The 70,697-nt window shown below is 38.5% G+C and overlaps 5 protein-coding genes across 11 annotated transcripts; 2 read left to right on the top strand and 3 right to left on the bottom strand.

Annotated features, from left to right (window-relative positions):
* The first annotated feature begins 10,371 nt into the window (after positions 1–10,371).
* On the top strand, positions 10,372–43,552 carry gpm6bb (glycoprotein M6Bb). 3 transcript variants are annotated; one of them, XR_003934383.1, is made up of 8 exons: positions 25,305–25,368; positions 34,342–34,528; positions 36,336–36,492; positions 37,564–37,732; positions 39,278–39,351; positions 39,439–39,504; positions 39,939–40,397; positions 40,721–41,310. XR_003934383.1 is itself a non-coding variant. In XM_030125398.1 (7 exons), exons 1-7 carry the CDS (start codon positions 10,520–10,522, stop codon positions 42,176–42,178), a joined length of 807 nt encoding a protein of 268 aa, XP_029981258.1. In that variant the 5' UTR covers positions 10,372–10,519; the 3' UTR covers positions 42,179–43,552. The 3 variants fall into 3 exon arrangements, 2 of the variants coding, with proteins under 2 accessions (XP_029981258.1, XP_029981257.1); XM_030125398.1 differs by lacking the exons at positions 25,305–25,368; positions 39,939–40,397; positions 40,721–41,310 and adding exons at positions 10,372–10,523; positions 42,029–43,552; XM_030125397.1 differs by lacking the exons at positions 39,939–40,397; positions 40,721–41,310 and adding an exon at positions 42,029–43,552.
* A 37-nt stretch (positions 43,553–43,589) lies between these two features.
* Positions 43,590–55,343, bottom strand: ofd1 (OFD1 centriole and centriolar satellite protein). 3 transcript variants are annotated; one of them, XM_030125394.1, is made up of 23 exons: positions 55,198–55,343; positions 54,979–55,101; positions 53,281–53,484; positions 53,107–53,175; positions 52,964–52,991; positions 52,771–52,881; positions 52,545–52,681; positions 52,261–52,434; positions 52,005–52,111; positions 51,791–51,910; positions 51,464–51,537; positions 51,292–51,383; positions 50,740–50,929; positions 49,906–50,036; positions 49,621–49,732; positions 48,536–49,201; positions 47,268–47,394; positions 47,088–47,173; positions 45,576–45,713; positions 45,236–45,396; positions 44,977–45,150; positions 44,802–44,869; positions 43,590–44,602 (listed from the first exon to the last, which is right to left on the bottom strand). In XM_030125394.1, exons 2-23 carry the CDS (start codon positions 55,072–55,074, stop codon positions 44,557–44,559), a joined length of 3,111 nt encoding a protein of 1,036 aa, XP_029981254.1. In that variant the 5' UTR covers positions 55,075–55,101; positions 55,198–55,343; the 3' UTR covers positions 43,590–44,556. The 3 variants fall into 3 exon arrangements, with proteins under 3 accessions (XP_029981254.1, XP_029981256.1, XP_029981255.1); XM_030125396.1 differs by having other exon boundaries at positions 44,530–44,602; positions 52,964–53,003; positions 53,122–53,175; XM_030125395.1 differs by having other exon boundaries at positions 44,530–44,602; positions 55,202–55,343.
* Positions 55,344–55,500: 157 nt separating this feature from the next.
* Positions 55,501–57,237, top strand: trappc2 (trafficking protein particle complex subunit 2). 2 transcript variants are annotated; one of them, XM_030125400.1, is made up of 5 exons: positions 55,501–55,592; positions 55,836–55,955; positions 56,194–56,338; positions 56,771–56,856; positions 56,940–57,237. In XM_030125400.1, exons 2-5 carry the CDS (start codon positions 55,863–55,865, stop codon positions 57,036–57,038), a joined length of 423 nt encoding a protein of 140 aa, XP_029981260.1. In that variant the 5' UTR covers positions 55,501–55,592; positions 55,836–55,862; the 3' UTR covers positions 57,039–57,237. The 2 variants fall into 2 exon arrangements, with proteins under 2 accessions (XP_029981260.1, XP_029981261.1); XM_030125401.1 differs by having other exon boundaries at positions 55,570–55,602.
* A 170-nt stretch (positions 57,238–57,407) lies between these two features.
* Positions 57,408–59,901, bottom strand: rab9a (RAB9A, member RAS oncogene family). Its single transcript, XM_030125399.1, has 3 exons — positions 59,610–59,901; positions 59,152–59,273; positions 57,408–59,032 (listed from the first exon to the last, which is right to left on the bottom strand). The coding sequence occupies exon 3, from the start codon at positions 58,991–58,993 to the stop codon at positions 58,385–58,387; it is 609 nt and encodes a 202-aa protein (XP_029981259.1). The 5' UTR covers positions 58,994–59,032; positions 59,152–59,273; positions 59,610–59,901; the 3' UTR covers positions 57,408–58,384.
* Positions 59,902–60,627: 726 nt separating this feature from the next.
* On the bottom strand, positions 60,628–68,564 carry egfl6 (EGF-like-domain, multiple 6). 2 transcript variants are annotated; one of them, XM_030124145.1, is made up of 13 exons: positions 68,256–68,564; positions 67,048–67,154; positions 66,676–66,768; positions 66,452–66,571; positions 66,229–66,348; positions 65,224–65,358; positions 65,018–65,140; positions 64,494–64,556; positions 63,786–64,034; positions 62,024–62,098; positions 61,841–61,936; positions 61,496–61,758; positions 60,628–61,282 (listed from the first exon to the last, which is right to left on the bottom strand). In XM_030124145.1, exons 1-13 carry the CDS (start codon positions 68,327–68,329, stop codon positions 61,175–61,177), a joined length of 1,626 nt encoding a protein of 541 aa, XP_029980005.1. In that variant the 5' UTR covers positions 68,330–68,564; the 3' UTR covers positions 60,628–61,174. The 2 variants fall into 2 exon arrangements, with proteins under 2 accessions (XP_029980005.1, XP_029980006.1); XM_030124146.1 differs by lacking the exon at positions 64,494–64,556.
* Between the last annotated feature and the right edge of the window lie 2,133 nt (positions 68,565–70,697).

The following is a 70,697-nucleotide window of genomic DNA, read 5'->3' as shown; positions in this document are numbered from 1 at the left end:
TATGAAGACATGGTAAAAATTTCAAAATTTTCATTGACTGGCCACATGGTAAACTGGGTGGTCAAATAAAGAGTATTTTTGTGAAAAATTGAAATCGACTCATTTTATTCATTGCCTCACAGCAACAATTTTCATTGAAATGTAGTCTTTTTGCAGTATATTGTTGCATCTTGACCATAAGAATCCATGCAAAAAAAAAAAAAAGTCTCTACATTCATCCATTATGGCACAGTACAAGCCTGAAGAGAGAGGACATTTTGAAGAATTAGCCTTTTCACCTGATTTCAAGGCCTCATGGACCAAACATGAAGGCACCTACAATTATTTTGATACAAAATATGGTCTTTTCAGGGGGATTTCACACCAGATAGTAAGTTTCAGCAGTGTGGCTTAAATACCTAAGGAGATACAGCTCCTCAAAGTTGGCCTAAAAGTAAATTTGCAAAATAAAAAAAAACAAAACATTAATTTTCAAAGGGCTGTATCTCCTAAACTATTAAAGATATGACATTAAAGTTTTGGATGTGTTTGTTTATCTGGTAGGTGAACAAGTGTGAATTTTTTCAGAATTTTCTGAGGGGGTCATGTGGGGACCACTGGTTGAATTGCCACGGAATGACCTATTGTTAATATTTTAGTGTAATTTTTGCATTTCACAAATTCATCCCAAGGGCCTGACTGTAGCCTTTGGCTGGCCGGATTTGGCCCCCGAGCCACATGTTTGACATTTGTGATGAAGTTTTACAGTTTTTTGAGGATTATTCAACGACTGTGCTGCATGGGAGGAAAATGCTGTTTTCCCAAAGTCTGTCAGAACTCGGGGAACAGTCAACAGCATCACTTTGTCCTTTAACATCATGGTTTGTGGAGATAACCAGCCTAGATGTTACTTCCTGTCTGCAGCCTACAGCTGTACATGGAGCTGTTTTGTGAGTGGCCTCTGTCAGGGGCCTCAGGGACAATAAATCACATGAGCTCATTGCTGCTTATATGTTCATCGTTCCCCTTGACCTGCCGGAGTCGGTCACCACCACTGAATCGCTGTCTGTTTGTTTTGACTCATAAGCATGGGTGACGCTGGGTGTTTACAGAGCCTCAAGCAGAGACTGATATAGAAAAAAAATCTTTCAAAACATGAACAGTTATTTTGTTAACTCCATGGAGAACTTCATAAATGAATGCTCAGTTGTTGGGTTCAGTTGAGGTTTACATGGTCAGAGACACCTAATGAGGTTGGAGATCAGAGCAAAAACAAAACACTGGATGAAAGACTCAGAAACAAAAATCCTATTCCTATGTTGAACATGTTTTTAATTTGTCAGCAGGGTTCACTTTTATCGGTGAATTTGATAGATTGAACTCTTTTGATAGTCTTTGTGGGTAGTAGTAAACAATGCGTTTCCTCTGAATTTTCCTGGAGATTGCTATAAAAAATTTTTCCACTTCATGTCAAAGTACTAAAACAGACGCTGACTCTGCTCTGGATGTTACAGAAGTAGTTCAGTGATATTCATTTTCAAGCGTCAGTCCAGTATATAGTGTTTTTTTTTTGTGCTCATTGCAATGTATTAACAATAAAAAGCTTCACAGACAAGCTCACAGAATTTCAGGATATCTTTTATGTAGCTTTATCCTTATGTACCCACTGCTTCATCTGACTTCATCTGGTTTTTCCCAGAGGGGACACATTCAGGAATGCCTCACAGGACAAATTTGTCCAACAAAGTCATGTAACCTGGATGTGGTGCCAACTTCCCAGCCAGCATGTCCATGTGGGCCCCAGAAGGGTTACATTTGGGCTGCATATAAGGGTCCTATGTGGGTTTGTCCGCAGTTTCCATGGTGGCCCCACATGTGTTTACCCATATCAGAATCAGAATCAGAATCTCTTTACTGTCATTGTACCACATACAGGGTGACACAAAAAAACGGGAACTTTTTAACAATCCAATAAAACCAAGTGTGATGGAGGAAAAATATTTTATTCATAGTAATTGAAACCTTAAACCATTCCATTTAAGAAACAATGATGGAATTTTCGTTTTTAAAAAATTACTTCCTGTAGATGGCATCCTCCTCTACAAATGCATTCTTGAAATCTGCTGTTGAGATTCCTCATTGACTGCTGCAACATCTCAGCTGGGATACTGTGAATTTCATCCTGAATTCTCTGTTTTAACTCATCCAGAGTTCTTGGTCGAGTCGTGTACACTTTACTCTTAAGATAGCCCCACAAGAAAAAATCACAAACGGACAAATCTGGTGATCTAGGGGGCCAGGGAACGTTACCGAATCTTGAGATCACACAGTTACCGAACAATTCTCGCACAGCCACCAATGGTTACTAAAATGGGGGTGTGTTTACTTGCTCAAGGTCACTGTCTCGCAGTGCTGCCACTTGCTCATGTCTGCCAATACGCACTTTAAAAATTCCCGTTTTTTTGGGTCACCCTGTAATTTTTAAAAAATGAAAATTCCATCATTGTTTCTTAAATGGCATGTTTTAAGGTTTCAGTTACTATGAATAAAATATTTTTCTTCCATCACTCTTGGTTTTATTGGATTGTTAAAAAGTTCCCGTTTTTTTGTGTCACCCTGCACAATGAAACTGAGGTAAAGCTCTCCGGTTCAGTGCAAGAATTTACAGACAGACAACAAATATAAGTAAAACAACAACAAATATTAGTAAAAGGCACAGTTATTTACATTAAAAAAATAAAAAAGTATTGCAAACTAAGATATTTGTAAAACATAAAATTTAAGTAGTGCAAATAACATGAGAAGTAGTGCAAATGACATGAAAGATAAATATTTTGTTGTAAAGAATAAATAATATGAGATATTCAGGTCTCTGATTATGATTCTGATTTGGGCAAATACATGTGGGGTCACCATGGAAACTGTGGACAAACCCAAATGGGACCCTTATATGCAGCCCAAATGTGACCCCTCTGGGGCCCACATGGACATGCTGGCTGGGTTCTGTCTCAGACTATGCTCTGCTTCTCATTTCAAGTCCATTCTCAGTGTCAGTGCTCTGCCATTTTCTCTGTGGTTTGTAACCATGGTGGTTGTTGTGTTTGGTGCAGCACTTCAACAGCTTTTCTTTATTTGCAATTAGACGCTGCAGGATTACCTCAGTCTGCCCCTTATGCCTGCTGTAATTCCTCTTTGGCTGTGTTTATACTTAATTAGAAACACAACACTGATTAGAACAGAGAAAACTGTTTCAAGAGATGTTGTGCTTGCAGTTATAACTCCTCACATTATTGCTTCATAAAGAAAAATACACACAACACTTTCTCAAAAATATCATTACTGAAAGTGACACAGATAGGTTTGTAAGGTTTTTCAACAATAATGATGGTAATTGGTGGAATAATAATAATTGCTTCTTGACACTAGTTTTACACCAAAAGCTATTCCTCTGATTTGGTGTTTTCATGATGGAATTAGAAAGGGCTGTCTGATGCATTAGTCTGTCGTCTCCCATAGGTTCAGACAGTGAACACCACAGTCTATGATTCACTTCAGTGTCATAAAAATATGTTCAGATGCAAATTCAGTGAATATACTAAAAGCCAATTTGTTGTCATGATATTTTCAAAATATAATCAAGACTGATATTTGCAGTGATTTTACTTATATATGCATCTTTTGTTAATGTTACTGAAGACTGGGAAACACAACTAGCCATTATTCTATTGCATCCATGTATAAGCAGCCATGGCAGTATTTACTCTGACCACAGCTTTATGTTTATATTTTATGTTTTATATTTTAAGATTTTTAGAACTGCATTTTATTTGATCATAAAGAGCTGCTTACTTCTGTTTAGATTTTATTCCATTTTCTTCTTAGTTTTAGCTATTAGGGTATTACTGATTATTCTTCAGGTATTATGAATGCTGATCTATAAAAGATGAAAAATGATGGGATGCAAGAATGATGTTAAACATGACTTACTGAACCACTGTTTTTTAAATGTCAAAACCATTATTTTTTAAACAATTAAGACTGGGGGGAAATGAAAACAATGATTTTACCTGCAAGCCTCCTTTTTTCTTTTACTTAGTAATGCATTGTTAATTGTATTGTATTGTATTGTATTGTATTGTATTGTATTGTATTGTATTGTATTTATTTATTTATTTTTTCCATTTTCATGATTTTGAAAACTATTGTTTAATTATTATTTCAGCTGACACAATTGCATCCCCAATTCCCAAAAAGTTGGGTCATTGCGTAAAATGCAAATACAAACAGAAAACAATGATTTGCAAATCTCAGAAAACCCTAATATATCTAAAAAAAAAAAAAAAAAAGTATGTATAAAATATATCAAATGCTTATACTGAGAATTGTTCATTTTTAAGACAAAAAAAAAACACATCAATTTTGAATCTAATGGCAGAAACATGTCTCCACAAAGTTTGGACAAACTAAGTGACACTAAAAAAAAAGGCAGAGTCTATGAGAAGTACAGATGAACAGAGGTTCTGAATCTTCCATCCATCCATCCATCCATCCATCCATCCATCCATCCATCCATCCATCCATCCATCCATCCATCCATTGTCTTCCGCTTCAGGTTCTTCATCTACAAACTGTAAACCAAGTTCAGAATAATGATGATAATGTTTTTCAATGTAAGACTGGATATATCATCATCTACTTTAAATAATGTAATCAAAGATTTAGAGAATCTGGAGAAATCTGTGTGTGCAAAGGATTAACTCTGCTGCAGATGATCTTGGGGCCCTCAGGCAGCACTGCATTAAAACCAGGTGTGATTCTGTAATGGAAACACTTCTAATAATTTCTGGAAATACTCCTGAACCCTATTAAGGTGTATGTCTTTGGATGGTGGAAGTACCTGGAGAGAACCCACGCAAACACAGGGAGAACATTGAAACTCCACAGAGAAAAGCCCCCGTCAGGTGGTGCTGGGAGGGATCATTGGAATACATCCAGACGATGCTAAACTACTATACTGAATCTATTACAACAGCATGGCGTCATAATGGAGGAGTCCAGGAACTGAACAGACCCTGCACTTCAGACCTTTCACCAATTGAAAATATTTGTCTATTCATGAAAAACACAATCAGCAAAGAAGACACAAGACTGTTCATCAAATAGAGTCCTAAATCAGATAAGAATAGATCATCATTCCTCTTCTGTTCCTTCTCCTTCCCTCTCATTTATGGCATTTATGGACTGTTTTTAGAAGAAGAAAGGGTACTACACAGTGGTAAAAAAGACCTGTCCTAACTTTTTGGAAACACATTGCTGCCATCAAATTCAGAATGACTGTGTTATCATCTTAAAATGATGCATTTAATTATGTTTTCTGTATTCTTATTGTGAACAAGAATAAATATTACTAGCACGTTGACCTGTGGGGATCCATAGGTTCTAGATGTGGTAGTTTTTATGCTGTTGTGTATTCTGTATTCGTGCATGCTGTACTGCATTTCACCAGCAGGCACCGCCAAAGCATTCTGGCCATAGCAACGTGATTGTGAGGCTATTGTATTCCAAAATTACTAATATCTCCCAAAATATTGGTCCTATCAACTTGTTCTTTTCACTACTGTCTTCCTTGACCAAAAATACATAAGTATGCCAAACTGCAGCAGTCAGCTCTTTCTGCATTTTGTATGAATCCCCAGACACACACACACACACACACACAGAGGCCACTTGGCTTTTATAATATGGATGTGTTTATGACATTTGGAAATCATTGCATTTGATTTAATTTTGCATAATAAACTTGAGGCGTTGTTTGAAATTGGGGTTGTATTTGTTCAATGTTTATGTGTTTTCTGCAACAAACTCCCAGAAAACCTTAGATCAGCTGAAACACTCAGTTTATTTAAATCCAGGTTAAAGACCCACCTGTTCTCAGCTGCATTTGAACAGAGTTTCTATTCTTTTAAGCTTAAAGTTTTTATCTGTTTTATCTATTTACCTAATTTTGTTTTGATTTGTTTGTTTTTCTCATGCCTATACTTTTAATTGCTTCTGCTGTAATGCTTTAATTTTTTATGTAAAGCACTTTGAATTGTCTTGTACATGAAATGTGCTATATAAATAAACCTGCCTTGCCTTGCCTTGTTGCATTTGTATATACAGTCACAAAATAAAAAGGATTAGACCACCCTTGTTCTCTTCAATTTCTTGTTCATTTTAATACCTGGTACAACTAAAGGTACATTTGTTTGGACAAATATAATGATAACAACAAAAATAGCTCAGAAGAGTTTAATTTCAGAGCTGATATCTACCCATTTTCCATGGTTTTCTTGACAATAACCAAAATCACTTCAGTTCTTACATCAGTAGCTATGGCATTGTACTGCCAAAAAAAGTGATTTTAGGCATTCCATATTTTCTTTTCTGTCTGTTTTAGTCACATGATACACACAGGAGTTAGTACGTGACTGAACAACCATTGTTTTTGATGACTTTTGATGGTCTAATAATTGTTTCCACAACTGCATTCATTCATTCACTCATTCATTTTCTGAACCTGCTTTATCCTCACTAGGGTCACAGGGGTCGCTGGAGCCTATCCCAGCTATTTATGGACGAAGGCGGGGTACACCCTGGATGAGTTGCCAGTTCATCGCAGGGCTGTTTGTATATATGCTGTACATATATGTATATGCAACTATCAAAATATACTTGGGTTTATGAACCGCTGAACATTTCACATTTCAGTGAATATTTCAGGAAATAGGAAACACCTTGTATACAAACTTCTCAAACCACAGATTAAGTGAAACAGCTCATTTTATGCCATATATATTACTGATTAAATTCTTTGATGTGCTTTGTTTTGGTCCATCCCTAATACCAGTTGCTGGCCTGCTGTCTGCCAGCTGCTCTAACAGGCTGCACAGTGCTGGAATGTTCCCATGCAGATCCTCTATTCACACACAGACATGCAACTCCTGCACCAGACACACAAAAAGACCAAATGCACCACAGGGCTTTATCAGCCAAATGGTCTCTGCCATATAGAACATTGTATTTCTGCTAAAAAAAAAAAAAAAAGAAAGAAAAAAAGAAAAGCAAATAGTTAAACTAATTTAACATTTCAAAAACATATACATTTTTTGGGAGGAAAAAGGAAGATGATAAATGTTTTGTATCTCTACAGCTGACCAGTTAAATATTTGCCTTCTGAGGCTTTTGTTCATGTGATGTTGGGCAGATGCCCTGTTTGACCATCAAACAACTCTTTGAGAGTTGCCCACTTGGCCACCAATGAAAAGACTGGACTGGATTAGGGGGTGCTCAGACCTCCTTGGATACCGGATACCAGTGTACTGGATTGATGGTGATTGGCATTGTTTCTGCAGAGGCTGAATCTTTGTGAAAGACTACAGTTTATCCAAGTCCACAGCAGAAATGTAAGGGATTATTTCAGAGTTCACACTGACATGGATAGGCATTAATATGGGTTATACTCACTGACACATGCATGTCTATAGGTACATGCTTAAAACCTGGACAATATTTTTTTGATATTGTGGGCCAAAATCCCATAATAACCTTTCATTGAAGACAGTGCTTCCCAACTTTTTTTGGCTTGTGACCCCCTTTTAACATCACAAATTTCTGGCGACCCCAAACATTCAAACTGGAGACTTTTTTTTTTTTTTTTTGCTAAAATTAATTTGTTTTTGATCATGTAATAGTTTGCTATTCTATGTTGCAAATAAACATTCATTTTAGACGACATTTAGGCTATATAATATATATTTTTCTGGACAGAGGCAGTAAAGCCAGGTGTAGATTACTGCACAAAGTGAGAATTTTATTTTCCTTGGTCAGGATATGTACAGTCAGTCCAGCTTGGATTTACAAGGCTGACAATTAATACTGAACAAACAATAACTCAAACTATGAATTATGAAAGAGCTGCAGCATCTGAAACTGACCACAATGAACATTTGAAAGATAAACAGTACTACAGTGCTTCAGTTTCAGCTTCAGAGTTTGTCATGTCTTTTATGTATTGGGATTGTCTCTGTCAACTCACCATATATTTTTATTAGTAAGTATTATTATTATTTTTTTTATCAATCACTAAAAATTTCAGGTGACCCCATTTGAATTCCAGGTGACCCCACTGGGATCCTGACCCCAAGGTTGAAAAACACTGATTTAAGGGGAAACCAGACTTCTGAACCTGTTTGACCCCGTTTTGTTCGTCTTCCCATAAAGTGGGATATAAACACAGGTGACTTATGGTCCCTACAGCATGGATTCTTCACAGGATCTTCACAGAAACAACGTAGCAGCTCTGCTAGATTTTAGGTTAACTTTTTCATTGCAGTATGAAACACTGTTGTGTTTTCTATCTATATATACAGTCTACACAGGATGGGGTCACAGGGGGACAAGTGTTGTTAAAACTATACATGAATAAACAAACCACCACTATGTTCACAGTGTCTAAAAGCATTGAAACAGACAATATGTTTCTCAAAAAGTGATTGAAAAAGTGTCTTGTTCCTCTACTCCAATACATTTAAGAGCCAACTGTTGCCATTTTTACAAAGCAGAACTGCAGTGTCATATTTTCATTTTGTTATTGGTACATTTACCTCTACTTTTTTTTGCGTACATCATTAAAAAATGTCACAAATCTTGAATGTTTTCTTTATTGTAGTTATATAATTTCATAAATGCACTAAGCATTGCATTATTGTAGTGGAAATAGAAAGTTAAATAACTAATCACAAATAAACTACAGAAGAACAACCGCATCATGGTAAAATGTAGATGGGTTTAAAATTTGTTTTGATAGGTCACATTTTTTTCTTCTTTTTTTGAGTCAAAAATGGCTTTTTAGATTGTATAGCTTGCAGAACCCTGTTCTAGATCTAAAAATTTAGAAAGATATGCATTAGTGGTATATATCTATATCTATATCTCTGTGGGGGGCGGGGGGGAGCTGAAAAGTTCATAGCCTGACTAAGAAGGAGTTATTCCACAACAATGAAATTTGGCATACATTAAATTCAACCTCTCCTGATACTAATTGCATGATTTCCTTCCAGATAAACCCACACTGGATAAATAATTTAGGACTTTGGAAAGTAGTACCAGATATATTTCATGAATCATCTGTGGCACCGTGGTCTTATCAAATGTCTGCAGAAAAAGGGGTCAGCCCCCAAGGACATTCATGCTGACATGGTTGCTATAGGGCACAGGTGTCAAACATGTGACCCAGGGGCCAAATCCGACCCACCAAGGGGTCCAATCCGGCCCGCAGGATGAATTTGTGAAATGCAAAAATTACACTGTAGATATTAACAATCAGTGGTGTCGAAATCATTTTAATTCAGGTTCCACATACAGATACATACAGTCCAATTAGATTTCAACTGGGTCAGACCTGTAGAATATTATCATAATAACCTATAAATAATGACAACCCCAACTTCTCTCTTTGTGTTTTTTGGTGTAAAAAAGTACAATTACATAAAAATGTTTACATTACCAAATTATACTTTTACAAAAAACATGAATAACCTGAACAAATATGAACAAACAGAAATGTCTTAAGAAAAGTAAATACAATTTTACCAATATTCTGCCTGTTACTAAATGTTTGTGCAATTGTAGTGCACATGTGTAAATGATAAACTGTTAAACCGAAGCATAATATTGTTAAAATTGCACTTGTTTTTCTTAACACAATTCAAGTTGTTCATGTTATTCAGATTTTTAAGGAAACTTTGTAGATGTAAACCTGATCATAATATAATTTTACTTTTTTCATTGTTATTATTTTACTGGTCCGGCCCACTTGAGGTCAAATTGGACTGAATTCAAATTTCAGTTTGACACCCCTGCTATAGGGGATGATGCTCCAGCTTTATCAACTGTGCAAAACTGGGAAGCTGAATTCAGGAGGGGTAGGGAGAACGAGGGAGGGGTGAAAAGCAAGCATTTTCATGAAATGTCTGTAGTACTACTTTTCAAAGTCCTAAATTATTTATCCAGTGTGGGTTTATCTGGAAGGAAACCATGCAATTAGTATCAGGAAAGGTTGAATTTAATGTATGCCAAGTTTCATTGCTGTGGAATAACTCCTTCTTAGTCAGGCTATGAACTTTTCAGCCCCCCCTCGTATATCTATATCTATATATTGTGTAAAATCTTGACATGAATCTCTCTTATCTTATTGAAAATGCAGTATGGGATGCTTGGAGGATGAAGGTACCGGTGTGGAGTTGAGCGATCGGTGAAACTTGAGGATGAGGAGTGGGAGGGGGCGGCCTGAAGCAGCTCCGTCCTCCCATCACTAATCTGTGCGGTGACGTCACCAGGCTTGCTCCAAAGGGACGCAGCGTCGGGTGTTCGCCCAGCCAGGCGGCCAGTGTGCATCCCAGGACGCAACATCAGTGTAGCTGGGCCTCAACTTCCATCCGATCACTGAAACTTCGGACGCTTTTGGAAACTTACAAAAGAAAAACAAACAAAAAAAAACATGGGTAAGTTACAAACTACAAACTCTCGACTCTAACACTGCTTTTTTTTTTTTTTTTTCTGGATGTGATCTTCGGATGTTTTACGCTTTGTTATTGTTGCTCAAACTTGATGGATCCTCAGCTGACTTTTAACACAAACTAAAACAGAACAGATAACAGAGCTGCAGGAGTAGGCTGTTTACCTGACCCGGTTTCATGAGAATCGGCATTAGAGCAGAGCCTGCTGAAGCAACTTGAGGAAAGCGATTAGAGAGATTAAGTCTATCAGGATTCCTGCAGTCAGCCGCAACTATGTGCAAGTGTGGAGGTGTTAAGTCTAGATCAACTTGCTGCTTCTACTATTTCTGTTACAGCTGCCTCCAATCAGCCATTGTAATTGGAATATAATCATCAGTTGTGATTGATTATGGATGATGTGCAGTGATTGATCATATATGAGTGGATCAAAGTTTGTATCAGCTGCAAAAAAAAAAAAAAAGAGGATTTTGTGCTGGTTTGTAACATTTCTGGTAAAGACTGATTAAAAGTTACTGGAAAAACATACTGTATTAGTCAGATGCTCCATAGCTGAAGCCGGTGTGTCATGCCAGAGTTTATAATTGCTATCTGAAGGGCTGAGCAGAGACATCCTTAAATCAGTCCCAAGTGTTGACCATCTGTGCTCAACCAGAGGGGGATGCATGGGAGAAGTGAGTGAGGTGCTCATGCCATGGGTGTTAAGTAACTTCTCAGCGGCTCAAGGACTTTGTAACAGAAACTGTCAGCCAGATGGGATAGTACACAAGAGGGACAAAAAAAACAACAACAATAACACAGCTCTCACTCTTAATGTTTGGATTAGATGCTCTGGCTGAATCAAAGTAACATAACAGATTCATAAATCTAATCTTTATGCTTTTTATGACTTTGTGTCGCTGTTGGTAGGTTGTGTTGTTTTCTGTAGTGCAGCTGAGGCCAGGGAAGAACACTGTGTGAGAATGTGTATCAATGCTCATTAATTCGCTCTGAAGCTCTCACAGAGGCGTCATTGTGCTCCTAATTTGGAGCAGCCTCTTTGTGCGACTTCAGTGGCTCTTAATGTAGAGAGAAGTTCACTGAATTGCAAGTTTTGGAGCGGATGCCTTGTGAACTAATTCCCCACAGACCCTCTTTCACTGTCTCATAGAGGTTATTGCTCTGCATGGCCATTGACCTTTGTGTGTTGTCCATTTTAGATTCAAATGCTTTCTATGGCCCTTTTTTTTTTTTGGTATAATAGTATAGACTGTTGTTTCCAGTATGAATAAGGTGATTAATTTTGGAAAGTTCTAGTTGCTGTAGAGATCACCTTTTGTTGTGTCAGAGAAATGAATATCTCATTGCTCTGCTGTGATTTGCTGTATTTCATGAGAAATAGCTTTGAAAACAGAAAAAGGATTAAGAGGAACCGTGTGCGTGAAACGGTGCGGCCCAAAATAAACAGGATGTCTTGAAGCTGATTGTGTGTGGAACTGAAAATTGAGATGTGAAGATGTCATTCAGAGGTTATATAACTTATGTCTGATGATTCGATTTTACGGTGACCTTCACCTTTCCGAGAGGCCACATGTTTTTCGGAGAGATTCTCCCCTGTCCTTCTGGTGAGTGATTTAACATTGCATTGGCCTGTGTGTGTGCAGTGTGGGAGGATCACCTGGCCTCAGTCCATTGTGGTACTTAAATCAGAGGGAGACAGCAAGTCATTTTCCACAAATATCTTCCGAAGTTCTTAGTGTTTATTAGGATATCCACCCAACAATATTTGGTTGCTATTGGCCTCCTCGTGGATCATACTGTGGTTTTTGACTCTAAGGCGTTCAATTACGGTACATGATTTTAGCCTTAAGATGAAAACGCTTTTCTCAAACCTGTCATGATTATACTCATTTTAACCCAAAATCACAGCACATAACAACTTTGAAATCTCTCATCGGTGCAGCAGACTTAAACCCCCAAAACGCAGAGAACACATTTTTTTTACTACACTCATTGGCAGTGTTTGAGACACATTTGGAAAAACAGTTTAGAAGCTCTCCCCTTCACAGTGTGGAAAATAAACCAGCTCTTCACTTTATGTTTTTACAGAGACGATTTAATTATGTGCTTAACATTTGAGGCCGTCTTATGACTGGAGATACATCTAATCAAATACAGCAAATTATGGACATGGCTTTGAACACTGTGTCTATTCTTCTGGGAGCCAGATCCTGATTGCAAAGAGGAAAGATTGTTTTCTTTGTGGAAACTCTTGAACCTTCTAGCCAAAAGTCTTCTTTATTTAGCATGGTGGTCTTTTTTTTTTTAAAAAGGTCAATAAGGCTGAATGCAAACCAGATCAAAATGTCACTTGGCTGTTTTTGAGGGATGAAAAAAAAATAGTGGGTTAATCACAAATGCAGTGTTGAACGTGCTATTAAAGTATGAAAGTCATGACAAGGTGTTTATAGAATGAATGAATAAAATAAGGAACACTGATGATAAAATCTTTTGACCACACACATAGGAGTTCGAGGTGTCTCTGAGGTTTTTGCCGGCGTGTGCTCTTTCATATTGTGCATTCCTGATCCATCTGAACTAGGATGTCTGTTAAGTGTCTGATTATTTCTCTCATACATCAGCAGTCGTCACTATCGCAGACTCGCACTGTGGACTGGATGTACTGTGACCCTGCATCCTGAGTCCGAGGAGAGGAAAGACCCACGAGGGCTTAAGCTGTGCCAGCAGAGATGTTTTTGTACTTTCTGAATCATCAACAGTTTGTTCGATGGCAGAGCAATAACAGAGTCTCATAACTTTGCTCTTTTTTTTTTAGTTGAGTCATGATCACATTCTGGCCCTGAGATGTCAAGAAAAAAAAGAAGAATTGAGACAAGAATTTTTGCAGAAACAGTCAAAGTGAAACTATTTGTTTTAGTTTCTGTTGGAAGCATTCTTTTGTTTACTCCAAAATAAAGTCCAAATAAATCTGTGCTAACCTTTTACGACTGATCCCAGATTTTTATGTAACATCAATAATTCCTAAATTGCTTTGCGTCTTCGGTTTGAAATCATTAATTACACTGAATTTCCTCGGTAATGAGGTAGTTGCTGTCATAGTTACATGATTTCTGGGCTTCTCTCCATTTGGCATAGGATATGACCGAACATCTCTGGTAATTATACAGTAGATGAGACCAATACAGTACATTTTGCAGCTCTAAAAAGGAGACCTCTAGAGTTCATCTCCTGCTTTCCTTCCTGCTCCACTTTGTCATCTCTGTAATCTCCCTCCTATCTGCATTGGGGTTTCCTCTCATCCTTTGCTTTGTCGTCTGCACTTCTTCTTCTTCTGTTTCTTTTTCTTTTTTTTTTTTTTTTAATTCCCTCCAATATTGCAGGTCTGCCGGGGTTAGTTATGTTCATTTGTTGACCTTAATAACTCCTCTGACAACAAAGAGAACCATTGAGTATTGTGACATGAAATGATAGGAATAGAAGTTCCTGAGCGGGGATGCTTGATCAAGCATGTGCCTCGGCCGTCACTTTTACTAAAAGCCTATTCACAGCTGAACAGAGGGGATGCAGGGAGGGTGTGTGTGGGTGACTGTGTGTGCGCAAGTGGGTGCAAGTTCACCCTTGTTAGAGAGATGTCACAGTCACAGTGTCGTGTCAGAAACAGGATGGCAGTTGAATATCTAAAAATGCTCTCTATATGCAAAAGACTAAACCCTTTCAGACGTAACCAGGAAGCTGAACTCTGGTTTTGTGTAAAATATGCTAAAGGCACAATACGGCCTTTATCTTGCATGATGGAAAATACTGTCTATTACCCAAGTTAAACTGCAGTATATGCATAATCTGTATGCTGGCATCAGTGGATGTATGCAGAGTACAGAAGTGATATTTGCCAGTGAGCAGCAGCCTCCACTCACTGTTTTGTTCACACTCTGATGATTGTTCCAGAAGGCCTGTGGGAAATAATGGGTTGGGGAAAGCTAAAAAGACCCTGCAGCTGATGAGCATTCACTCGCTCATTCATCACACATTGAGCCCCGCTGAAGTATTTCCCATCTACAGTGAACCACAGTATAGCACTCTGAAGGCTGAACACCGCATATGCTTTGATAGACTCTCATGAGCAGAGGACATTGATTAAAAAGTTGTCAATAATGACTGTTTGTTACTGCCAGTGCAGCTGGATGTACTCTGCTGAAAGTTTGGGCCAGGTAATTAGAGTCAAGGGACAGCATCCAGTGTTGAATACTTAACCCACTGCAGAGGATGCACTCGTTGGCTGTCAGATAGTCGGTTTGTTTGTATGAAACCTCTCCCTTCACGCACATTCATTAATACCCATACATTAAGCAGATGCAATTATCTAATTATCTGAACAAGCAATCAGAGTATCATTGAAACTACAATATGGCCAATTGCAATCAATCTCAGGAGCAGTAATTATTGGATAAAAGCAAAATGTGTGACAACATAGAAATGGAAATGAAGGACTGAGATGCAACTCATACCCTTCATTAAGTATAGAATGGTGATTTGATGCAGACCATCTTTCAGAAACAATTACAGTATGATTTTAACGTGATATAAACCAAGACATTTTCAGCAGGCCATGTTTGGGACATTTCTGGCTGTTCAGCAGATGTCTCTGTCTTTGTGGGCTGCAGCTGCTTGCTTGTCCCACTACAGCTGAACCCAGACTGAGCTGATAAACATTGTGTGATGTGGTCCAAGGCTCCAGAAGGAGAGTAAATATGTGTATTTACATTAGTCTGATCAGGTTGTTTAAAAGGTATTCAGTTACTTGATCGTTTTTAAAGGCTTCATGCGACCGCAGTTCAGATGTTAAAGTAGTTAGGTGAATTGGGAAGAAAAAAATGGGGCCTCTTGCTAATTTCCCTGTAAGATCATCTGTAGGGAGTGAGAGCAGAATGCATTAGCCTGCTTTTCAACTGTGGGAGCCTGTAGGATTGAGCTGTTGGCTGTTTGCCCACTGAGTGTATTCAACCCTCCACAGATAGGTCTTTGTCCTCAGTCCTTAAAGCAGCTGCTAAACAACCGTAAGACAAAAGCATCTGGGGTACCCCAGCGCACCAGTGAGAAATGTTCACCATATGAAGAGCCATGCCAGACAGCCTGAGACCATTTGGATGCAGCCAAATGCTACCCCTAGGATGCATTTAGACGGAATTTAAATGAATTCCCATATATCCAACTCATGACTTGACTGTGTGTTAAGTCCTGTCCCTAAGATATTAAAGATGTTTTTTGTCACAGATGCAACTCTTGTGTGACTTCTTTGTACCTCACCGTTGCTCATCTTAGATGTTGCAGGAAATCCACATGACTCATCCTTGCTCATGTTGTTGTGATAGTCCTTCATGTGACACAGTAAAGCCGGAGTTAGAGGCCAGTTGACATACTCTTTCTCCTGCCAGTAATCATCTTCCTGCCCAAGGAAAAGATTTCCAAGTGAGAGTTTTCATTGTCTGCTTATTATCCTCTAGAGAATGCCGTGATAGGCAGGAAGCGGCACTTCTGCCAAGCAGATGAAAATCTGCAATAGCTGAGCTTTTCTAAAACGACAGCTGCAGGAAACCCAATAGCTGAGGGAGAGAGTATGGGGAGACTTGTTTACCTCACAGACACAGTGTTTGGGGGACCGAGAAGATGGATTTTAATTTGACTAAATTGCCAAATTGTGGATTTCAAAAATACACTGAATTTGTTGAGTCTTAACAGAGTCCTTCAGTAATTATGTTTTCACCATTTGCACACAGTTTTTTTCACACTGTTGCATGACTTGCACACTGTTGGTTCACTACAGGGGAAAGGAGAAAAATACCAGCTTACGGCAGCTACAGGGGAAAGGAAATCCCAGATGTTTCTGCCTGAAAAACAGTTTGACCCTGTAACCACACACAAACCAGAGGAGAGATCAGTTAGCTGTAAGAATATTATAGCTACACCACTGAGACGTCTCATAAGTCATTTTAGCTTTTGACCTCTTCTCTATGGGAAAACAATACTGTAACAATAGAGTGGCTGCAGCTGAAAAATGGAGTTTCATTTTGAAGGAGCGGAGCATCTGGCACATAAAGCAGGGTTTCTGCAACTGAAATCAATGTTTCCATTTGTTAATGTCATCATCATATATATACTTTATGTCATACTGTTTTCTTGTACATAGTCTTGTTTTTGTTTGAAAGCCTGTAGATTTGTTCACAGGGATCCTCAAGTGTCCAACTTGTTGCTGTGTGGTGTAGGGTTGGATTGTTTGTGTACAGTGTGTTGAGAGCTTACATTTTAGCATATTATAAGTGATTTTGACATGGAACTGTAATAAATTGTACATTTTTTCCCCACTGGAACTGATGTAGGGACACAACACATCTGATGTTGCCATAAATAGATTGTAGAAGCTATATGCTGTCTGGCATCATGGATAAAAGGACAGTGCAGTCTTTGGTGTTGGAGAGCTGCCTATTAGTGCTTAAAGCAATAAAGTAATGGATTGACCTACTCTAGCAGAGGCCAACCGGGGTGGAGTATACGATTTACTGGAGATTAGGCTCCAGCTATCTGTATTTTCCACCTATTGTTGCACACTTACGGTAGTCTGAATGGCGTCCATCGTGAATCTGTGAACTAGCGGTCCTCTGCAGGGGTGAAAGTGTCAGGTTCAGGTTACAGCCGACTCTCTGTCCTTTCAGGATCCAGGCCCAGGATGCTGGGCTTTGAGACACAGGAGGAACTCCTTATGGAACAATGGCATTAAAATGATCTGTGTCTTGGCTGCTCTGTTGTCATAGTGCTGACCATGAATCCTGACATGGTGGGATCTGGCTGGCTGGCTAGTGGAGCAGCACCGGCTGGGGCTGAATGGACAGGGTTTCTCCTATATCTAATTGGGGGTAGGGGAGCAGTGCTGCAGGGTTTGAAAAGGGTAGAGTCTTGGGTCAGAGGTGAGAGGTTGGCAGCATGAGCCGGAGGACAATAGGGCCGGGGGGGGCGACGCAGGGGGAGTGATACCAGCAGCTGGGAGAGACACAGTGGAGGGTGGGGGGTGTTCATGGGAAGCTCTTAGCTGGAGAGTCTCGTCTGCTGTCTCCACATCTCTGCGCTTCATTATATCTCTATTGTGTGTTATGTGTGTGTGTTCGCATGCTTATGCCCTGTGCAACAAGTAGGAAAATGAAAAAACCCACCAGTGACATTTGGTGTTGCAGCAGCTGACGTGTGAGGTCTTTATGGAGTGGAGACCCTTGCAATCTGTAGCATTTTTTCACTTTGTTTCTCATCCTTGCTAACATTAAGTATATATTCAGGGATTTAAGAGAATTTCATTTTGTCTTCGTTTAATTCCGTCAATTAAATCATGAGCCTTTGTGGTAAATTTTAAACAATTTTACCATTTTGATGCAGCTTTCATGCAGGCAATAATCGCAATATACTTCTGTCCCTTCTTTTGCCAGCAGAATACTAATAATTGGATTAACAAGCATATCTGGAATAAAAGATAGGCTAACACCCGACTTAAAATTGACTGCTGTCCTGTCACTCAGTTATAAAAGGCAACTCTGTGGTCTTTGTGCAGAGCTAAATATAAAATAGCTTACGATGAGAGACATTGTATTTAAAGGATTAACAACACCTATGGAAGTACTGTTGGGATTTATGTGTAATCTCAGGGCAGTTTAATGGCCCATCATATGTTTCCAATGGCTTTTGGACGTGATCTGTGTCAAAATGATGAGGGCGAGTGCAGTAGGCAGATAATGTGTGTGAAATGGAGAAACTGAGAAAGAGTGGACAGTTGAAGTCGGATTATTTACTCCACATGGGGCCAGTGTGAGTGACATTAAACACTTGTGGCTTTTCCATTGGACATCTGTGCAAAACTTTACCGATACTTACTAAACATCGAAAAAACAGAAATGTGTGATGTCGGTTTTTCCATTAAATCACAAAGGCGATGATTTGTTTATTTATTTCGAGATGACACGAGAAGTCATTCTATAAACATGGCGACAAGCATAACTATCACGTTGATTTACAGATATATTCATTATTATTATATGTTACCCCTCTGTCCCGTACTAAATTAAGAAATGATTCAGTTTCTTGGTGTGTCCACACATACTGCACCATGTTTCTTTTAAAACCCTTCTTCTTCACTTTTTGTAACATCCATCAACATCCGTTTTTTTTTAATTCACGTGACTCTAGTTGTGGAAAAAGGTATTTCCATTGCAGTTTTGCTTGATATACCAATTTCGCTACACCTGAAAAACCACCTCTTACCATTGCAAAAACTTTTTATCGAAAAACAAGAGGTTTGGTGAAATTGTTGTTTTTTCATTAGGCAAATTTTTATGCCTAAGTTATATTCACGCAATTTGAGGGTCAATGGAAAAGCGACTGAGAACCACAGCAGTAGGTGGTATTTTATGCAACATGGAGGGTATTCTCTTCTTTATGTTATTATGTGTTTAAAAAAAAAAAAAAAAAAAAGGATTGGGCCTTTTACTATTTAGGGCATCTGCAGAAGAGAGAAAAGACAGTATGTTTTTATGAAGCTTTATTCTTACTGGATAATGAGGAGGTGTTTGTGTGCTTACAGTGCCTCTTGGATAGTTCATTGGCTCCATAATAAAAGTGTGGCAGAAAGCAAAGGCAGCACAGTATCTTCCAAACCAGAGTGATCATTAAGAGGTTTAGTATCTGCTTTTTTACACTTTAGGAAAAACAGTCATTCAAAGACCACTGGATCTTTTGTTTTCTATAAAAAGCCAGATGCCCTAGTCTATATGAGGGTTTATGGGGTCCAGCTACTATAAACCCCTCCTATGTCCACCTCTTTTTGTCTCTTCTAGGTTTATGTTTCTGTCTCCTGGCACAGAATCGCTCCTTTGACTCCAGAATGAAATTATGAAATTCTTTGTTTTTTAGGTTTTGATATTGCATTGGGTTTTTCACCAGCCAAGCCATGGTGGCAGTTTCCAAGTTATTGTAAACCAGAAAGACTGGATAATGTGAAGCATCTGGGTGTCTCACTCGCCTTACAGCACACTTCAGCCAAAACCACAGTGGCTGTGGAAGTGCCAGAGAGTCAGGGCTGTGAAGTCATTTTTAGAGGAAAAACATGGCTGCCAGGCATCCATGAATGTTGCTCCAATTCCAGACCTAACACGATAGTAACACAAACATGCAATTAGAGCAGTGCTGAGTCAGATACCTTGGGCATTGTTTGGTCAAGCACTCATAATTACACAGGAGCGAAAATTTCAATCTGGAAATTTCACAATGGAAAAAATGCCAAGACAGTATATCTTTATTAGAAACGGTTGACATTTAATAGCAAAGGTTTCCTGCTTCTTCCAATGAGAGGTTAGAAATGTTTAAGTATCTTTCCTCTTGTGGTGTAGTTCTTCAGTGGACAATGTTTTTGTCTGAGGGTAAATGATGGTGCACCACAAATGGATGCAGACTTTGGTTTTTGAGGTAGTGTGATTACAGGTCAGTGGAGCAATGTCTAAGGGGTTGAAAAATTAAATCTCCTCACTGGTAAAAATCTATTTGACTATGCATGTCTGCAGGGGCGCCACTACCAATTGTGGGCGCCATGGAAGGTAAACATTGTGGACCCTTTCATAAAATTCAGTATCTTGTCGATCTGTCAGAGAAGGGGGGGGGTCCATACATAACGCCACTTGTGCTAGCGTGAAAACGAAACTGAAACTTAACATACATTCAATGTCCGACTCCTGAATTCTATGCCTCTGTTACACGAAATTTTAACAACTTTTAGCCTGTATCCACTGGACCCCCTCCACTGATCTATGGGCCCCCCACAAATGCTGGGCCCCATGAATTTGTCATGTTTACCCCCCCCCCCCCTCCTTTATCTGTGCCCCAGCATGTCTGTAAGAAGAGGAGTACAATCATTTATGGTGTAATATCTATTCATTCTTTGTGGTTTTAACATTCCAACTATCCTCCAAAAAGATCAATATCAAAGGCGTTCAAGTAAAAGTATTACATTAAGCATCATTACTTGACATGAGGTTTCCAATCAGACTGGAGAAATACCACTTACTGACAGATTCAGAACGAGGCCTGTTGTGATTTTTTTCCTTCTCACTGTGCACATCTTACTATAATGAACAAGGACAGTTAAGTTTCAGTAGTAGAGTCATTTTTTCCATGGAAGAGAGATATTTTTTTTCTTTTTCTTAAGAATTAAACCCAGAGCCTTCATGTACAGTTTGCTTGACTCCTGAACAGCAGCATTTGTTGCAGTTAAAAAGGTGGTGTTGGAGACATGAGCTTTGATCTGCTGTATGTTTTCAGCGGTTCGAACTATATGCTGAAACATATGCAAACTCACAACGAATATATGGTGGTTTTGACTCTCGGACAAAAATGGGTCAGCATGTGAATGGATCTGTGTAATGGGTTTGTGGTCGAATCAATTACTTTCATTATGCCTAACATGAAGGCAGACATACACAGCAGATTGACCAATGAAACTGGGTCAGTAAGGCCATAATAGTACTGTACATAAGCCAGTGCAGTCAATGCAGTAAATAGCCAGAACCAACTTTCTCATGCTATGATATGCTAGAAATCGTTGTTTAATGCATGGAGAAGGATGTGATGTTTTATTTGTGATAGAACATGTCGATGAGTAGTTTGCACTCCTCTTTTCCCTCACACACCCTTTCGGCCTGCTGTGTCCTCTTCAGCTCTGGTCTGTCGAAGCTGCTTTCTCAGGCTGTGGTGTGTGGGTGTACGTGAAGTGCACAGGCCCGATTTCAGTCCTGCCTCCCTGAGAAATCCGTCCTCTCTAAGTGCCAAGCAGGGTGCAGGTCTTCACGGGTGACTGAACATTGAGGGGCATTCAGGGCCCCAGTCTCACAGCGTAAAGGTTGACCCACAATGAAGCCTCCTCCATTTGTATGAGCTTCATCATCATTCAGATTGTGTCCTCAAGTAGGGGAGTGGCGCTGTCGCAACACTGGAGCTGAGCACACTGCACTCATGCAATGCCTCCCACATTCACACGAGTGTTCCCAGCCACTCAGCCTGTCACGGTATTTCTACAAAGCTGATTTTAATTAACCATTTGCTCCTCATGTGTTTGGAATACTTTTTCTCTCTTCATTCTGTCGATACCACTTTTCATAAACGGTTGTCGCTATGTTACAGTTAAGGATCCACCAAATAATAAACTTTTATTATATTTCCAAGGGTGCACTCTGCAGCTGTACTTTTAGGTCATTGTTTTGGTTTTACAGGCCCTTCATACTGCATTGTTTAGTTTCTGTACTTTAATAACCTCTGCCAAGTAGGTCATGCATTTGCCTGTATCTATTCTTGTTCATTATAACAAAACTACTGCACTGAGACTCATGAAACTTAATGGAAGGATATGGAATGGGTCAAGGAGGAACTATTTTGGGCAAATCCGGAAAACAGCTCAGATCTTTTTTTTTTTTTTCCGTTTTTCCAAACCTTGCCAGATAAAGCCTTGGCGGAAGAGTGTACATGTACTAGGGCTGCACCATTAATTGTTAAAAAATCGCGATCTCGATTCACACATGTACGTGATCTCATTTAAGCATTTTATTTCACGGGCTGCATTACAAACAAATGCCTCCCCCAACCAATGATAAAGCGTCTTTACAACACGTGAGCCTGCTGCTGTCAGCTGCAGTTGAGTGAGGAAAGAGTGAATTACAGCGGAGGAACATCTGCGATAAAGAGAGCGAAATGGATGAAAACGCCAGTGGTAGTGGCGAGTCACCCACCCGAACTCGTGCCCAATAAAGGTTTGCATTCGGCGGTGTTAATCTCATGTCGGTCTTCTTTTCTGTCGTCCGGATCCAAGTGTCTTTTCACTTTCACCTCTGTGACCTCTGTGCTGTTCTTTTCTTGTCTTTGCCAGAGAGGATAACTCGGCCTTTAACCAAGAATCAAAAACTTCGCCCACTCCAAAAGTTTCATATTAAAAAAATTCCATTGTGTGCTGCAAACTTTCAGAGTAACTGATGTTGCTTAGCAACCGGGACCAAAAGTGACCGGACTACTTGTGGAGTGATATGAAAGACGTGAATCAGAGCTAAAAGAACCCATTTTCCTTGACTGCGGTGCAATAAACATTTTGTGAAAAAAAATACAAAAATTGTGCCAGAGAATCGTGATCTCAATTCTAAGCAAAAAAATAGTGGTTCACATTTTTGCCAGAATCATGCAGCCCTAACATGTACACAATGTTTCATGCACAGCTGTAGCAAACAGGCAAAGATGGTGAAAGACAATGTAATTTGTTGTAGAGCTGCAACCGATTAATCGACTAGCGCTTGAGGCAAAAAGTCCCGATTCGATTAATCGACTCGAATTGATTGAAGGGAGATATTCTATTGCAATTTTTCTGAATTGAAGCTTCTTTGTGCGTCACAATAAGCGTCCGTGTGAAACACAACAGTGGAACCAATGTTTAACAGCAGAGAAATGAAGGAAACAAAGCTTTGATTCAGGAGAATTGTGGTTGAATGATTTTTTTGGATCACTTTGAGTCGATTAATCGGTTGCAGCTCTAATTTATTGCATGGAATTATGGTGTGCTTTGAGTTTTGCAATATTTATTGTCAAATGAGGTAAACTGTCTGCATTTGAGTGACGGCTCACACTGACTATTCCTTCACATTTGCTAGACCTACTCTGAGTTAAAGAGATTGATGAAGGATTTATAAGAGTAAGAAGAGAGACTGTATTACCTAATCACAGTATAAGAACTAAGAGACTTGCAGCAGTTACACTTGTGTGTGTATGTGTGTGTACATGTGCACTGGATGGATTATACAAGCCTGTTAGTTCACTAGTGGAAAATTCACCAAGTCATTAAACCTTTTCATGTACATAGTGGGTAAACTTTTTTAATTCCTTTACAAATGACTTAAATAATAGTAACATTAATTATGATTTGATCTTTACACCAAGAAAAATATAATTATGGGCCACATTTGTCATCATTTCAATCCAAAATGTGTGTTTTTTTTTTTTTTAGTACAAGAATGTAGAATACTTTTGAGTTGGTCCTAAAATACCATTTGACCAGACCCAGTCACATGTTTGGCATTTCCTTTTACATGAGTGCTATAAACTCGAACATTTTGTTGTCCGTGCAGTTTCTAAAAGCTTGCAGATGGCTCTCCGGATGGTTTTGTTTTTAGTTCTACTTAGTAAGGATCTGGTTTAATGGTTAGGTTGGACATATTTGGTTCATAACTTTGCATCTTAATGTTAACTTCTTCGTTAAATTTATGAGAGTCACAAACGCAGTGACATCAGATCTGAGTTCAAAGAGCTGTCCGTGATCTTCATAGGGGTTGAGGTGTCAGTTCTCCACTTCACAAAGATGATGTCAGTTTTCCTGGAGTTTTACACGGCTGACGGTGAAAAAGCTTGAAGATTAGTGCGGCATTTGTTGTTGTGGGATCCCCGCTAAGTTCACTTCCCTGACCCCTGAGGCTCCCCTCCCCTGCTGATGCCCCTCCTCTCTGAGGTCTGGTATCCGTGAGAAGACCCCACTCCAACTCCGCTCCTGCAGGGCCCCCCCCCACCCCACACACACACACACACACACCCCCGCCGCTGAAAGGCCTTTCTCTCATTAGCATGCCCCTGGGGCTGCTTGGCCCGCTGTTGCCAAACAAACACAGCCAAGATCTTCTTCCCTGTCTCCTTCACTGTCTGTGTCTCTGGTCATGTCTCACCATCCATCTTCCCCTGTCTGTTATTTTTAACAAGTTGTTTCTCACTGAATCATCCTCTTTGATTTTCTCGTCTTCTCACGTTTCATAGCTCCTTTGTCAACCCCCTTGTAGCCCCTTTTTAAATTTGCTCAAGTTTCTTACCCTCCTCATTCTCTGCTTCTCCCATTTTCACATGCTGCTTCCTCTGTTGTTTGCATCAGCCCAGAGGACGTTCTGTTGTGTGCCTGTAGTGGAAATGTAGATCTGGTTTTCTTTCCTGTGTCCTTTTCATGTGCGTTAGAAGCGACCAGATGGAGGGAAGACAGCGGTCAGAGGTTGCTAATGTATGCTGCCGGAGACGAGGGCATATGGTGCAAAATCAGAAGATGAAGCGTTCAGCCCTACATCACAGCAGACACACCACACACACTTTGAACTGTGGTCAGATGGGAAATGGAGAAAAGTTGTGTGCCTTTAGGCTTTCTGCCACAGCCTCAGTCAATTAAAGTCGAGGTCCCTACTTTCCCATCTGCAACCCCCCCTCTCCAGTGTATCAAGCCTCTTCTCAACAGGTAGCTTCCCTTGAATTGCTATTCATGCTGCCACTTCACTGTGAGAGAGGAACGTCTGAGAGCAGGGAACGTTTTGAGGACATTGAGGATTTGTGTGTCGTTAGAGGGACAAATTAATTTGAGCCAAACTAAAAAAAAAAAGTCACATGTTTGTCGATTTTCAACTGATATGCCTGGGGTAAACTCATAAAAGTCTTGGCTATAGTCTAAGGCCTCTGCATTTTGAGAAGGATCTGTGATATACAGTGTAATTTCTGGAGGTTGAATGGCAAGTAATGAGCAAATGTAGAGGACAGAGGAGGAGAGAGAGAAAGAGAGAGAGAGTGGGAGAGAAAGAGCAGAAACGTGCAGGAAGAAGAGGGAGCAAATGAGTGAGCAAGAGAGGAGAGAGTAAGGGTTGGGAGGAAGAGAGTATTTGCTGAAAGGAAGCATTTTTGTTGAATGGGAGAAAAACAACCATGGAAACTCCATCAGAAGAAAACCAAGACCAGAAGCAGGACAAAAGAGGTACCAATGAGCACTTACAAAGAGCCAGTTCAGTTCTTTTCACTGCTGTTTACTGGGGCTTTAACCTACTCCAGCCTGACTGGTTTCATTTCACACAATAGTTAGACAGATTTTGCTCTGCAGCGAATCACAATTTCTATCTGTCAGCACAGCCTTCTTGTTTGAGCAGTTGCATTTCCATAACTCTTAATATTTCAGTAGCAGATGACGCTTCTGCAACACAGCGGCTGATGTTGTGCTTTAACTGTTTCGCCAGCAGTATTTCTTGCAGTTGTTTTATGATCTAATTAGTTGTGTGTCTGTTGCAAGGTCTTTGTTGCCGCTGGTTATCATCATGATTGCGTTCCCTTTAAGGACGGTGAGCCTGTTACTGAATCAACAGCAGATCAATCAAACCTCAGGGTGTGTTTGAGTTGTTTTGTAGAAAGTGGGGATGGTTGATTAATGAGATTGATGAGAAGGGGCTGACAAGGACAAAGATAAGTGAACCAGATATACCAATCATAAAGGGACACCCGTAAGCTTTGTGCCTAAAAGATAGAGTAGTTATTAACCTACTCCTCCCTGTGTTTGTAAAAATCAACAAAAAACATAGATTTTTTGTATTGCTCTTTGTTCTAAGCGCCTTGTTCTCATCAATCATATATTCGCTTAAGAGTTAGAATCAATGAGGTTTACTTTCGTTACAGATTCATCTGTTAGTTTTTCCATTTCTAATCACTAATTGTTATGCTGAACGTATCAAAAAACTGTAAGAACTGAAAAACACTTCCTGAAAAACACCGTGACTTTTTCATACTGTTCATTTCTGCTGACCAATAGCAAAACCTATTCATATCACACTGATATAAGAATCTGGAATGACAATTATAGGATTTTGCTTGTATCAATATAACATTTGGGATATTATTGATTAGATGATTTGTTTATTTATTTATTCACTACATAAGATCATGAAATAAGTTTTTTTTGTTTGTTTTTACCTTTGCCATTTTACCTTCACTATTAGTTTTCATCAGGGTTTGTCTGTCTGTCTGTCTGTCTGTCTGTCTGTTTGTTTGTCTGTTAGCAAGATAACTCAAAAAGTTGTGGACAGATTTTCATGAAATTTTCCGGAGATGTTGATACTGGCACATGGAACAAATTATTACATTTTGGTGGTGATCGGAGTGGGGTGGGGATGGGGGATTTTATTGTTTGTTTGTCTGTCTGTTAGCATGATAACTCTAAAAAGTTATGGAGGGATTTTGATTAAATTTTCAGGAAATGTTGATGCTGCCACAAGGAACAAATTATTAAATTTTGATGATGATCGGGGTAGGGTGGGGATGGGGGATTTTTTGTTTGTCTGTCTGTGAGCTCGATAACTCAAAAAAGTTATGGACGGATTTTGATGAAATTTTCAGGAAATGTTGATACTGCCACAAGGAACAAATTATTAAATTTTGGTGGTGATGGGGGTGGGGGGGTGTTTGTCTGTTAGCAACGGATTTGGATAAAATGTTCAGGAAATGTTGGTAATGGCACAAGGAACAAATGATAACATTTGGTGGTGATTGCGGGGGGGGTGGGGTGGTCAACCTTGGTGGAGGTCTGCGCTCTCTGAGTGCTTTTGTAGTTGTATTAATTCATTTATTTTTAGCAGTAGACACAACTATTTTCTAGGTTATTAATCAAAATATCACTCTGGCTGCTTACTTTTAAAATGTATATAATTATTTTCCTTCTTTAATTGAAACTGTCCTACCTTTGTTGTTATGTTTCCATTTTGCCAGAAGGGCTCTCTTTTAATTACCTCTCCCAAGACTCCATTTTATTCATCCATGTCTTCCTTCTCCCTATACATTTTTCTTTTTTTTTTTTTCTGACAATTAATGGCTTTGTTAGAGAGCAAACATTAGAGAACTGACAGGAAATGAGAATGGATATGGATGGAGAATGACAACAACAGTCCCTAGCCAGACTCCCAACTGGGGGACAGTGTGATTACATGGTTGGCGCCTTAAATCCGTAGGCCGCCACAGAGCCCCAACCTTTGTCTTTTTATTTGGAGCCTGTCTTATGAAGCTCGGGTTGAGTTTGGCTGCTGCAGGCCTGTAGGTTGTGTTTTCTGCCTATTAATAAACTTGCATCTAGTAATTCTCTCTCAACGTTTAATTAAAACATCACAAATCATACTCATATATTTAGCCTGTTTCTTCTCCCCAAATGCACATTAAGAAATTACAAGCCATTATGGACATCATTGACTCTCGCTGTCATTTAATACAAGTGCCTCGGCTCCTTTCATATAATCACTACTGAGCTGAAATCACCAGATATTAGCTGACAGAGGGTAAGTTTCCCTTGTTAGATAAGTAAACACATGCACTTTTGACAAATTTGCCGGCCCAGATTTTACGTTCCCTTGAGAATGGCTATTATAGCCATTATGGCATTTTTAAGTATAGCTGCTCTCAAAGTGGAGAGTGTGGAAAATGAGACTGTTTCTCATAAATGGTGTTTTGGCAGCTCGCCCCAATGGAGCAACAAACAACAATACTTAGCATTAGCTGTAAACACACACATCTGTTAGCAATGAGGCTAGATGTTAGATTAGAAGTGGGTGCTGTTTTTAATAGCGCTGCATCCAAATGTCTTGGTTGTTTGGGACTTGGGGGAAAAAATGAAAGCGTTGCAATGTCTTCATGCCAAATTGTGTATGTCAAAGTGTGTTTATTTATGAGAGGGAGGTCTATTTGTATATGACGGGCATATTTTCACTATGAACATATGATTATGCGGTGCTTGTATGTGGTATGGGTATCTCGTGCTCTCCAAATCACATCCAGTTGGCACATTTAGGTGTAATCAGTGACTCAAAAAAAGCTTTTTTTTTTTTTTTTCCACTTCCCACTGAAGGAGTCAGCTGTCGGAACTTTTCAGCTTCCTGGTGACGACAGGCTGTGTTCACATCGTGGTTCTTGTTGAAGGATAAAGGGTGAAGCAAGCTGCAAGGACGAATATGATGAGCTTGTGTTTGCACAAACTGTGGACAGATTAATTGATTTAGAGGCTCCGTGACAAACATCATAGAGCTGCTGGGATGTCGTTCCCTTCCGTTCCCCTCAAATGCAATGTTCACCTTTACACAACAAAAGACCTCAAAGTATAGGCACCGAAATAGTAAAAGTAAAGCTCCTCTGTATTGTAAGAATGGGCTGTGATATTAGATAATACTGCAGGATTGAGCTGATTTGGCCTTAATTAGTGTAAATTCCCAAGCAGATTTGTAGAATGAACAATGCCAAGAAGGAATAACAGTGAACATGGGGCCACTGGAGGTCTGGGACATAGAGGAAGTTGTCCAGTTTGTGTTTTAATAGTAATTTACGATGCTAAGATTGCACACTTGTTTTCTTTTGTCAGTCAGTCTTTAATGTTGTGTATGCAACAGGTCAGTAAGAGGTGATATGCAGAAAGGTTTTTGTGTTTTGCTCAGGGTTTTGTCTCAGACAGAACTGTTCTGTAAATAATAGTTCAAAAAAGAAGAGAGCTGTCGTCATTTTTATAGTGTTCCACTCTCATGATTCTTAATGCTGGTATTAACTCAAGGTGTAAGGTCGCTGCTCGAAGGTCAAGAACTCAACAAAATATGAGAAAAATTACATAAAATAATAAAGGCAGAGGGCATCAAAAGTAATGATTGAGAAGGATTATTATTGTGAGAGTCCATATGGTCATAAGTTCAAAACTTACCTTTAACTAAAAGATCAGCATGTTGCACATAATTCAACACATCTTAGGTTTTATTTTTCAGCTTCTCTGCATTTTTTTTTTTTTTTTTAACACTCAAAGTAAAATATAAACATATTTACAGCAATATATCACTTCGGCATTTTTCAATTTAGAGCAATCGTACAATACAAAAAAATAATTGATCACATCAATAATAAAAACTTGCGCATTGACTCATGGGGATCCACACATTCTAGATCCTCTGACACAGTTCATTCCTTTACTTTCTTGGTAAATTCCATTGGCATTTTCAGTTGAATAACCGCTCAGCTGGCATGTCTGTTTCTGCACATGAAATTTGACACCATGGCAACATGGTGTCAAATATGGTGTATTGTTTATCTGTTGCTAGGTAACTCACTTCAATGATGATTTGATGATTCTGGGCATGGCAACTTGATTGGCCATTGGGAGGCTATTGTATTCCAAAATTACTAATATCTCCCAAAATATTGGTCTTATCAACTTGCCGTTTTCACTAGTCACTTCCTTGACCAAAAATACATAAATATACCGAACTGCAGCTGTCGGCATTTGCAGATTTTGTATGAGTCCCGAGACACACACACAGAGTCCAAGTCCCTTTTAATATATAGATTAATAATCCTTAATAAAGATGCTTAAAAGCAGTGTGCACATGCTGCATGCACTGATTTATTCCTTCATTATTGAAATGAGGTATTAAATAATGACAGATTATTCGGTACTGGATGGTATTCCATCATATTGTTGGTGCCACAGACATATCCTAGTTCAGTACCCAACCCTAGAGAGGGTGTGGTATTAGTGAGAGCCAAGCAATGAATCAGAGAAATTAAACATTATTTCCTTATTGTTTGGCAGTGGTTATGCACTAATTCACGAATAAATCCAACCCCTTTGACCCATAGGAAGTTGGAAACACATGCTTCATCCTGTCTGTGATGTTTCTATAGCTATGTCACCTCCTGTCAATTAGACTACAAGAGGAGACGTTACATTTTTATTTAGTTTCATCTGTGTTGTCATTGGATGTGGAGTGCATGACTTGCCCAATTGTCCACACCCAGAAATGTCCAGAACACAAAAAAATGAAGGCTTATTATTGCATGTAGCCTATGTGTTACTATTTTTAATGGAAACCTTTTTAATGAGCCTTTTGAGTTGAGTTTGAAGTGGCTGCTTTGGCCCATTGTGGCTGAGCTATGTGCAGTGCAGAAGGGGCACACAGGATGGAGCTCAGCAGTGGGCTTGTCCAGGGCCCCAGTCTGTGGGCCGGAAGAGCGAGATTGTAGCTCGCTGTAATTCTGAATGGCCCCTGAGAGTCCTGTGTGATGGACAGTCTAGGGCTGCACACTGGCTCTTTGTATCGGGCCTTCTTGGACTCTTTCTCTATTTTTTTTTTTTGGTCTCTCTCACACAATGTCACACATGCAGACACACACTGTCTTTTTCACACAAGCGTCTTTATCCGTTTCTCTCCTCGTGATCTTGATGTGGCAAGTCTAGGCTCCGCTGTAAGGCCAGAAATTGTCGCTACGAACAGTTCCAAAGCTGTCTGTGTTTCTTTCTTTTAGTCTGTTTTTCTTTCAACAGCTCTTTCCTCCTGTAGCAAAGAGACTGAGAGAAGGGAATCATGAAGTGATGGTGTTCTAACCAGGAATATTAGTAGGAGACCAGGAGCATGTGAAAGTCATCAGAGGGAAAATACCCAGCGTGATGTTCATTTAGGGTGATCCACTCAGAACAAGCCAGCAGGATCCGTGTAGTGGGTCCTTGTTGTTTAGAAAGTCACCAGCTCCTACTGTTATCCCCTGTGGAGGAGGGTGAACTGGGCTAAAGTCTGTTCTGTAATATCCTGTGTAAGCTATGAAATCCCACACAATAAACTCAGAGAAAACAATCCATGCTTTGGTGCTTGGTTCATTTTCTGTACAGTACTACATCCACAGTGCATCTAAATAGAAAACCATGAATCATGGAAGAAGGGAAAAAATGCTCAGTTATGGAATTTAATGTTATTTCTTAATGACAGAATTGCTTTAGTATTATAGTAAAATATAGTAGCCGTATATAGTATAATAAAGAGTAATCTATATGCATATGAAAAGTGTGTTTTGTACATGAACTTATTTTCTATGTATAAATATTGGTTGCTGCCATTTTGACCTAGACTCCCTGGTTGAGGAGATCTTAATTCTTCTTAAATTAAGGGAAATGGAGTATATGCAACCTAACATGTCCACATTAAAATATCTTAATACAATTAGGCCTATGTTATGTCTTTTGTTGACTTATGTATCAAATGACTTCAGCAATGAACAAACTTAAATAAATTCACAATTTTATTCAGTCTAACGTCCAGTTTCATTTAGCTGCCTGTCAGTGATCATGACTTCAAATCATTACTAACGTTACTTGTGGCTGTTATTAAAAGGAAATAAATAAACATCATCCAACTTTAAAACTATCTGTAAACATGATCAGACATACTTTCACCTGCACTGGTGGTGGAAACAATGCTTAAGATCCCATGATATTTCTTTACACATCTTTAATTTTGTCTTTGATTGACAGACCCCAAGTGGCAGAAATTATATTTAATAGGTGGAGTAAACCATTCTGGAGAAAGACTTCATATTTAAACTCATACACTCACCATCTGTACTTTTTTCAGAAGCTCTGGCCTCTAAATGAAATGACGCACATTGCATTTGCTTATCACAAATTTCATGCAAAAGCATGAAAAATCTGCTGCCGATTGACTGCAAAACTGTTTAATGGATCAGTCCAAGGTACTTTTTCCCACTGAAAGAACCAGAGTTATGTACAAAAAGCCATTTCTTTTAACACACAGGCCTTTAGAGAGAGATTTGCCGAATTTAGCAAAATTTTATATCTCACAGACGCCGTAATTACTTCAAAGTCCCACCTCTGCACGGATCAGACTTCACTTTGCTGCAGACTGCAGCCCCCGTGGTACTTGGTACAGAGCTGTGTCAGAGTGCTGTTGAGCTTTGATGTCATTTCTGTCTCGCCTGATGTCTAATACCAAGAATAAAGTTTTGACAGAGGCCCTTTGTGAGCTGAGTATTATTCCAGAGGTTGCTAACAACTGATCCACATCATCGGGTCACTCCTTTTGCCAGTGTTGTTTCAGTCAACCAGAACAGAGTTGTACTAACCTGCCAACATGTCATGTACAGCTGTGAAAATAGCACCTTGGATTTATTGTGTTATTAAGCATAACACCTAATAAGTGCCACGGATGGGGCTTCTCTACAGAGAGAGATCTGAGTTCACGCCACAGAAATATGTGGTTATTTATTCATATGCTTTTGTTGCTATGGTTAACTAGTGATTATTGGAAACAATGAGCCATTTAATGTGTGCTAATAGATGCTTGAAAATCACTACAGCGAAAGGGTCACTAACTAATGGTAGCTTATTGATCTCATTGGTGGCTTTTAGCCTCATGTACATTTTTTTCTCTTTAAGTGCACCACATTATAGAAGCAATGCAGATGCACATACATCAGTCTGTCCATTATGGTCTCTGTGGGATGGGCTTTTAAAAACCTAATAGACACTTGATGAGAGGGACAGTCGGGCTGGTTTTTATCCCTGATGTGCCAAAGTGTATTGAAGTTAGATCAATTCATAATGGAAAAAAAGTGACTCCCTCTGCACCTATGTACTCTGTTATTCAAGCATTGGAGCAACTTCTGATTGTTAGAACTGAATGATTTACAGGCAAGACTCTAGTTCTACATCCGAACTACCTGACAGTGACATCCACTACAAGAGAAGGCCTTTAAAACCCTTTAAATGGACTGTATTTACTTTGCAGCTGGGCTCAATATCCTGTGGACCTCTGCGCTTTCAGCCCCATCTCCCTCACCCTCCCTAACACGCTCATCAGAGAAATGTGGGCTGCGGTAGAAGTCAGCGACTCTGCTGTGGGCACACTCATTGAGTTGTGGTTAACATGCTGCCATGGCAACTGCTATTCACCCATCCTGGGACAAAAAATGTTTTTATCTCCCTGTACTACACAAACAGTCAGGATGAAGCATCTGAGTGCAAAAAGTATTGTCCCAGCAACAGTAGGTCATTATAATTTCTTTTGTTATGGTAAAGACCACAAACACAGATGAACCTAGTTTTCTTGACACATGGAAGACTCATGAAGAAAAGATTTTTGGTCGGATTTGTCTTTATTAACTTCAGACATAGAAAAGTCAAATAAAAACCTTGTACATAGATTAACAAGTGCACCGAATGAGGCTAGAGTTTAGTCTGATTTTCCTGATCATCATTAATGCTGACTTGGACTTTAATGTTTTACCTCCAAGCCAAAAAATATACAAACAGGCTCAATCAGCAGAACAGCTTTCTGAAACCCTTCCCAGTGCGACATCAGGCTAATGTGTGAGCTTCAACACATAAACAGGCATTGACCCCAGTGTCCTGTGACTCTCCAGCATCCTGTCAGACACATGTGGATGTGATTGGAAACACACTGGGGATTGTTTGAACGTGTCCACAGATAGTGCATTGTGGTGGCTGGTTCCATTTCATAGGTTATAAGAACACATTGGATGAGACAGGTCCATCTGGGTCACTTCATTCTCTCATTGTGAAGCTGGCATTGATTACCATTACAGCTTGGCAGACTTTCATCGCTCTGACCTGTTGTTGGATGGCCATTAGTGCCCTTTAAATGCAGCGATGAATCGTCAGAGGAAACTTTAAAGGCAGTGACTGTAAAACCTCAGTAGCACCCAGTGAGCTGCTGCTGCTTCTTTTTCTTGTTCTTGTTGTTCCTCCTGTTCTTGTTGCTGCTGTTCTTCTTGTTTTTGTTCTTGTTTTTGTTGTTCTTCTTCTTCTACTTCTTGTTCTTCTTGTTCTTCAAATTCATAGATTTTCAGATAAATCTATACTCCTTGGGTCTTTTCAACAAGTCACAGTCTATAATATAATGATTATTGGTGTGCTCAATCATTTATAGACCCCTTTAAAATCAATATCAAATGTGTTTGCATTAATCATGCATGGACAATTAATGCAAATATCCATTTCCTACTTAATTTCCTGCCATTTTCTGTTCTGCAGTCATGTGAAACACTTCCCATTTGTATGAAAACCTCTGTACAGTGTTCAAAACAATGATATAACATGATATAAGTGACATTTATCTCTTTGTCCTCCCTATAGGTTGCTTTGAGTGCTGCATCAAATGTTTAGGCGGGGTGCCGTACGCGTCGCTGGTGGCTACAATCTTGTGCTTTTCTGGAGTCGCCCTGTTCTGCGGATGTGGCCACGTGGCTCTCACTGGGACTGTGACCATCCTGGAAACCCACTTCTCCAGGGTTACCAGTGACCATGCCATGCTGACTGACGTGTAAGCAATGTTGGGAAATGTAATAGGATATATATATAACTACACTGTTTCCTATTAAGTTGGAATAACATATTTTTACCTCTTCTCATGAAATGATCGTGACAGTATGATTTATTCTTTATAGATTAAGTGTAAATGAGACTCGGTATGTGATCATTGCACCTGGTTCTTAAGGTGATTACTGATGTGTATAAATAGGAATAAAAAGAAGAATGTGTCTGAAACAAATTTATTCCAACTTTATGGGCAACAGTGTAGTTTCACTGTTAAAAATGTATTAAGTAATGTATGTAAGTAATGCCCTTACAGGTTTGTGTTTTTAAAGGTTAAAGGTTAACTTGCTTTAATATCCCTTTAGGGAAATTTGGTCTCTGCATTTTACCCATCCTAATACGCACACAGTACCTAGAATTAGCATTTTGTTCATGACTTTTCATGTAGATATTTTAAACAGGGCAATAAAGCTCCAAAGTCCTAAAAACATAAATATAACCCAACATTGCACAGTAATGTTAGATTAATATTTTCTGACTTTCTGAACTGAAAGCTACATTATTAGACCATCAAAAGTCATCAGAAACAATGGTTATGCAGTCAAGTACTAACTCCTGTGTGTATCATGTGACTAAAACAGACAGAAAAGAAAACATGGAATGTCTAAAAGCACTGTTTTTGGCAGTACAATGCCATAGATATTAATGTATACACTTAAGTGATTTTGGTTATGATCAAGAAAACCATGGAAAATGGCTAGATACCAGCTCTGAAATTAAACTCTTATGAGCTATTTTTGTTATCATTGTATTTGTCCAAACAAATGTATTTTTAGTTGTACCAGGCATTAAAATGAACAAGAAATTGAAGAAAACAAGGGTGGTCCAATAATTTTTTCTGCTGTATATGTGTTCAGCAAAATGGCCAGCTGTTTGAGTCATATAAGCCTTTTACTCGAAACAGTCTGTTTTATGTAACTGCTTTATAATCACCAACGCTGTAACTGTAATTACATTTATTAGAATTTTATATTCTAGTTGCTCCCCCACATTGCACGTAAGCAGACTTACAGTCTGAGAAACAGCTGTTTTTTTTTTTTTTACATCATCCCAGTCAATGACAAGGTTATTCCAAATATTATCCTTGATGTCATAATAACAGCGTTTACATGTCCCGCTTAAATGACTTATGGTCTTATGTAACCCTCACAAAAAACAGAAACCATTCGACACCAAAAGAAAGATAGTGCTTTTAATGACAGTGACTACATGTAGACTATTTTTAGCAGATAATGTCTCCCTAGATCACCTTATCCTGGAGAACAGACCTAATAAGGACTGTTTTGAACACCATTTATTAGACCAGACAATAAAAGGAAAGACAAGAGCCAGGGCTGAACATATGTTTTATGTTGGCGTGGACTTGGAGAGAACTGTTTAATCCAAGAGGTCCTCAGAGGCAGCCCGTCTTTTGGCAGATGATTTCCAGAGACATGCATCACCTGTTATCTCCACGTTCAGTCAGAGTGTCTGTCTTCACTTCTTAAAGGAGCTGGACTGCTATCTCAATCACAACCATCTGTTGATGATTAATCACTCCTGGTTACTCATGTTTTAAAGATTTCATGCAAAAAAAATTGATTAATGATTCTAAACAGCTAGACATGCTTTTCCTTCTGCGGGTCTCCAGGTGTTGCACTGAAGCAAGAACAAGTTTGATTTGTGTTTGGATTTTGAATTTTTTTTACCCTCTATTGTGACTTTACTGGCACATCTAACCTTATATATATGTGTGTGACATTGCCTTTTAACAGAATACAGCTGATGCAGTATGTCATCTACGGCATTGCTTCGTTTTTCTTCCTCTATGGGATCATTCTGCTGGCTGAGGGCTTCTACACAACCAGTGCAGTGAAGGAACTGCACAGTGAGTTCAAGACCACCATCTGTGGGCGCTGCATCAGTGGATTGGTATGTTACTAGAACCACCCTGAAGTGCTAAACCTGATTTTTTTAATCACCCCTTGTGGAAAAAGCAGAGTTTAAACCATATCTAAACAGAACGTGCATAGACTTGAAAACCCTCGGCCTTCAGTCCACACCAAAGTTTTTGCACATACAGACGGACGGACAATAAGGTGGATGCTCACCGCCCCAGCTCACGGACCTAAATCCATCCTCAGTCCGGACCTCAATACATAATTATACAAGTAACACAACGGACTTGTATGTGGAGGAAGTGAAAATGAGTTCTCTTCACTTTATCATTGTTTTTGACTATCTGCTGCCCCCCATGGTTGAGAATCAGTGGTGCATGCCAAAGTTTTTGCATATACATGGACGGATGGATGGACGGACAGACGACCAACTGATGACAATAGTCTAAAAATGATATAGACATAAATAAAACAGAAATAATACAGACAATGCATGGACTGAAACGGTGGGCGACACGGTGCCTCACATCAAGAAGGTCCGGGGTTCAATTCCAATACCTGTCTACTAGGCATGATTTTATGTCCGTATTCAAATGTTGTGAGGTATGCTGGGCAATTTTAGCCTCTTGTGCCATCGTACAATGGCACCACGGGTACAATGCTGCTAGTACAGACAATGCATGGACTGGAACGGTGGGCGACACAGTGCCTCACAGCAAGAAGGTCCAAGGTTCGATTCCAACACCAGCTGATGGGGGTGGGGCATGTTTGCATGTTCTCCCCATGTCTGTGTGGGTTCTCTCCGGGTACTCCAACCTCCTCCCACCATCCAAAGACATGCACTAATAGGTTAGTAGGTTAATCTAAATTGCCCATAGGTGTGAATGTGAGAGTGATTGTTTGTCTCTATATGTCAGCCCTGTGATGAACTGGTGGCATGTCCAGGGTGTACCCCGCCTTCCCCCATAACTAACTGGGATAGGCTCCAGCGACCCCCGTGACCCTAGTGAGGATAAAGCGGGTTCAGATAATGAATGAATGACTGAATGACATGGTTTTGTTATTGTCCAGTGATGCTAACAGTTGTCGATCATTGTCTCCTCAGTTTGTGTTCCTGACGTATATTCTGGGTGTGGCCTGGCTCGGTGTTTTCGGCTTCTCTGCTGTGCCAGTTTTCCTTTTCTACAACATGTGGTCTACCTGTGCCGCTATGAAGTCTTCCGTGGCCAACTTCACCAACATTGACTCAATCTGTGTGGATGTCCGTCAGTATGGTAAGAGAATAGCACTCATGTCCAGTACTTTTAACCATTCGATTCATATTCTTCAGATTAGTGCACACTGAAGAGGAAGGAAACCAACACAATCTACCTCACAATATTTAACTCCCTCCCTAATCTGTGAGCGGAGGCCATAATACAATATATACAATATTACAACATAATATACAGTAAAATCTCTATTTATTCCCAATTAAATGTAAAGCGTTTTCATTACACATGCTCTGACAAAACACTCACGTAAATACACACCCTCTACAAATATACACACTGTAGTATTCATTCATTCATTCATTCATTCATTTCATTCATTTATTTGTTTTGAGCGGAAGAAAAAACTAATAATTTTTTTTGTACAAGGAACTAATATCAGAGGAAATACATTACAAATAGCAGTTGCCATGTACACTAGTAATAACAAAATAAATTCAATATGTACTGCTCAAAAAGGAGTGGGAAGAAGAAAACTTATTAAATCCCACCCCCACCTCACATTTATACAACATAAGACATCACTTTTGCTTCCTTAATGATATAGTAACATCTGTAACTGTTTAATCTGCATTCATAATACAGGGCTCCCGCTGGGTCTTAAAAAGTCAAATCTGCATTTAATACCATTAAAAAAGTCTTTATTAGATATTAAATTTGATATGATACAGTCTTAATTTACATTGCCATAAACTTATTTGCTGTATTGAGTTTAAATATCTAAGCTACAAAAACAGTGACGTCTCAGTTCCAACCTGGCAATTTATATTGAAATTAGGAACGAATTATCGCTAACTTTGCAGCCCCCTGTGAGCAATGACTCGAAACGGTGGGAATCAAGGCATTGGAGTAAATAAATAAATTTTCCTAAATTCTAGGAGTCACAAATTTTTTCCAGTATGGCCGTGAAATAGGCATTAAGTTCTGTCTTAAGTAGTCTTAAAAAGGCCTTAAATTTAACTTAGGTTTAGGTTTTAGGTTTAGGTTAGTTTATTTCAGACACAGACATAATACAAAACATATGGAACAAAAAACAAACAAACAAATAAAAAAATAATAATAATAATAAACAATACACATAAAAAATCAAACAATAGAAAAATAATAATAATAATGATAAACAATACACAAAAAATCAAATAATAGAACTTGTAGAAACCCTGTAATGTCAGTGATCTATAGCTCATTAGTACAAATAAAAGACACAACATTTTTTATACGTTTATATCAAAACCTGAAGGAGCCTTGCTGTATGACAAATTGAATGAATGAACGAAATTGCCTTTAAAAACCCCTCATCGGCAATATAAAGTGTATATAAGTTTTATATTTTTGTGTCTATACAATATACTTGGGTAGTCCTCATGATGCCTTAGCTGATTTTACATGGAAATCACATAACATTTCACAGTTATCCACTATGTTTATCAGAGATTATGATAATTAAATCCAATAAAACAAAACAATATGATATCTTTCTGATTAAGCGTTGTATATACAAGGGCTTTGTTAAGTGTGTGTTAAAACCTCTGAATGTCACAATTTCAGGAATTATCCCATGGAACGCCACACCCGGCAAGGCCTGTGGATCTACACTAGGTGACATCTGCAACTCCAATGATGTAAGAACAAGTTTCTTATCGGCTGAAATGTGCATGGCAATGGGATCACTTCTCAGCTCAACAAAAACAACTGTTGTCTCTTTGTAGTTCTACCTGTCTTATCACCTGTACATCGTAGCATGTGCTGGGGCAGGAGCCACTGTGATCGCTCTGGTAAGCTTCCCCCCCGTACCTCCATCCTCTCCATTTAGTCCATCTTTGCACAGTTTTTATCCGCAGATCATGTGTCAAGTGCCCCTCTTGTCATTCCCATAAGGTTTTTGTAGCCAAACTAGGGATCAGCTTTGGTTTCTTTTATGGTTTATTGTCTGATTAGATGCCTTTGGCCTCTTTTATTTTATTATTTATGACAAGAAGTTGCATATGTGTTGACTTAAGGGGTATAATAAGTCGTGTCAATTTATGATTTGAAATTTCTGAGCTTCATTTTACAAAATATTGAATTTAGGAATTATACTTGATGATTGTTAACATCTTTCTTACTACTTTTTACTGCTGGAAACTGACTTTACTAACTTGTCACAGTACTAGTGACGAGGAGGTCACCGGCATGTTCTCTCACCACCTTCTCTGTTCTCTTCCACCAGCTGATCTACATGATGGCTACCACTTATAACTTTGCCGTATTGAAGTTTAAGAGTCGAGAAGACTGCTGCACTAAGTTTTAAACTGTTTTAAGAACGCAGTGCAACATTCGAAGCTGTACTGAGTAGAGGCAGATGCCACTGACAACAATTGAACTAAAATCCAGAAAATAGAAAAATCAATCTCTCTATTAGTTATCACATGAAGTGTAAATAGCTGATTGTATGCTTTCTTTAGCATTTGGTATCCAGGGATATGACTGTCTGGCGGCACCTGATGAAAGTTTTTTTCAGATTGGGGTGGTTTATTTCACAATGTTCGTTCTGCTTTCCTTGGCACTCACTTATAGAAATATCACAGAGAGAAGTTCACAGCTAGAAATCCACACCAGTGTAATTTATAAATGTAATGAGTGACGCTAATTTTGAGCTGCATAAAGACATCGACTGCATGGCATGTTAGTCCGCTGGAAAAAATCAAAATCTTACCAAGTGTATTTTTCTCCTCTCTAGTCAAAATATTTCATCACACTAAAAAATAAGACATAATCACCTAAAGAGTAACTTTTCAGTGAGATATAAAGAACTTATTTTTAGACAACAGATCTTAAAAATCTTATTTCAAGAAATCTTACCAAGGTAATTTTCACTTGTTCCACTGGCAGATTATTTTTGCTTGAATTAAGCAAAAAAATCTTGAATTAAGCGAAACAGTTTGCCAGTGGAATGAGATATTTTGACTAGAAATGAGAAACATACACTTGGTAAGATTTAATTTTTTGCAGTGTGTATTAAACCTATAGTATTTAATGAGGTATGGATGCGTTTTTAACACACACTTTTAAAAGAATCAAGTTAAATCAAAAGTAGAAATGAGACCGCTCAGGTGCCTGCATGAAAATCACATAAAGCCTGTAGAGATTTACAGTTTAAATCTCTGAAATGAACATCTGATGAAAAGTATGGAAGGTGTTCTCAGGCTTTTTGTTTCTGGTGAACAGACTAGCAGCTTTGGTGTAGAAGATTTCTAGCGATACATTTGGAAAGGACGAGCTACAGTGGCAACGTAGCAACGCCCGACGTAGCCTTTAGATTCTGACGCCAACACATGAAACCATAAAGTGTTACACAGCCAACGTTCAGTATTCATTTCTTTTCATCATAGGTTTTAACCTCAACTGAACTAAAAAAAAACAAAACCTTCCATCGCCTGTATTATTCCAATGAGTATTATGGTGACCATTTGTGTATTGTAGAGTTTAAAGTAACTGCACATATCTAGCACAGCACACTCTGAAGGGTTAGGCCAGTACCAGTGGTATACTTCTGCATGAGGCCCTAAGCCTCTGTTTAATTTCATGTATTTTATAAAAAAAAAAAAGATGAGAAATTCTCCTATTTTAGAGTAGAGTAAATGTTTTTTTTTTTTTTTCTATGCGAGCTGATGCTGATATAGCCTCAGCTATGAAGTTGGTGTCTTGTTTCATACATTTTCCTTTATTCTTTCTCAAAGTGCCATTAAAGAGCCATTTGTTTTTATCTTTAACACTGAGCCTGCATGCTTACATTTTCAGATTCTCTGATGTGTTTATAGTTACTTATACTCCATATTTCATATATTTAATTTTCTCTTACGTTTTTGAAGACTGTAGCTTTTACTTTCTATATAAAATAAACAATCTTTGTTTACAAAATATCCTTACTCGGTCTATTTCTTATAAGCTGTACGGTGATGTTTCATGAAGCAGGGTCAGATTTCCTCACGGGTGTCATGCTTTGCACTAACCTTCAGCATTTTTCAGCTGCATAAAGCTTGCATGTACAACTTCCCTCTGTCCTCTACTCATCTCCACACCTTAAAAATGTCATTTCTGTCGTATTTTGTATAGCGATATAGTAACTCCAGTATTAGTTCTAATTGTAACAGTGATGTTACAATAATTATAACCGTATTGTTCTGTCACTCTTGTGTTTTATTTAAAGGCTTAACTTTGTTCGTGTATGTCTGATGTACGTACTGTAGCTCTGACTCCTGTAGCTTGCTTTGCATCTCTGACATGCTCACCGCCATCCACCTCACCCTTCTCTTCCAGATCCACTTCCTCATGATTCTCTCAGCAAACTGGGCCTACCTTAAGGATGCCAGTCAAATGCATGCCTACCAAGACATCAAATTGAAGGAAGAGCGGGAGCTGCAGGACATCACCTCACGCTCAAAGGAATGCCTCAATTCCTACACATAAGGATATTACATGCTGACACTCCACAGTCCACATGCACACACACAAACACATTTACAAAGACACACAGCCGCTGAGGCCAACCACTGTGGCCTGTTTGGACCAAGACAACGCTCAGCTAAAATAACCTGCCAACTGCCCTGACACTGTGCAGTACTAACCAGGCTTCTAACAAACTAATGCATCAGTGTTGCTTTCTGCACTAACATGCCAAGAAGTGTTTTTGGAACAGCTACTTTACATTTCATTTCTGCAGTTTTTTTTTTTTTTTTTCTATTTTGTAGTGTTCAGATGAAAAAAAAAAAAATCATTTTAAATCCAGTTTTCATGTAGTCTGTGATTTTCTCTAGCCCTTTAAATGACCAGTTTTGCTGGTGAAGATTAAGACCTTGCACTATTCTTACACAACTCATAATGATGACAGATTGTTTCACAGTTTTGTTCTTCTTTTTTTTTTGTTTGTTTTTACCTGTGGTGGCCAGTTGTAACAACAGAATGTATAAGTTTTCTATTTCTCCAAATGCAGATGAATTAAGAAAGGCCTTAAATCTAATCTGACTCTGAAAAAATGTGTGTCAAAAGCAAAATCAGCATTGTATTGACACCAGTCTATTATGTGTCACAAATCGGAAATTGATTTGACTGTACAACTGAGGAGAAACCTAATGTGCAATTCTGTTGCAAATGAAGTGGTGATACAGTACATGGTCAGTGTTTTTAGACTCCTTCAAACTGAAGAGCGTAGTATAACTTCAATGCAATCTTAAATTAAAGAAGTGTTAATAATTAGACCTCAAATAATTTTGTTGTATAGCAACAAAAAAAAAAAAAAAAAAAAAAAAATTAAATGTTTTGGCTTGCATTAACACTACCTCAGATGTGACCAAGAGCCTATGAACACTTTTAACCCTTTTACAAATATAGTTGCAAAATAACCTCAAAACAACACTTCAAACAAATGATATGCAGAAGGTAGCTATAGGTTAAACCATGTATGTACAGGGGGCTACTCTACATCAATGCTATAAATATTATTTTTATGGATAATGCCATTAAAGTCAACTGTTTGCTAATTGTGGCCAATAATAACAGCATATTCACTGTATTTAATCATTTTAATAGTTTGAACTGTTTATATTTATGTAGACAAATAAAATAAAGATCAGCTTCACACTGATCTGTAATAAAACCTGTTGTAAAATCTATACCATAGGGTGAAAATGCTCCAAGTTTATTAAATGAGTTGAAGTTTAGAAAATCATTTCCTGTGAATTTTGGTACTATGGAAAAACCTATAGAGCTAAACAGCTTTAGATACGAACAGTGTCAGTCTGTTACTAGTCAGGATTTTAGTGATATTGTCCTGTTTTTTCAAATAAAAAAGAAATCACCCTTTTTTCTTTTGATTTTTTTAAAATTGCATCTGTTTTTGATGTGAAATTGTCACATGCTGACATAATTACTCATGTAATCTTATTTCTTTTAGTTGAGTTACAGAGATAACTTGATGTTTCTTTGCTGCATGAACACAACTGTTTGTACAGTGACAAGTGATGTACAGTCATGTATACTGACATCAGTAGTAGGCAGTGTTTGCCCTTTTGCTTTTTGTTTTCTAACTGCGTAAAAATTAATCCATTTAAGAATGTAGCTGTGTAGTGATAGATGTTTTTAGTTTCTTATATTCAAAAGTATATGAATCCTATATTACTTTGTTGCCTGATAGTATACTGTACCTTTGTTTTCTATGAATGTCAAGGGCTTCCTCAAATTATGAATGCTTAACTCCTCATACAAACTTTACAATAACAAGTACTTGTAACACCACACATATAATACTTGTATGGCTATCTTAATTTAGCCAAAGTATGGATACCATTGCCACTTATTTTACAGTGTTTCATAAACAGTGTATGACATACTGTGGCGCAGAACTTGATATGTGCTCTACATGAGAAACTGCCACAGGTTTACAGTGATCGAGCAAAAAAAGATGTACATAAAGCTGTTGTACATCACATTTCATCCTTTTATGCTGTGTGTCCTGTCGAATGAACCAAAAATTAAAGAGCAAAGGCTATCTATCAATCACCAGGAAGACAACAATCCAGCATCCTGTCTGACTGGAAACCCATTTATGATGTTACACAGACCGGCCTGTTGACCTTTTTTTATGAAAATAAAATGTAATAAAAAAAAACGCTTGTGGATTTTTTTTTCTTTCTTCACATTTTATTTATTTATGCTAAAAATGTGCCTACAAAATCATGTCATAATTTTAAAAACAGTCTAAGCAAATGATCCACACTTGTTAGAACAGTGCAAAATTAGAGTCTTGTAAAAATTCACTGGTTGGTTGAGGCTCCTGAGGGACAATCACTCTACCAGAATTCATCATCTTCATCCTTCTGTGAAAATGCTGCAATGCTGCAGAAATAAGGACATGTTAATTAGTGAGAGGCTTAAGTAGCAGGAAAAAAATAGATGTCTCAATCATCTTTAAAATTCTAGAAGAATAACGTATGAAATCTTTTTATAATTACTAAACGCTCTTAAACAATAACATCTTTTCAATCTGACGCATTGTAAAGAAAATCTAAATCAAATGTCACTGGTTTCACATTACCTGTCATCCTTCTCTTCAAACAAACTCTTTGGCTCTGGGCTTGTATGTTCTGCCTCTTCTCCAGGACTCTGTAATAAAAATAGAAAATGAGAAAACTCCACATCTACACAGTCAGAAAGAAGAATGAAAATAAAAACAGGCAGCTGTTTGTTCCAGTGAATGTGGTGCTACTCACTCGTGCATGCTGCTTTTCTCTGGCCTCCAGGACCATCTTCATGTATTTCTCCAATGGATTTTCTACTTTAGACTCCTTTCCATCATTCTCTACTTCTGGCTCCTTCTCACCTCCACCTTTTTCAGCTCCCACATCCTCCTCTTCCAGACTCGTTTGTTCCACCTGTTGCGAAAGCTGGACAGACAGATTCAATCACTGTCAACACACTGCACACACACACACACATCGGTTGATATAAATCGTGCAACAAAATAACTACCATCTCTTCCTCCAGTCTTTTGAGTTCTTGTTGCTCCCTCTCTCGTGCTTCTTCTTGTTCTCGCTGCCTTCGTTCTTGCCTTTCTCTTCTCTCCCTTTCCCACTTTTGCTCCTCATCTTCAGCTTCTTCCTCTTTGGCAGACTCACCTGATGGTTGTGAGACTAAACAAAAATGATATATATGTAAATGACATGATTCAGATGAGCCGTCAGTATGAACTCTAGAATAGATGCAATACCAGAAATGACATTGAACGTTGATAAGAATGGCTTGGGGAAGTAGCCATTCTTGTCACATGAGCTCAACCATGATTTTCAGTAATGGGGGACAAACGACTCACCCTCCTGGCCCTTCATGTCTGCTGGGGCTTCAGGGAGGTCCTGCGGAGTCTGTAGGCGGGGGACAGCAGGGCCGTCAGGGGCCTCCTCAGAGAGAGGGACGGCAGTGTCCAGGAGAAGCTCTGGAATGTGGCTGTGCTCTGGAGGGAGACATGCACAAAGAGATCTTTTATGCTCCACCATAATGCAACAGGGCCAGAGGACCAGCACAGAATACATAATCAGCTGCCCTTCATCTTCACCATTGTGCGGGTCCACTGAAAGGACACTCTGGAGACCAGTCACACTCATTAACAAACAGCCAGTCCAAAATCTAAACCCTGCCTCGTTGATATTCTCCATTTCTTACAGTGTTTTTTTTTTTTTTTAATGATGTGGAAAATAATATGGTGATACATAACTGCATCACAATTTGTGACAACAAGAGGACATATAGGGTACATATAAACTGATTAAATTACATACGACACTTCATGCAATTCTGCACCCTGATGTCAAGTGCTGTGGGCGTAAAAACAGAAAATACATTGTGTGGTGAAAGGTTGTTCATCACAGGATACAGTCAAAGCTTCAAGGCTTGAGGCACAACAGGAAAAATCCCCGGTCCTGGAAGGTGGATTTGTCATTTCTCATAAACAAAGTAAAAAAAAACAAAACAATGAAAATGTAACATGTGAGTGGATTAGAAGTTGCCTGTAGACAGTGGCAGCACCAGAAAATTATTATTGGGGAGGAAATGATTGTTTATAAGAGGTGCTTGTAAATTCTGACACAACAAACACCAACAAATCATAATAGATACAGACTTACTGTTCCCAGGCTAATACACTACATATTGTGAAATGCACATAACTAAATGTTTATCATATAACAACACCAGCATATCTAACTACTTCTATTTAATGACTGAACAAATGCTAAACAAGCACAAACAATAAAAATCATAGCCACTGCAGAGAACATCTGTGGATTTACAAAAGAGTGTAACTGTGAGAACTGTAGCACAGTGTGTAGTTGTGTATACAGTACACTCTGACCACTGTCTCTCACTAACTCACTAAATCTCTTTTCTCTCTCCCTCTGTTCTCCTCTCCTACACTCTCCACTCCTGTCTTCCTCTTTTCTTCTCCTCTAAACTCCTTTCCACTCCACTCCACTCCCCTCCTCCAGGCTCCACTGAAACTGCTGAAACTACCGCACACAGGCTAAATACTACAGGTACAATTGATATAATATTAAGCAACCAATAAGTAGCATAATTCAAACCTGTCAAAAAAAGAATTGTGTACTCACTAGTCACGAGAGAACAATCTGCCTTTTGTTGTGCACGTTATAAACAATACAAAATCTACACGCCGTAGATCATAAATAGGAAGTACGATGAATTCTGAGGGAACTTTAGCCTATTCAGTGACGTGACTGGTGGAAATATCAGCCATAATTACCTTCAGCAGTTTTATATCTACAGTATCAACATATAATAATGGGATCATGAACAAAAAGAAGGAAAAAACCTGGCAAATTCTCTGTGAGATCATCTAGGCTTATCTTCTCCGGCTGTGGAGAAGACTCTGAGCTGGAGAAGGCAGGCTTTGGTGCACTAAAGGAAAGAAGAAGGAATATGCATTGGTTGTACTATAGTAAAATGTATTGAAAAGTTGTAGTGTCCTTGCTAAGACAATGCCAGATGGTACCTGGATGGGTCTCGCGCTGTGCTCCTTAGCTGAGGACTGCGAGGTGGACTGAGTTCAGATAAAAAGTCACCTGAGGTCACCACCTCATGGCAGGAGGCACTGGGGAGCCCTAGGTCAGGAGCCAGGGCTGTCAAGGAAGAGACAGAATTTTTAGGTTGGATATGATGTGACAGACTGTTTAACTGACCTGATTAAATCCCATTTTGAGGTAAATTAGCATCAACCAGTAAACAAAAAATAAATAGATGCATTTGCAGGTTTTCATTCTCTGAGAAACAAAGAGGTGCTGATATATTCTGATTAAAGCTGTTATCGAGTGCACTAAAAATGTATTTTACATTCTTAACTTTCTATATTTAGTTTTTTTCATGCACTTGTGCATTGCAGATAGAACACAGCATAAACCCATTTAAACATGATTCCACTCCGATGTTACATAACACAGTTAATATAATCATAGTGTTCAGCAATTTTAGGTCTTGTTTGTTGTTATTAAATAGGTATAAAAACAAACATATACATACAAGTCATTCATCGGCCTGCACATCAGCTGAAGATTCAAAAATTGTATATACAGGGTGGGGAAGCAAAATTTACAATATTTTGAGGCAGGGATTAAAAGACAGTGTATGACCAATTAGTTTATTGAAAGTCATGACAATTTATTTGCCACAAGAAAATTGACATAATAGAAAATGTTTTTATTCTATGTGTTCTCCTTCTTTCTCAATAACTGCCTTCACACGCTTCCTGAAACTTGCGCAAGTGTTCCTCAAATATTCGGGTGACAACTTCTCCCATTCTTCTTTAATAGTATCTTCCAGACTTTCTCGTAATAGTTTTGCTCATAGTCATTCTCTTCTTTACATTATGAACAGTCTTTATGGACACTCCAACTATTTTTGAAATCTCCTTTGGTGTGACGAGTGCATTCAGCAAATTACATACTCTTTGACATTTGCTTTCCTGATTACTCATATGGGCAAAAGTTTCTGAAAAGGTATGGATAATAGTGTTAGGTATGATTATGACATCAATATATGTTTGGTTTCAAAACAATTGACGTAGTGCCTGCTGAGAAAAAACAACTAAATGTTCATTGTAAATTTTGCTTCCCCACCCTGTATATATATATCTATATCTATATATCTATATATCTATATATCTATATCTATATATATGTGTGTGTGTGTATATATATATATATATATATATATATATATAAAAAGATAATGTGTTGAGGGTGGTGTGAATGTGTCACAATGTACCTCCTGTACTGTTTGTTTGAAGCTTTTTCCTGGAGGGTGAATGCTGAGAGGAAGACATACGCCTGGATGGAGCGGGGGCCTCATCCTCCAAATGTCCATCTCTTGCAAACAGAGGCTCAGTCAGTGAATGGAGACCATGGTCAGTTGAAAACTGGGAGGACTTGGGCTGAGCTGGGTACTCTAAAAAGGCCACCTTCGGCTGGTTGGGAATTTCAGGGTGTAAGGCTTTTCTGGATGGGGTTCTGGTAGTTTGTGAAGGGTGAAATCTGTGCTGTTTTCTCAGGGGGGGGTCAGGGTGATGTGAAGGATGTGCCAGCTGCGGAGAGAGAGGTCTTGGGAGAAGCATGTGTGAAATGGTGGAGATCACTGCCCTCTGTTGGTAGGTCCTGTAAGCTTCCTCCAACGTCTCCGCTTCCCTCTGCAGCTCCTGAATCCGAGCCTTGGCTTCAGCCACCAGCTCCATATCCGAATCTGGAGAATCACTCCAATGGAACTTATGTCCTTGTGAGGGGGAACCTGGTTCACAAACACCATAACCCACCCTGGAGTTGAGTACCGCTCTGTCCACATAGATGTCTGGGGGAACCAGCTTGTCAGCACTGAGCTCCAGTACGGAACGATCAACAAGAGAGGGTTTGGGGTTACGCAGCACTTCATTTTCAAGAGCTGCCAACATGAGATGGACCACACAAAAGGGGGAAAGGAAGCGAAAAGCAAACCACAGGAGAGTTGAGCACTAATACAGAAGAACAACCACCATAAAAGATCACAGACCAGAAAAAAATGTTTAAACATGCAACTAGGTTACATCTAGGGATCTAGGTGTTACTATTGAAACACAACTGTCTTTCTTGTGTCTGATAAAATTCTGTCATAATTAAATAAAGGAAGCATTTCTTAAATCTATTAAAAAAATATATAAAGTTGTTACAATTGTTCTACTCAAGAAAGACAGCTAGTCTCTAAAAAACAACAAATTATGTATAGTTATCTCTAACATACATAATTAGAGAATTACAGAAAACACAAAGGTTTCAAAGGGACTTCACTAATGAGAAAAGACTCAAAGGTAAGACATGGAATACCTTGCTGAGTTTGGCGAAGTTGCATCTTGATGTCATCAACATGATTGCTCATCCACTGGGACTTCTCCTCATATTCAATAACCTGGGCTTGAAGCTGAGCACAACGCTCCACCTGCACAGCACAGCACACAGGACATTATACAGAAAATCACTCTGCACAGACACACAGATCCGGGGGCAAACCTGAATTGCACAAGCAATTCTCAAAGGTGAGACACAACTGCAGAGAAAAAAAGCTTACAGCATGGTTTCCCACACTCAGCAAGAGGATGTGATGTGACTGACCTCACTCTGGAGCTGAGCCTGCAGCACCTGTTTCTGGTTGTCAAATTCTTCCACATCGAGCCTGCGAGCATTCTGCAGCCTCTGAAGCTCCAGCTGCAAAGCCAGTTGCTCTTTAGATGGTCTGCCCAAATCTGCAAAAGGTCATCATAGTCAAAGCAAAAGCGAAAAGATAGACCTTTCTGTCAGTACTGTTGTATTTCCTATTTCAGCAGAGGAGCGATCTGATAAAACAGCACTGGCTGACATTTTGATTTAGGATGTTTTTTTAATGCTCTGGTTTATGGCAGGAATCTGGCTTGTATCAAAATACAGGACCTAGGGGTTTGTACTATTGTGCTGGCCTTTGTTAGTGATAAATGAAAGATGCACAGTGGTCCCTTGCCACATCCTTGAACAGGAAGAATACTGCATCCCTCAGAGAGATGGAAAATGTTGGTTCGCTGCCATGGGTAAAGAGAGGCCTCTGTCTATGCTCCTCTTCACTCCACTTTTCACCCCCTGGTTTCTCCTCAGAGAGTTGTGTGCAAAACGCACGACAAAAGGCCCAGCATTGGCAGGCAAGACACACTGAAAAAGACTCAGCTGAGCCAGAAACAGTGGGACAGACTAGCATGAATGATTCACGCTACACTGCATCTCCCAATAGATTACATTGTGCACAAGCCCAAGTGCTGCAAATGCAGCAAAGAACCGGCTTTTAATTAGTTTGAAGGAAAAAAAAAATACTAATATAGCACACAATAATATTACAAACAAATCCTATTTTTATGATTTTCAGGGAGGTAAACAACAGCCCACAATGACTCCTGGGAGGGAGAACCAGTCGCTCCTCACCTGCACGGAGAAGTCGGTTCTCCTCATGGGCCTCCTCCAGCTGTTTCTTTAGCAGCCGTAGCTGCCCCTGCAGCTCTGTTTTCTCCCTTTTCAAACTGGAATAGTCACTCATGTTCTCAAGTCTCTCCCTGAAAACCTCCTTCTGTTCACTCAGCAGAGACACCTGTTGATGAGCTGTGTCCAACTCCACCTGGTGAAAAACATAAGAAACATGAAGGAAGCTGACACGGGAACAGAAAACCTAATTTTATCAAGACAGTAATTACCCTTTTCTTATGTCGGCACTTCTCTACAATATAACTGTACATTATACGGCCTGTAAATATGTTGAATTAGGAAGTGAAGGACAGTAAAAATGTTTTTTGGGGATGGACATTAGATATAAGTTTCACATGTTGTTTATCTTGATTAAATAAGACAAATATGTTCTTGGAGCTTCTTGAATGAATGAATACAGCAAAACAATCAATTGTTACACTAAAGAAAAACACATTTATTAGTGAATTAAATCAAGATGTCTTGTTTTATTTAGTTGTATTATTTAGTACCAACCTGCAGTCTTCTCAGCTCTGAACACGCTCTACTGTGCTCTTCTACTTTGGCATCCAGTACAGCCGCCTCCTTTTGAATGCGAGCAGTTTCCACTGAGGGGAAAAAAGTTTGATGTTAACTCAAAGACACAACAGCGAGCTAGTGACTGACACAGGATTATTTAAGTTCTCACCTTTGTTTCTAGTCTCATTTTCTGTCAGTTTTTCTGTTCTCTTGACAAATTCCTCTTTCAACTCAAACTGATATCTAACATGAAATAAAACATTAAGACAGACCAGTCGTTAAAAACATGCTTCTTTCAGTATTGAAAGGTCTAACCTGTGATAGTAACACACATAAAAAACAATCATAGTAAACATTATAGCAGAAACTCACTATTTAAAACTTTTCATAGTTGCATTAAAACAAGGCTTTACAACAGTGACATCCTCTGGTCAAATGATGAGAGTATCCTTAAAAGCAGAGAGTGAGTGAGACATTTGGTTAAAAGTGAACATACCGGGAGAGTTCGTTCTTCAACCTCTGGTCATATGTATCCTCCAGAGTCTTCACTGCCAGTTCTCTCCTCCTCAGCAGCTCTCCTGTCGTCTTGACTTTCTCCTCATGAATTTGACAAGTCCTGTGGTCACACTTTTAGTAAGTGCCATTCCTTTATAACCAACAACATAGCATCATAGCAGCACTTCATTATAAATGCTGTAAAGTGCTCTTACTTTTCGAAAGCCTCTGTTCTCAACCTCAGCTCACTCTCTCGGTTCCGCAGTGTTTCAATTTCTTTCAATACCGCCTGTCTCTGCATGTAGATGTTTTTTTCTTCAATCTAATGCAAGAGAAATACTTAAGTGAAACACATTAAAGCCAGCTGAAATTCCTCTAAAAAGCCTGGTTTAAAGCCTCTCACAATTACTCCTACTGGTCTGCCTTACTAAAGTTGTTTTATGAGCAGAGTATAATAACATATTTATTTACCTCTTGCTGTTTTTGTAACCGAGCAATGGCGTTTTTCTCACGCTCCATCAATGCCTTTGACTTCATTTCATAAGTCTCCTCCAATTCTTGTTTAAGTTTATTAAATTCTTTGTGGAATTTTGTTTTTTCTTCCATCTTCACCTTTGCAATTTCAACATCTTTAAAATGCTGAATCTGTCAAGAAAAAATATAAATACAATGATAAGCAGAATCACATACCATGACAATGAAGCATTAAAGCATTTAAATAATATTTAGTACCAAGTGGGACTTTGCAGAAATACCTTTGTCTTCATTTCTGCTTCCATCTGTCCTTCTATTTCTTTTCTGTATGAATCAATTTTGGATTGGAACGAAAACCCTTTCTCCCCACTGTACTTGGAGCTCTCATATTCCTTATCAATCATTTTCATCTTCTCAACTGTGAACAGAAGAGGAGCAAAAAACAATAAACCTATGCATTACAAGTGGAATACACAAAATTCATTTTCGAACATCAATTCATCATACCAAGCGACTCTCCAGAACTAGGCATGTGGGTTGTCTGAGTGTCTGCATCATGGCAAAAGACTTGAGTGTAACCACTGTGTGTTAGTTGTGTCAAAAGACTAAACAAGAACCCTGTAAGATAAAGAGAAAATATATCAAACACAGTACTTGCATAAGAAACAGTTTGCGAAAAAGTAGAAAATGGTAGACATACCTTTATCATCATTTTCTCTGTTTGAAGACTGTTTAGAAAAAGAAAGAAAAAAAAGAGACTGTGGTGTTACTTCAGAATTTATTTGTAATTACCTCTTATTTAAAGAAGAATCATTCATATAGAGAAATCACAGGATAATTTACCAGGAGTTTGAATAGTGGTGAGTCTGGGCGGATTTTTAGGAGCTGAAGAAGGTCATCTTTTGTGAAAATCTGCCAAAATTAATACCAGCTGATCAGAGTCAGGTATCTATATTTGCAGTGAGTGTTCATTTAATTTTTATGCTAAAATTCAACAAATGTGATGCTCATGCTCACCTTGTCTTTGCAAAGGCCACTTTCAGGGTGAAATACAGACAGGCTGTACTCATACCCTGAGCTGCGAAGATAATCTGCAACTATGCTGTTACAGGCTGAGAGCAAAAGGGACTCAGATTTCATAGGAACTGGCCTGGGAAATGATCCTCCTCCTGTCAAAGGTGGGTGCTTTAACTCCTGGATGAGCTGATTACGTAGCTGTGTCTGAATCAAACCAAAACAGATCCAATGATGAGGACACAAGAGTAAAAATAAAAGGAGCAGTGGTATTGTAATAAATATTGTAGGATGTATTTGAATCGGCTGAAGCTCAGAAAGGATGGATCGATTCCTGACCCCTGTCCACAAGATGAAATGAACTTAATGAAATGAACCCCAAGATGCTCCCAGTGACTATTCCACTACTGTGTGTGACTTGGTGAATCTGACACATTATAAAGCCTTTTGAGTACATGTGCCATCAGCAAAATGAATGTAAAGCAAGTCAAATAAGGCACTGCTTCTGTCAGATTTTACAGAAGATTGTTTTAGATTTAAAGTACTGCTGCATTCCTGTATATGTGGCATTTTTCCTCTGAAGATGTTTAAGATGAAGCTCATTTGGATGACAGTTTGCCTTCTGGGTAATCTAAAAGGACTATTACAGACTTTATTTAGGTAAACAAGAATAATTTGTTCACAAACATGTCTCTGAACCTCTGAGATGAAGTGGAGTGATAATAGCACAATGTACATAGACACAAAAATTTGTTGATACACGAATATTAGCAACTCAGACTTTTACAGTACTTCACAAGGTTATATTTCACCACCTCAGGCTACAGTGAACCTGGACTGAATATTTAACCCTTTCATGCATGAATTATGAGAACCTTAATCTAGATTTTCTTTTCCCTTAGTGTTTTTATTCCTCTTTAGGCATGACAGAAAACAATGTCATTGAACATTTTTTTATTAACCTATTTTTTATGGAGTTATAAAAAAGTCCACTCAACTGGACACCACGCGTTTTATTATGATTATTATTATTATTATTATTGTTATTATTATTATTATTATTAGTAGTAGTAGTAGTAGTAGTAGTAGTAGTAGTGTTATTATTTTATTTAGCCTTTATTTAACCAGGTAAGTTAGTTGAGAACTGATTCTCATTTACAATAACCGACCTGGCCAAGAGACAGCACACAAACAGAATGAGTAGCGGCACAGGCTGCATGTACGTAAGATATAACAGATTAAAAATGACATTTTTGAAGCAAACTATGAAAAAAAACAAAAACATTTTGATTGCTGCTAATCTGATGTTTTCTCACATTTTAACATACTATAATACTAGTTATTACTCACTCAGATAATATGCAAAAAAAAAACCAAAAAACAAACAAACAAACAAAAAACACTTTTTGATTTAGCAAAAAAAAACAAAACAAAAAAAAAAAAACAAAAAAAAAAAAAAAAACGTTAACATTACAGTCTAATAACAGTTAGCAATTGGTTTACACTCAAATATGTTACTGCAGATCAGGTTGTTACAGTTATAGTAATGGTATGAATTACACTGTATGGGATGATGTATAAGCGTCCACTGTGTTGGCTGATATGAAACTAAAACAACAAAACCATGAATATACAAAAGAACAGCTGCAGAATTTGTCCACTGTTGTGACCACTATGCATTCGCGTATTAACATGACTTACTTTAAGCGTATCGAGTACTCCCTTGCTTTTAAAAGTCTGATAAAGCCTCTTTCTCAGTTCATCTGGAGACAGCGCATCTTCCTTGGCCGATGACATACTGTCGCTTGTATGTAGTTACAGGTCCTGACAAGAGAAACAGGGCAACATCAGAACACTACATCCATAAATGAGCTAGACGTGAACGATCACATCCGTTATCAGTTTTTAAACCGTGCTTACCTAACGTTAAACGGGTGTCACGAAGTCTGATTCGTAACTAAATGTATAATAATCCCAAAAAGAGACTTTCATTAGTTGTTGTTGGGAAACCATCAAGCGTCTTTGCGTTCCTTTCAAGGAGGAGGTGTGCCTACATTTAAATCGTCAACGGATATTTGTGCTCAAGCTCGACGCATAGTTATGACGTAATATACATATATATATTTTTTAGAAAATCTAGATTTTTTTTCGAAAAATATCCATGATGGTGAAATGTATACTATAATTTAATTTATGAAGTACATTTATGATATTTTATTTCTACTTTATAAGTAAGTGATGCATATACTTTTCTTTCATCTATGTCGTCATCATCTTGCGACCTCTCGCTCTTTTCCAGGAAGCTAAATTGACAGGTAAACAAAGGTCCATGTAGCCGTATAAAAAGAGGTTTTTGCTTTTCTTACATTACATATTTTTGATATTTAGACTCATAGTATCTTTGTTGTACAATCACAATAACCCCGTAAAGAGTCTCAAAAGTCAAAGCTTCTGTTTTATGCTGCGGCTGCCGTTAGCTTCTCCTCTGAATAGCTCACATAATTTGGGTGTAAAATGTGAAGGACTGATGCTATTTTACCTGTTACCTTTTGTTTCAGATCGATTTGATAGAAGAAAGGATAACGATGTCTGGAAGTTTTTATTTCGTTATGGTTGGTCATCACGACAACCCCGTGTTTGAGATGGAGTTCTTGCCAGCTGGGAAGCCTGAATCAAAGGTATCATGCTCTTTTAATTACACAGCATACAGCCCACCACGTCCATACTTATCCAATAACAGAGAAAAAAAGTGAAATCCGACGCAACAATAGACACTAATTACTATCACCGCACGGTCTGTGTATCATGTGACCACAGTCACATTTCTGTGAGTGGTATTACTGTCACTTACTTATAGCAAATAATGGTGCATTTACTTATTCATCAAGTTGTTTAATGAGATAAATGTTATTGCAGGATGACCACCGTCACTTGAACCAGTTCATTGCCCATGCAGCTCTGGATTTAGTGGATGAAAACATGTGGCTGTCCAACAACATGTACTTGAAAACTGTGGACAAGTTCAATGAATGGTTTGTTTCAGCCTTTGTCACTGCAGGACATATCCTTTTTTCAACTAATTTCTTCCGTTTTTATAGAATATCATACAGAATATTAACTATTGTACCAAGGCACAAACGTCTCTGTAAGACTATCACTGTCTATATATTTATATCTCAGGATCAGTTGACATATTTGACATGTCAAGTAGTTATTATTATTATTATCGTGTGTAATCAAATGATTTTAGAGACTAAGACTCTTAGTTTGGATACAGCATAAGATGTTAAATATTGTGTTCTTATAATTTAATACTTGTTAATTCTCAGTTCCTGGTTCTGAGGTCCAAATACAATATCTTTATGTCACTTTTAAATAATCAAACCACATTGAAATATCACCTTTCACTTTCAGATGCAGATGCACTAACACTTTCAGTCATGTTACAGGATTAAATTAGCAAGGTTGAATTTTCTTTAATTATTCATCGTACATATAAGATTCATCATGCTGCATGATGTACGACAAGAAGATGGAATTAAGAACTTTTTTAATGACGTGTACGATTTATACATTAAGGTAAGCTGGCTTTTACATTACTTAAAATCTTGGTATAAGGAGTAACTATGTATCTTTTAATTAAAAAATTTTCTGTCTTTCAGTTTGCAATGAATCCATTCTATGAAATCAATGCTCCAATTCGATCGACAGCATTTGAGAGGAAAGTCCAGTTTCTCGGCAAGAAACATCTCCTGAGTTAATCACTTCAAATGTAAAGGATCTGGATTCATTGTGACCATTTGTTGTATATATTCAGCACTGTACCTAACACACTTGTTTGAAAGTTTTCATGTTTTAGTTTCCTCTTTGTACTTCAGTAACAAACTGCACTCTACATGTACATTGTCTATTCAAGGTTTTTCTTCTGTAAAATATGGTTTAATAAATCTTCATTTCTTACTTCTGGTGGTGTGTTTTGTTGCAAATTAATAATAAAGATCTACAAAACTCATATATATATTTATAGAAATGTATAGGTTAGTCTTGTGTAGTTGCTGTAGCCCTGTGTTATTTCAACCAATGGAATAATGAATCGACTTTAGTTTTGATGTAACAAACCATACTTTAAAGACAATTCTCAGGAGATTTATTTATGTAGTGACATACCAGCAATACAACTTTGAATAAGAAATCTGGATGTGCATCATTTTAATCATAGGCTGTGGGGAGGGGTTTTCAACTGTAAATACAAAAATGTTTGAGTGCATTAAAAATAAAACAATTTAAAATCAATAAATCTAGAGGTACCAAGGAATGACAATAAATTTATTGGAACTTCCTCAAGGAAATATTCTTCTCAGTATAAGTGAGTTATTTCTCAACAAGTTGCAAAATTAACAGGTTTTAGGAAGCTTAAATACACCATATGCCATGCATGTTAAACTTGCCTTCATGTTATTTATCTGTTGTGGGTCTTGTTCCTCAGTGCCTTCAGCATACAGCCATTATCTATGCATATATGCTCAAACAAGACCTAAAGGTGCAATAATTACAATAAGCCTCAGTTTGTTAGTTACACAAAATAGTGAATTGGTTAATTTATAATTCTCACAAATAAGGTTAATGGCATGTATAAATTATTTTTAATTATGTCTGATGATAAATACATGAACACTTCATCCGTGTCATCACATTTTAAAAACCCTGTGATAATCAAGTACACAGAAGTCATGAATCTTCTTTATGACAGAATGGCACATTTAGGGAAGTGGAACCTGTTACATAATGACATTTTTAGTTTCTCACAAGTAGTTCATTTTCTTTACTTTCCTCAGAAACTTGACCTTTGAATCATGGCTAAACATTAGACCCAAAGAATCAGTCCTTTCAAGTTTATTTGTAATTACACTGGGATGAATTTAGTGTTTCCTCTCACACTCTTTAAACAGAAATCTTTTCAGCATTTATGAAACCTTCCATGAATCACAAATCATGAAGCCAGTAGCATAATTTGTTTAAATAATATGTTACTACAGCATTGTACTCCTACAGCCTCATCACATAACAGACATAACAGCAAAGTAATGTTAATGATAACTCCTGCATGTTATGAACAGCAAGTGGCAGCAGAACGAGGCTTTCTGTGGAGCTTGACTGTGTCCGTGGGGATGAGGTGGTCCGTTCTTTCATCCATTGCAAGCACTCTACGCACGGCCTCCTCAAAGGCCACTGCAACATTGGTGGCATCCTTGGCACTGGTCTCATAGTAGGGGTAATCGCCGTTCTCTTGGCACCACTGCTGAGCCTCCTCAGTAGACACTTGCCTCTCTGTCACATCCACTTTGTTGCCCAATACTACAAATGGAAACTTCTCTGGCTCCTTCACATCTGCATAATAGATGAACTCCTTCTTCCAGTTGCCCAAGTTGAGAAAACTCTGGTTATCATCTACACTGAAGGTAAGCAGGCAGCAGTCGGAGCCACGATAGAATGGAGTCCTCAGGCTGCGGAAGCGCTCCTGTCCAGCAGTGTCCCAGATCTGCAGGGTAACCTGGTGGCCATCTACCTCCAGGTCTTTGTTGAGGAACTCCACACCAATGGTGTGAAAAAGATGTGCATCGAATTTGTTCGTGACATACCGATTCATGATAGAGCTCTTTCCTACACCACCATCACCCAGCAGAATGACTTTCAACAGAGATGTCTTTGTTGTCATGGCTATTCACGTTTGTTCAGCAATTTTGTACTAAATGACCTGTTAAAGAAATGCAATTAGTGAAACTGTTTAGTGCACAACATAATACCATTAGTTTGGAATAAAACTTTGCAACTGTCAGTGTCTGTGGCTGCAGAAACTCAAGATATTAGTCTCACCCCTGATTGATTTTGGCTTCCACCTCCACTTGTCCAGATCATGTGTTGTAGACACTCTTCCTAGGTCACATGCTCACTTTTTTCAAGTTGATGAGTTGACTCATTTATGCAAGTTAAATCAGCTGTAACAGATTGACAAAGTAAAGTAATGAAACTCCTGATTAACGATAGCACAGGGAAGCAGAAATCCAAACATAACAAAGCTCTTCTGCTAATAAGCATGAAATTCACTGCTTCTGAGCTGTTCCTTTCAGCGTGTAGCATTCAGCGTACATAATATAATGTTTCTAAAAACGCGGCACGCAGTAGCAAGATGAATTGTGATGTCTCAGTTTGCTTAGTTAGTCTTAGCTTAAGTAGACACAACATTAAAGAGGTAAACAAGGAAACAGCTGGAGTTGGGTTAATGCAGTAACACATACTAGTTGGCTAGCGTAGCCAAGTCGCTATTAACGTACCTTATTTTTTTGATATCTGACTCCTGGATCGACAAGGGTCACGCCGTGATATATTAATGCATTTGTTTAACAGAATCCCGCATTTGCCGGGTCAAAATAATGTCAGGTTGGACTCCGTTTCCTGGTAGACTCCAAGGCTCGATGCTAACACAGCTAACTGCTAACAAGCTAACGATGAGCTACACGGTAAGAGACGGATCATGTGATCTGGATCTGGTCAGACGAGTACTACGTAACAGGCGAACGTCTTCCCCTTTATTTATTTATTTTTACAATATTGTATGCTAAATTATATTCTCTAACGTCGTTGGTTTTCATATCAAAGAGTTTCCCGGAATCGTTTGGTCCAGATTTTCCTTCCTTGTTGAATGTTGTAGAAATTATATCTTTATACTTCTTCCTCATAGATCACCACAAGATGGCGACGTTTGTCCACCAGCATCCAGGGTCAAAAATCATGGATGTCCAGGGTAAGGATGTTGGTAAATGGCAAAGATGAAATTTTTACCTACACTGAAGGTATGAATATGTCACGGTTCTAATTAAAACAACTTAGCTTGTGACAACAATTAAGAGTGCACAAGCTATTCACTCTTGCATGTAAAAATAATGGTGAATTTTCCGCTAAATCTAATTTCACTTTTTCAAAACAAAAAGTGACTTTACAGAGGTTGTAAAATCCTCATAGACACAGTGTATAAAAACGCAAATCGGTGAGTATTGTGTTATTTATATGTTTTCTGTTTATTACGTGGTAACACTGTAGATGTAGGATACCATCATATATGCCTCCATTACCCAGTAAATGTTAAATTTCTTAATATTTTACTGAAATATACTGGAGAATATATGATCAAGTAGTTACAACATGACTAAACTGTTTCTATCTTATCATTTAATCATGTTTTTAGATGTAAAGCCCTTTGGTCTTCTTCATGTTGTTGTAAAGTGCTATATAAATAAACTTTTGATTGATTAATTGATCGATGTACTTAAAAAAAGACAATGCAGACAGTTATAGAAAAAAACAAAACAAATTTAAATGCAATAGTACAGCATAATATGACAGCAAAATTTACAGCAGTTATGCACTGATACTTCTGATCTAATAAACTAACCAGCCTTCAAAACTTTAGTCACCTAAGTTTGAATTTCAGTATATAATTCACTTAAGAATTCACATTACATGTCAATGATAATTTTTACTTAACTTCAGCAACGCATCATTACATACACACAAAAAGAGAGAACACAATACTGTTACAAAGGTTATTTCCACCTTTTCCTGAGATCTTGATAGTTTGTATCTTAAAAGGCTGTTTTGAAAGTCACAATAGAAAATGTTGCAGGATGTATGGATCTAGCAGCACGGTGATAAAGTAAACATGCATGCATAACCTCCCCTTCAGGTCATGTATCCTTATCTGTGTGTGTGACTTAGCCACAAGAGAACATTTCCAACAATCTGGAGGGGAGAGACCATAGAGGGGACAGGACATAAAATTCCTTGTGTCCTTTTGTCACTTATGGTGATGTGAAAGGATTTTTAACTTGATCGGGGTGTCCTAAAAGATCGGGCCAGCATCTTCTTGACAGGGCCCCGAGGTCAGCACTACGTTGTCCAGGCCCAACTCTCCTCCAACACCTCTTCCACGTTGAGCTTCAAATATAATCTGCAAAGAACATGGAATTTTTACTTTAAATATCCTGTCAACTCAATTAATTTAATTTGACTTAGCACAATTAGGTGTAACATGTCATGCATTTTCTGCAAAATCTTAAGAAAAGTAATTTGTTCCCTGTTTGATGTAGTTATTATCATAAAATAATTGTTATTTACAGTCACAGTAGAATCCAACAATTATGTGTCTTGTAGAATGACTCACAATTTCTGGGGCCTTTTCTTTCCAGGCTACAGTAAGGAGCTCTGTCTGCCAGTCCTGGTTCTTGCTTTGGCTCTGCTCCCATACTGGGTAGGCGTTGTTATCCAGCAGCACTCTGAGTGTGCCAACATTACGGCCCGTCACACGATAGTCAAAGGTGAGACAGAAGCTACCCTGCTGGGCTCGATCGCTGAGAAGCAACTTCAGTCTGGCTATTTCTTCCTGCTCTCCTAAGAGTCCACTCATGGCCATATAGTACTGAGCACCTGGAAAAAATACCTCTAATAAGCAATTGCATGGGAATATCCAGCACCTAACTATACAATTATGTTAGATAATTTTTTTTACCTGCATCATGGTATGCTACAGTCCAGTCCATGTCATCAGACTTGTCTTGGACCCACTCACATGCTCCTTGATCAAAGTTGCAGTCCATGATGAACTCTGCAGTGCAAAAGCAAACATGATCTTAATAGTCTTGTCATTTTTTTAAACAATCATACATTATACATACATTATCATTTTACTTACCCTCCTGAACTGGACCTAAATGGATTTCTTTGACTTCTGTGGCAGGTCCAAACACTGACTCAAAGTCCTCTGATACTGTGGTTAAAGAATGCATCAATTTTTAGCTTGATATTGTTAAAAAACAAAAATGTTAAGAGTCATGTGTAACAGATGATCAAAGCAAACTAAACTGTACTTAAGAAATTAAAACCTGCCATTTAACTGGATGTTGTTAAAGTATGCAATCTTAAAAACTTGTCAAATTATGTAGTGAGGAGATTTTCCCTATGAAACAAAAGCCAGAAAGGGGCTTTTAACCAACAGGTGTAGACCTGCCCTGCTGTCACTCATGTCTTCAGATGGAACTACAACTTAAGGATATAGCCCCCCAAGCATTTTCAAGCTGTTGCAACAAACCACCCCCACTGCAAGCTGCCTTAGAAAGTCAGACAAGTGACAGCTGGGGTTATTGAACCTGCTCAGCCAGAGAGGGCTAGTGTTAAAGAAGGCTAGCGTGCTGATGACAGACCTCCCTACTAGGAGTCAAGTCTGTTTGCACAACAGCTGTTTTGGGAAACATAATAAAAGGCTTGGAGCCCCCCCTCCACCCCCCCCATCTCCAGGAGATGGGAAGCTGGCCCAGGATGGGTTGTATCCCTTGGCTCTCACATGCCAATGGAGTAAAATTCCTCCCCTGAGGTGATGGATGTCTCGGGGCCTGTCTCCTCTTGCTATTTGAGTTGTTACACACTCAGATGTTTCCGTAAGGATGAAGATTAGTGGTGAAAGGTAACATAATTTATAGGATTTTTTACTCAGAAAAAAAAAATAGATTTTTATCTTGTTCAGTCTCCCATGAGATAGTAAATATAAAAGGTTTGTAAAAGCATTTTATGAATTCTTTCTATTTTTTTTCCTGAAGGGTATAAAAGAAGATCAGTTTCTTATGATAAGAAGCAGCATTTGTGACGTATTGCTAAAACTCTTTGGGTTTTTATTCCAGTTTCTGTGGGTCCCTCAAATGTTTTCAAAGTCTAATAATACAAATACAATAATCTCAATTTTAGGCTTCAGACCTGTCTTAAAAAGTAAGTTAATGTTACATTTATAAAGTTGCACTCACTAAGTACTAGTGTAAAAGTACAGTATCATGCTGTAATAAAAATATAAAATGACACTAAGATGGAACCATTAACCACTTACATAAACAGCACCACCTGGTCAGAATCAATCAAACCCTGCACAACTAGAACATGGGCCACTGTGACATTTTCTCAGAAAAAAAAGCTGCTTTAGAAGTAACAAGTTTAATGTTGGTGCTGAATGTAAATAAATTCCTTTATGTTGCAAGTCACTCTGGGACTTTTTCTTCATACTTCATTCCTTCATGTTCTTCATACCTACATTAAACTTGTTGAAGCTTGTTGCAACCCTGTATTATTCTGGTCATAAAAGGCTTAATAAAGTGAAGTGCAATCAGTTGGAAGTGTGTGTTCTTGGTAATATCAAATGTCTAAAAGGGTCACAGGTCATGAAGCCTGGGATTGAGAGGAGGCATGAACCAACAAGTTCTTGTTCTCTCGGATCTGATGATTGGGGTTTTTTTTCTCCATTTGGCTGCCAACTAAAAATACATAAATATACTTGAACACTGTATAAAAACATGGGCCAAATCTCTGAGAAGTCAGATGGACCTATTTTAGCTTGTGTATGGTTAATACATTAGGGACCACCCAGAATGGTAGCCACAAAGTACAAGTGGTTTAAATGAAAAAACACCCACTGAAAACATCTCCTCTGGGATTGAGCTGGTTGTCCTCCTCTTGCTCTTCCTCCTCTTCTTCCTCGGGGTACTCAGGCTCTGGTCTTTCCTCAGTTGGACTTCCTATGTAGACTTCTCCATCATAGTCAAAAGGCTGCTGGCGGGCCCTAGGAGGTGGTGTCACTACTGGTTCGGGGATAATGTTTTTGATGTCTTCATTTTCCGGTTTGCCTCCTAGAACCACATGCCTCAGTTGGGAGTCTGGGATTACTGCAGGCAGGAAGAGGAAGTGGATTACACATATGGAAGTGCAATTACGGCTCTAGTATATTAGCAGAATTCCTATGTTATGTATTTTGCAGGTGTTCTTGCTAAAACACTTACTACAATTACTTACCATTTTTAAGCAATTTACTGATTCATACGGGCAAAAGAAGACAAACCAGCAGACTAGAGTATCTCCATGCAAACAAGCATTACATTATAATTCTGCAGGTTTTAAATTAGCATCTGCACAGGCATTGCACAGGCAAGTTATCATCAAGCACTGTATATACAGGGCCATGCTGAGAATTCCATATCCTATATCAAGCTGTATTTTCTGTGCACAGACAATATTAGCAGCCTTAAGCGAGGGTGACAGTTCTGTAAAGTAGACAAGAGGGAAGGATGAATGCAGGAAAGTGTGTAAACAGCCGAAGCAGACTCTTGGATTCCACCCAGTCTCACCATTGAGAAAATCATCTGCACTGCCTTTGTCCCCATCCAGCGATCTTTGAAAAAACGGCTTTACTACAAAAAATAAAGGTATCTTCATTTGCAGAGAAACCCCTGGTTTTTGCTCTCTGTGTCATTTGGCCCCATAAGGAATCACCTCTTATTAACTGGGCCTGGTTCATGGAGTACGACACAACCTGTGCTTCCCCTTCTTCCTCAGAAGGCTGGCTTCTGTACAATGTCATATTTATACAAGTGTGGTTTCAATCTGTGGCTCTTTCATGCTAACATCTGTAAATAGGAGCAAGGTCTGAAAGCAGGAAACTACTATTGGCAGGACTGATATTTTAAAAGTCCAGATGAAATTTATCGTTCTAAATCTCTTCCTGCCCTGTCAGAAATTTTAATGCATCTCAGGCCTAATTAATGTCTAATCTTTTTGTTGGATCTTTTTGATTGATTAACATCTTTGTTTGAAAGTTCGGAAACACAGGTTAGTTCACAGAACTGTAACCGTAGTGGATCTCGGATCTCACCAGAACATTCAAAGCCATTGCCTCTGAAGCCAGACTGGCACCTGCACTTGTAGGATCCTTGAGTGTTCAGACACACAGCATGGTGGCTGCATTTGTGGGTGCCGGCTGCACACTCATCAAGATCTAGAATTGGAAGAAGCCTATTTGTACCTTTAGGAACAAAATAGGTCATACATGTTTTCCCTAAAGGAACTTGTATACCTTACCTACACAGTCATATTTGCCGTCAACATATTTCAGGTCATAGCCTTCCTGGCACTTGCAGAAGTAGCTGCCGAATGTGTTCACACACTGCCTGTTGTATGGGCAGAGGTTCTTGCCAGTAACACATTCATCAATATCTGAAAGGGAAGAAAACAGGGAAAAAGAGATAATCCATGTGATCACTCACTCCTTTGCTCAGACAAAAATTAACACATACAAAACTGCCAAATTAAGCCATATTCAGCCTCATTTTTTATATACATTCTGTGCCTGTGATTTGTGGAAAATATTTTTGACTTGTCAATCATGCAGTTTGCTTTTTACTTATTTTTCAACTGATCACAAACATGATCAAGTTCTCCACTATTTATGATGTTACAATATCTTTATCTATTATTCAGGCTTTTTCTATAAGTAACTTTAGGTCTAGGGCTACAATAATGTGGGATCCTAACTAATTATTTCAGACTGAAAGATTTCTCCTCTGTGTTTTGCTCGGGTTCAAATGTATTCCTAAAAACAACAAATATATATTCCTCAGCTCACAAAAGTACATTTCTATTGTATGTCTAATGAGTAGGTTATATCATTTTTATTATTTCCTCGAACCCAGTGCCTTCCTGTTGTTATCAGCCAGCTTGGCTCAGTCACATCTTAAGTAGTTTCCAAGACTTCATTTAACTGCAACCCATTTGAAGCCAAAAATGTAAAACCCACATAATACAATATAATGCAGACTGTTCCCATTATGAAAACACATACCGTCTGTGTGACTGACAAATAAAACTCTACCAAAAAATTCAGCCAAAACCACTCTATCCCATCTGTGTTCTTGGTTTGACAGAAGGGCTATAGTTGTGTCTGATTTTTCACTCTCAAGTCTTGCTCAGTCCTGTTTGTTACTGTATTTCATATTCTGACATGTTTTGTTTTTGTTTTGTTTTTTTTTTTTACATTATATCATCACTTTGCTAATAATCTGTTATTGTGTGCTCATGGGTCCTCACCTACACAAGTCCTTTCATCTTGTCCCAGTTGCAGGCCTGCAGAGGGGCACAGGCAGCGAATCTCCCCGTCTACTTCCTCACAGCCGTACTGACAGTGAGCCAGTGAGCAAGTCCTGGAATCTATATTCACGCACATACAAAAAAACACACAAAATTGCAGATTTTTAAGTTTTGTTTTGTCCTCTTTGCTCATCTTTTTGTACAGAAGCTCAATGAAACTCACTGGCACAAGATCCGTCCGGCATTAAGGTGTATCCATTGAGGCAGTAGCACTTGTAACTTCCATGGGTGTTCATGCAGCGATGCTCACACGGACGAGGTTTCAGACCACACTCATTCAGATCTGGAAATTTAAATGATCTTTATTTATTTCACTTGCAAAACCCCCTCTTTTCTTCAAGTTTTTATTATTACTTGGCTCATATTTACTAGACATCTAATACTCACCTTGATTACATGTCTTTCCGGTGTATCCAGGAAAACACTTGCATTTGTTGGGACCAACACACTCTCCGTGCTTGCACCCATGCTCACATTGAGCTGGTAAAACATTTAACATGAACAAAATACCACCAGAAATATTGTTGGTTAGAGAATGATGGATTACTGTCAAACCACAGAGAAAGGTTTTTCAATCTAGACAGTCGTTTACTCCACATTTTCTTGGACAGGAATTTCTTTTACAAATAGGATACCAGTTGATTTTCCCTCTGTATTTCGAGGTATTTTTTTGTAAAATCAAGGATTTCTATTAACCGACAGCAAATAAATATACTGGTATGAAAATTTAATGTTTTGAGTCATTTGAACTGTTCTTACCCTCACACTGTCCTCTACTGTTTTTCCTCCACCCATAGCAACACTCCAGTCTCCTGCCATAGCGACACACGCCTGGTTGGTTGCCAGTAAGGACTTGTCGGTAGTGTCTTTGTAGAGGAAGACAGAAGTAGAAGGTAGGATGTGTAATTTCACTGTCTCAGAAGTATATATAGTCCAATATATTCAATGCATAAAACATTCGGCTGCAAATGCCGCCATTAAGCAAATACAATACACTTTCATTTCATATAAAACCTATTTGACCACAATCATATTCTCCTAAACCTATCCCAAATGTAGATTTTAAGCAGTGTGTTCCTAATGATGGCTCTAATGATAGTGGTGGTGAGAAAACACTGTGTCCTCATAAAGACTCCCTTCCTGATAAAAGCAGGGCCCCCGTGGAGCAACAGCCAGCTGACAGGATGTCAGCTACAGATGGAGAAAAACACACTAATCATACACTTCCTGCACTTCACAATGATACCTTATGTACAAGCCCATTTCTTTCTCTTTAATCTTGATTTTCATATGAGTCAAGTTATTGAAGACTGTAAAGTTATTCTCATTTGTAACAAGCAGTACATGCATTCAAAATAACCTACAGTACATACATATTACATTGCATATGTGTATTTTTAACCTGCAAATTAAATTAGGACATTAAGATGCCATTCGCTTTGACAATTTCAGCACCACAAATCTATATCTGACTTTACCGTTAATGCCAGTCATCAATTTCCATAACCTCGACTTTAGTCCTAAATACCCCAGATGTTTAGGTGTCAGCAGCAGCATCCTAAAAGCAGCCTTGGCTCCAGTGGGACTAGAGGAATCTGAGACTTGATAGAAATCAACCAGAATAGCTCACAGGAAAGAGGCTCTAAGTGTGACAGGTGCTCTTCAGTTATCAGCAGTTGCTGTGCCACATTTAGCTGACACAGTGTTGTCTAGTCTTTAGAGGAAGAGGAAAATGTAAACATACAGTACATTATAGTCAAAACAACCATGTTTCGTGCAAATTACTGGGGCTTGTGTTACTCATCAAGCCCCTCTTAAAGTAGAGGCATGTGAAGAAACTAGTACTTAAACTTTTTTTAGCCACAGATGGTGGCCCAAACTGTCTTCAGTGTAGTAATTTTAAGTATATATGTTCTGTTCATCATAAGCTGGTAACCCACCATGCAAGATTAAACACCATGACTTACCTAGTGGCGTCTGCATGCCCAGAGTAGATGTGGAGCAGGAGAAAAAGAGCACCGACCAAGGTGAAAGGCTGCATGTCTGCAAGCAGTGAACGTAAGCAACCGTAGAGCTGTGTTTCCCACGGAGCTGACTCTGGTTGCTGCTATTATTCCACCCTGGGGCTTATACTCATTAAGGTGCTTAGACAGGAGCAGGTCTCTTTGCACAGGGCACACAGGATTTCATGTATTTCCAGAACACAAATTGAAAGTCTCCTCTAGGAAAACAGTCTCTCTCACTCTTTTTCTCACTCTCTCCAACGAAGTAGCTTATACTCTGTGTCCCATAATTTTCTTCCTTGTCTTCCTCTCTGAAATTCCAGAGATGGGTTTACACTCTGTGAAGTGACACTGCAGTCTGAAGGAGAGGTTGTGACTTTTGGAGGTAGGGGTGGGTTTGTAAGGGGGGTGGGGATTATGTTTAGGGGTGCTCCTCTCTTCACTGAAATCCTATACAGGTCCACATGAAAGTCTTTCAGTGGATCACTAGTATAACAGATATCAATAGGCTATGCACTTATTAGATGCAAAGGTTTCCCACTGCCTCTGATGTGTGTCTTGTGGAATAGTACAAATAAGCCTTACACGCACTGCCTTTTATATTTATAGTGAATGTATCAGCTAATTGTGTGTCTCTGACAAGCATAGGCCTGTCATTAGCAACTGCAACTCTTTGATGTCTTACTCACAAGTAAAACATAAACCTTTCCTTTCTCACACATGCTAATTCCAAGTTCAGTCATAAAAGTGTTTAATGAGTATTCACACTTTTAAGGTCAGCTCCAACATCTGGTCCCGGTCATCTGTACCCTTAAAAAAACGACAGGTGATGTTTTCTTTTCTCTTTTACATTTGTAGTTTACACACTTGTGTCTTGTTATGGCTGTCAGTTGAAGGACACATTTTTGCATTTGGCAGTCCTGTCAAGAAGGAGATATGTTTCTGTTTGCAATTTCTTTTGTCTCATTTTGTTAATATACCAACAAAAAAAAAAAATATTTGGAAACTCCTGTTGTTTCAGCCATTTGGTTTTGGTTTTGGAGTCCTGTAATGAAGAACAAATTATTGGGACACAGGAATGTTATTGACTTTATCATTCTCATATTGCTGAATCCTCATGCAGCATACAGCATGTTAATACAGATGTAAGCAGTAGTTACCACAAATATGCAAAGTTGAGCAGTGGTTCAGACAGGAAATATGTAATAATAGTTAGTGTGGAGACAATATGGTTCGGATTTTCAGTGTAAGTGAAGCTGGAATTACAAGAAAAAAAATACATTAGGGAGATCACATATCAACATCTTGAATTTTCTTACATTTTTGAAGACACTGGATTACAGAGCTGGTGTTTTTTTTTTTTTTTTTCTTATGTGATTATATTAAATTAAAAATATTCTGAATTCTTCCATGACAAATAGGGTTTTATTTTCAGCTTCAATATTTACTGGAAAAAACAGATGTGATGTTTTAGCTTGTATCCTTAAAATTAATATAAAAATAATTGATTTGTGTAGTATAGTGCATGATATTATGTATAATGAACCAGTCACATCAATCAATCATGGATACAGTTTGTGTATCATTTCACATATATCCCTCACACCTCCTAGGAAGATGATAAGCACGCGAATTTGGTCTCAGAATTACGCTGAGTGACATTTATTTCCTGCAGACCAAACACTGCCCCTAATATGAGCCTAACCTTGACATAACCCTAATCGTAAAACGACGTCAAACTTGTAAATTTATGTTATGGGTGTCTGCATTTCATCCCCACAGGTGATAATGTAACAAATTTTCAGACCGTTTCTTTTCAAGTGTTTTTTTTTTTTTTTTTTTTTTTTTTTTTGAGTGGGGTTCCCTTCTCAAACTGAGGGTCAAAGGGCATAGAGTGTTATATAGATCTTAAAGCCCCTTCAGGAAAGGTTGTGGTTTATGATATTGGGCTATAGAGAATAAAATCAACTTGACTTAACATGACTTGAGACACATGCATCCCATTTATAGTCTGCAACCTGAATCTATATGTGTGACATTTCAAGAATTTGGATCATGCAAACAACCCACTATACATTAGAGCTGACCATGCTATATTGGTTGTGTGGGTGTTACACAGGGGTGGATGTTGTATCACATTTGAGGCCATTATTCTCACAACAGCGCCCTCATCTGTTCAGGCTCCCGTTGTAAAGGCCTGGGTTTCTTTGTACAAGATTTCACTTTTCTTATTTCTCTTAAAAGAGAAGGAGGTATGGTATTGTTGCCAGCACCTGATCAAGAGTTAGACTAAAGGCCCTTTGTCATAATATACACAGAAGTAAATTTTACCTCCAATTTTAGAAAATAACATCTTCTTATCTCCTCGACTGTCGTTGTGTGAATGTGACTCCTTAATGTACAAGC

The sequence above is a fragment of the Sphaeramia orbicularis genome, chromosome 21 (genome assembly GCF_902148855.1).
Source record: "Sphaeramia orbicularis chromosome 21, fSphaOr1.1, whole genome shotgun sequence".
NCBI classification, from domain to species: Eukaryota; Metazoa; Chordata; class Actinopteri; order Kurtiformes; family Apogonidae; genus Sphaeramia; species Sphaeramia orbicularis.
Note: the sequence above shows the minus strand (reverse complement) of the source record. Positions and strands in the feature narration are given on the sequence as shown.

Coding starts and splice junctions, on each gene's coding strand:
- gpm6bb (XM_030125397.1), top strand. CDS start 25,320: ATGGAAACTCCATCAGAAGAAAACCAAGACCAGAAGCAGGACAAAAGA. Junction 39,352..39,438: donor ACATCTGCAACTCCAATGAT/GTAAGAACAAGT, acceptor GTCTCTTTGTAG/TTCTACCTGTCTTATCACCT. Junction 39,505..42,028: donor GAGCCACTGTGATCGCTCTG/GTAAGCTTCCCC, acceptor CTTCTCTTCCAG/ATCCACTTCCTCATGATTCT.
- ofd1 (XM_030125394.1), bottom strand. CDS start 55,074: ATGTCATCGGCCAAGGAAGATGCGCTGTCTCCAGATGAACTGAGAAAG. Junction 52,682..52,770: donor TAGTTCTGGAGAGTCGCTTG/GTATGATGAATT, acceptor TTCTGTTCACAG/TTGAGAAGATGAAAATGATT. Junction 45,151..45,235: donor AAAGACTGGAGGAAGAGATG/GTAGTTATTTTG, acceptor CTGTCTGTCCAG/CTTTCGCAACAGGTGGAACA.
- trappc2 (XM_030125400.1), top strand. CDS start 55,863: ATGTCTGGAAGTTTTTATTTCGTTATGGTTGGTCATCACGACAACCCC. Junction 55,956..56,193: donor CTGGGAAGCCTGAATCAAAG/GTATCATGCTCT, acceptor ATGTTATTGCAG/GATGACCACCGTCACTTGAA. Junction 56,857..56,939: donor TGTACGATTTATACATTAAG/GTAAGCTGGCTT, acceptor TCTGTCTTTCAG/TTTGCAATGAATCCATTCTA.
- rab9a (XM_030125399.1), bottom strand. CDS start 58,993: ATGACAACAAAGACATCTCTGTTGAAAGTCATTCTGCTGGGTGATGGT.
- egfl6 (XM_030124145.1), bottom strand. CDS start 68,329: ATGCAGCCTTTCACCTTGGTCGGTGCTCTTTTTCTCCTGCTCCACATC. Junction 67,155..68,255: donor GGGCATGCAGACGCCACTAG/GTAAGTCATGGT, acceptor TCCTCTACAAAG/ACACTACCGACAAGTCCTTA. Junction 66,349..66,451: donor GCCGGACGGATCTTGTGCCA/GTGAGTTTCATT, acceptor GCGTGAATATAG/ATTCCAGGACTTGCTCACTG.